Source organism: Populus euphratica, unplaced genomic scaffold (genome assembly GCF_000495115.2).
Source record: "Populus euphratica unplaced genomic scaffold, PopEup_1.0 scaffold6.1, whole genome shotgun sequence".
In the NCBI taxonomy this organism is placed as follows: Eukaryota; Viridiplantae; Streptophyta; class Magnoliopsida; order Malpighiales; family Salicaceae; genus Populus; species Populus euphratica.
In genome coordinates this window covers 195269-246823 of record NW_011499849.1, presented here as the reverse complement: position 1 = coordinate 246823, position 51555 = coordinate 195269, and the positions used below count along the sequence as shown (strand labels likewise).

At 33.4% G+C, this 51555-nt stretch overlaps 5 protein-coding genes and 1 pseudogene across 6 annotated transcripts; 1 reads left to right on the top strand and 5 right to left on the bottom strand.

The window, feature by feature from the left end:
* Positions 1 to 5898: 5898 nt before the first annotated feature.
* Positions 5899 to 10315, bottom strand: LOC105119886 (sugar transport protein 5-like). The gene is made up of 4 exons (XM_011018080.1): positions 9514 to 10315; positions 7789 to 8111; positions 6790 to 7416; positions 5899 to 6671 (listed from the first exon to the last, which is right to left on the bottom strand). Exons 1-4 carry the CDS (start codon positions 9653 to 9655, stop codon positions 6249 to 6251), a joined length of 1515 nt encoding a protein of 504 aa, XP_011016382.1. The 5' UTR covers positions 9656 to 10315; the 3' UTR covers positions 5899 to 6248.
* A 432-nt stretch (positions 10316 to 10747) lies between these two features.
* Positions 10748 to 14119, bottom strand: LOC105119874 (Major facilitator superfamily protein). Its single transcript, XM_011018070.1, has 5 exons — positions 13837 to 14119; positions 12469 to 12788; positions 11640 to 12269; positions 11134 to 11555; positions 10748 to 11017 (listed from the first exon to the last, which is right to left on the bottom strand). Exons 1-5 carry the CDS (start codon positions 13967 to 13969, stop codon positions 10996 to 10998), a joined length of 1527 nt encoding a protein of 508 aa, XP_011016372.1. The 5' UTR covers positions 13970 to 14119; the 3' UTR covers positions 10748 to 10995.
* A 9164-nt stretch (positions 14120 to 23283) lies between these two features.
* Positions 23284 to 26270, bottom strand: LOC105119864 (serine/arginine-rich splicing factor SC35-like; annotated as a pseudogene).
* A 5562-nt stretch (positions 26271 to 31832) lies between these two features.
* ANNAT1 (annexin 1) lies at positions 31833 to 34311 on the top strand. The gene is made up of 5 exons (XM_011018027.1): positions 31833 to 32024; positions 32617 to 32762; positions 32909 to 33127; positions 33410 to 33622; positions 33823 to 34311. Exons 1-5 carry the CDS (start codon positions 31949 to 31951, stop codon positions 34117 to 34119), a joined length of 951 nt encoding a protein of 316 aa, XP_011016329.1. The 5' UTR covers positions 31833 to 31948; the 3' UTR covers positions 34120 to 34311.
* On the bottom strand, positions 34229 to 40147 carry PUM7 (pumilio 7). 2 transcript variants are annotated; one of them, XM_011018036.1, is made up of 5 exons: positions 38060 to 40147; positions 37794 to 37956; positions 36648 to 36811; positions 35199 to 35454; positions 34229 to 35088 (listed from the first exon to the last, which is right to left on the bottom strand). In XM_011018036.1, the coding sequence occupies exons 1-5, from the start codon at positions 39643 to 39645 to the stop codon at positions 34981 to 34983; spliced, it is 2277 nt and encodes a 758-aa protein (XP_011016338.1). In that variant the 5' UTR covers positions 39646 to 40147; the 3' UTR covers positions 34229 to 34980. The 2 variants fall into 2 exon arrangements, with proteins under 2 accessions (XP_011016338.1, XP_011016345.1); XM_011018043.1 differs by having other exon boundaries at positions 34229 to 35085.
* Positions 40148 to 42389: 2242 nt separating this feature from the next.
* LOC105119856 (N-lysine methyltransferase) lies at positions 42390 to 45194 on the bottom strand. The gene is made up of 5 exons (XM_011018054.1): positions 44796 to 45194; positions 44626 to 44699; positions 43826 to 43961; positions 43404 to 43688; positions 42390 to 42949 (listed from the first exon to the last, which is right to left on the bottom strand). Exons 1-5 carry the CDS (start codon positions 44919 to 44921, stop codon positions 42686 to 42688), a joined length of 885 nt encoding a protein of 294 aa, XP_011016356.1. The 5' UTR covers positions 44922 to 45194; the 3' UTR covers positions 42390 to 42685.
* Between the last annotated feature and the right edge of the window lie 6361 nt (positions 45195 to 51555).

Sequence of the window (51555 nt, the reverse complement as noted above, 5' to 3'; positions counted from 1 at the left end):
CTACATGATAACTAGTAAAGATTGTAAATCTACCTAAGTTGTTCAGAGAGTCCACCTGCCTTCATTAACTAATTGAATTCACTTTAAATGCAGAATTCAAGGATGACCATTGAATCGAAACACCAACACCTCGCTTTCCTCATCACGTTCTATCTGTTAAATGTTCTCAATCCACCTCTTCTTCGCTTCATTTATGTCTTTGTTTATGTCTATCTCTCGATCTCCCTACTCCCCCTCTCCAAGTTCTTCAAAGATCTATTTTACTTCATCGGGATAATGAGAACTGTCAGAATCTATTCTTATAACCATTAAATTATCAGTGTAAAATACTTCCAGAAAAAAGACAAAATCGAGGTACGATGTCACTTACACTTGGTTAATGTACGTACTCAATTTATTAACAGCGAAATTAAATCTAAAGTGCAAATGGGCTGGTTTTTCTAAATTCCATTGCACGAGAGTACCCAATTTAGTTTCTCAGTCCAAATAAAGAGAAATCATCACATGTTTTCGGTACACTTGTATATTCGATTTTTAAGTTTAGGTTTCATTCTAAAGATTTAAAATTTGTAATGGGTGTTTCATGTTCAACTTTATATATTCTATATTGTTTAAAAATTGTGATTTTAACATGTCAAAATGGGATCCATCATGAGAGTTAATGACATGTTTTGCTGCAGTATTTTCTTTTATTTAGAATTTGCCATTATACAAAATTTTCTTATGAATTCTACCATTTTATTATATATTTTGTTAAGGTTTCTTCCCTTTTGTTCTATTCAATTCTGTTAAATCATGTGATTCGTGCAAAAAATACGTGCATTAAACAGTTAAGATCATTACTTGAAAAAAGATTTTATACACACACACACACACACACATATATATATCTTATGGTATAGCTTGGGGTATATGGATAGCAAGAAATGATTTGATATTTAATGGTCGAGCTTCTATCTGAGATAGGATTTTTTTATCTCATTTTGCATCGATTGATTTTGTGGTTGCGGTCAAAAAATGAAGAATTTTTTTACATGGTACTTGACTTTATTTGTAATGTTGAGGGTACTTTACTTTGGACTAACAATGAAAAGGGGAGGGCTTCGTTGCATCCGATTCATTAATTTCTTGGTACTTGACTATGGAGGTGGTGATTTTTTGGGGTTATTGTTGCATCTGTTCATAGATCATCTATGGCATAAGTTTGTGGGGATCTCAGCTCATGTTTTATATGCTACTTCTTAAGGTTTAGCTGATTTTGTTTTTGTTTTTGTGTTTGTGACAGGAGTAAGAGAAGCCTTGCTTTTACTTCTTCTTTTTTCTTCTTTAATTTGTTTTTTTTTTTTTTTTTTTTGTAGTTAGTTTTTATCTGACTATCTAATCAAATCCTCAATGATTATTAAAAAAATAAAATTAGCTTTACTAAAAATTTAAAAAATAAGTTTTTGTACTTTTTAATAAATATGGGTTTCTTTCACTATTTTTTCCTTTCTCGTTTTTTTTTTATCATATTCTATTCTTTAATTTAATTTATCTTCTTTCATGCAAAATATTTGTAATTAAGTTCTTCCCTACAAAAAAATCCATTTGATTGGGGTTCTTACTCGTCTTTTTAAATTGGCAATTTATTAAGCATAAAATCACAATCATGATGAAGAGATTCATCGATTATTTCATCATTATCCTAGCTGTCTGTGTGTGCGTGTGTGTGAAATTTAAGCTTGGAGCCCATTGCGATGCTTGGTGTCACAGGAAAAAGAAAACGGTGAACTACTATAATGACTTAAATGTTTAAAACTATTTATACTATAAATATAGAGAGAGCTTTGTGATACTTTACACAGAGAGGTCTATTCTAATACTTGTGTCTCTCACTCTTTGATCATTCATTACAGTTTCGTCGATTATATTAATTTGTACGACACCTTCCGCTAAACCTACATTCCATGTAGCTAGCGACTATGGAAATTCATTTAGCGACATGGATCATTAACTAATAGACTCTGCAATCATGCATTTATTTTTTTTTAGCCTGTTTAGTCGAGGTAATGACTATATTTTAAAATATATACTGTTTTAGAAATATATTAAAATAATTTTTTTATTTTTAACATATTAAAATAATGTAAAAATTAAAAAAAAATAATTTAAAACAAGAAAATAAAAATATTTAATAATGTAAAAATTAAAAAAAAAATTTAAAACAAGAAAATAAAAATATTTAAGTTTTTTAAAAAATATTTTTGAAATAAAAAAACAAAGTCATGGTTACTTTTTTTTTATGATCAAGATATATCAGGTGGGTCCGCTTGTTCCAGTACAAACTACAGCGCCTGAGCAAGTTGTGCAGACGGTTGGTGGTGCGTTTTTATTTAGTTTTGCCATAAAGAGGGTAATAGATATTTTAAATTCAGGAATAAAAAGAATCGAGAGGTGTGTCAATATGTTCATATCCTTGTCATAACTTCCCTGTACGTTCCAAAACTTTAAGATAAGAAAGGTTTTTTAAAAAAATAAAAAAATTGAAAAACATCAATTACAGGCAGGTTAGATTTTAAATTTAATTGACATCAACCCTTATCAAAATTGCCTTCGATCTAGCATCCAAAATATAATTATGCATTTGAATGCACGAGAATTGTTTTTTTTTTAAAAAAAAAAAACAAGTTGTTGCCTGCATGCATAATTTATGTTGTTTTGAAAAAAAAACACAAGTTGCTGCCTGCATGCATAATTTATGTTGTTTTGGACATAAAACCGTCGTTGAAGATTTAACTACATACTTAAGTTAACATTTTAGCTCATAAAAAGGTTACCAACTAAAATACGAGGTAAAAGTGAACTATATTTGTGTTTGAGTTGGTTGTCACTGAATATTTTAGGGATTATATATATATATATATATCCACAACTACAACCACACAAATTTAGCCGAACTTCTAAACTAAAGTACTAACCTTAAATTAATTTTTAATCTAATTTTGAAACTAAACTACACAATATACTCTCAAATTGTTGTTATGTTTAGTAAGATTATTCTTGCCTTTAAAAGTCTAAAATAGCATCGAGGAGAGGGGATCAGATTTTAATTAAAGATTTGATACTTTAAAATTTTTGATATTTTAATACTTCAAACTTTTAAAATAAATATTAAATATAAAAAGCATAAATAAATTAAAATAAAAATCAAATAAAACACATCAAATTTATAGTAATTCAAATAATTATTTACTTCTCATCATTCAAATATTCATTATCAAAGAATATAACATGATCAAGTTCAACACAAAATATTACATACCACAATAGAGTTTTGTTCAAGTATTAAATATAATTACATGTACATTACAACCACATTCAATCCCAAAATAATATGCAACAATATCACAATCACTAGTTAGATTTAGCTAACTGCAAAATCTAAGTGTATTGAATATTCATTTATAAAAAATAAATAAAAGCTTAATAAAATTGACTCATTATAAACAAACATAAATAAAGCAAAAAAATTAAAATATTTTAATAAGGTAAAAATTAAGTGAAGAAAACTTACCACTTAATAAATTTAGTGAAGATAAGCTTAAAGAAACTGTTTATAAAATAAAGAATCTGGAAACTATTATTATCTTCACTAGTTATCACATTATAATCATTATTAATATTATCATTACCATAATAATCATCATTACCATAATAATCATCATTACTCCTACATATATTATTATTATTATAACTATCACTATAAATATTATCATCATAACTACTATTATCATTATCACTATCTTAATTATAAACATCATAAATTTTCATATTATACTATCATCAATAAATAACATCATCAATTAATGCTCTAATTATTACCAATTATACATTAATTTATTTTTTCCTAAATTTTCAACAAAAACCCATAAATACTAAAATTTGTTGGGACCTATACTTAATTCACCCTTAATTAATAGCTTTTAATTATTATCAATTCCACACAAAAATCAATTTTCTTTAAATTTCTAATGTAACCACAAAATTGACAAAAAATAAATAAATTGGTACCCACTAAACTACTTATGATTTCTTTAATTCTAAAACATCTAAATTATAGAATCATACTTAGTTTCATCAAGTGCTAAATTAAATTTATTTTTCTAAAATTCCAAATAAATTCTAAAATACAAATCATACATTAATACAATAAAATTATTATTATAAAATAAATAAAAAATCAATATAAATGCAAACTACAAATTCTACAAATAAATTTCAATAAATCAAGTTTAAATATAAATGGGTGTTACAACAAAAATAGATAGTTTTCTTACTTGGTGGAGTGAAACATGACAATAAATAAAACAAAGGAAGAAAGGTTGCTTAGTACTAGTGGATTGGGGTGGCTGGATTTTAGAGAGGAACTATAAAAAATTAGAAGAAATTGAGTTAGGGTTTGAATTGAAATCAAAGAATTGAAGAAGAAAAAATAAGGGGGAGAGTACTGTTGGGTTTTAATTCTTTTTAAAATTATCAAACAAAATTATATCGGTAATTTGACATGTTATAATTGTTGATAAATTTTTTTTAATTTATTTTGTTGTTGTTTCCATTAAAAATTATATATGAAAATTTTTCATTACAATTTTTTATCCGTGGAATATTTTTCATTGATGTTTTTATTTTTTTTAATTTTCTAATAGTGTTTCTAATGGCACATGTTAATTTAGCATGTGCTTGTCGATATATTAAAAAAAAAATTGCGCAAATGTTTATTTTTAATTCTTCCATTTGTCTATGTGCTTGTTTACAATACGTATGTGTTGCTGAACTTTCCAGTAAAGAGGCAGGCTAAAACAAACCAGCAAGGATAATGAAAGGTGCAGGTTGCTCGATGACTTGGCCTTTACGCCCAGATTTAATGTTTTCAGGCGCTGGTTTACATCTGAGGTATTCGATGCGTGGGTGTTGATTTGAGGTTGGCATTGGCTTTTTTTTTAAAAAAAATTATTTAGGCCTCCATCCTTATTGTTTTAAGCTGTTTTTGCACTTTTCGCTGCTGTTTTCCCTGTGCCTAGGTTCCCTATTTTTCTAGGTATTCCCATCTATCGTCAAGTGCTGGTTGCGACGATGTTATGTTGTGGTGACCTGTTTTCAATGTGATTTATGCTTTGCCTTGATGAAATTTTGTTGCTGCCTTCCTCTCATTTGTTTCTGCATATGTCAACTAAACCAGAGGGGAGCTAATTAAATTTATATGTTTGCTGTGTTGTTTTTGAAAAAGGAGAACAATTCATGCTCAAGCGCACATCGCACATTGTGCTGGTTTAGTTGAGCTGATTTCACGTTGAAACAGGCATTGTTTGCTCAGCAACTTATCCTAACCTTGGTGCTTTTGAAGGTCTGCAGCGACTATCCGTTCGTTTGCCCTTCTGTCATTTCTTCAGCAGCTTTCTTCTAACCCTCCTAATTACTCTTTATTATTTTGCATAACATTGAATTATCTATTTTGATAAAAGCATAGATTATGTTTGTTATCTGCCACTATTGTTGTTGATCTACACGTTTTCTTCACAATTTGTCTTTCAATTAGCACTGCATTTTTTATATTATCAGTTACCAAGTTTTTCCTCCCCTCAAAATCTTATGGTGCTCAGGAGTCATCTCTCCTCCCTGCAACCTTGTTACATCATAGTTACTAAATTAAAGCATGCCACTCTTTGTTTTGCTCTCACACGTCTCTTCTTACAGGAAAAAAAAGAAAGATGCACACAAAGGAATTAACAATTTCTTGTCTCTCAGCTGTGATCAAGAGTGTTACTCGGTTTTTTGCATTTTTTTTTCCTACACCATCGTTTGAAACTGATTCAGTGCACGATTCGGATCGTAGCCCTCAGCTTATTGGGCAACGTATCTAGTACCACACTAATTTTTTTTATGACAAATTACAAACAAAGGTGCCTTTCCTTTTTTCTGAAATTTCTACTATAGTTTGCGAAGTACATTTCCAGCTAGGAAACAAGTGCCAAGCTAAGTCCAAATCTTATTCTACCTAATCCCTTGACACGAAACATTGACTGGTTTGAATTCAAAGAATTTGATTACGACACCCTCCGCTATCTTCGAAGGCCAGACCTTTAGGTCTCTAAAGTCTAATGTGATCATTATCAATCAAATTCAAATTCACATTATCTTCTTGACAATAGAACTCCCATGGAGCAGTACCACCGCATTATCCAATTTAAGCCATAAATTTCAACACCTAGCTACAACTGCCCTCCAACAAATCGACGCCAGTACCAGTGCTTCATCCACACCTCATCCATTTTTTCCAAAGGAATTCCTCTTGTCTCCGGCAAAAAAACCACAACGAAGACCGTCATCACAGCAATCCAACAGCCATAGAACAGAAATAGGCTGTGCTTGAGGTGACATAGCATGGTTAAGAAGAACTGTGATAGTACAAACGTAACAGAGAAAGCCACGGCAATATTTATGCTTACTCCCGTGGCTCGAATTCTCATAGGGAAGATTTCACTAGGAATGAGCACAGTTAGAGGATTCCAAGACCAGCCGAAACCAGCAGCATAGATGCACATGAAAACGAGTAACAATAGGTCATAGCCCTTGGGGATCTTCTCAGTCCCTGCAGCACCTGTTGCGATATAAAGCAGAATAGACAACGCAACCTTCATAAAAAAGCCACAACATACATAAATAAAAATGTTAGAATTTGACTTAAATTAGACCAATGTTGTGCGTATGATATTTATATGGCTACATTTTTTTTGTTAATTAGATTCATACCTGACATATGAACATTTGAATTCCACCAATTATGAATAATAATCTTCGACCATAACGATCCACCACAACCGTCGACACAAGGATTGAACCAAGGTTAACTGCACCTAGAACAATTGCTGCAGTTAAAGCGGAATCTTGTCCAGAGCCAACTGATGAAAAGACAACTGGCGTATAGAATGCCACTACACCAATCCCAGTGAATTGTTGAAAAAAGGGAATGGCGATTGCCATCACTAGATGTGGTCTATTACGCCTCTCAAATATAGTCTTAAGTGGTTCGTGGGCAGCTTTAGCGAGTTCACTAGAGTTAACAAGATCAGCTAGTTCATCGTCCACGTTACTTTTATTTCCTCGGATTTTAATCAGAGACTGCCGAGCTTCTACGAGTTTGCCACGCTCCACTAGGCTGCTAGGCGTGTCTAGGATGCAGAGTGCACTTATTGTCATTATAGCAGCGGGCACAGCAGCAAGGCCGAGGGATAAACGCCATCCCCAGCTGTGCTTGGCCACGAAAAAATTTATGCAATTGGCTGATAACGCCCCAATTCCATTAAAGAATTGAAAGCCCGTGCTGAACGCACCACGCCATTTTGGTGGCGCCACCTCTGATAGGTAAACCGGAGTTGCCTTCATTTCAACACTTGTAATATGTTAGAAAATTTTGACAATATTTTATAAACTAATTTCTGATGTGCATATAATAGGTTTAATAAACTAATTTCATTTAATAATGATTCTCATGTTAAATGTGATAAGATCCGCACCACCTTGATTAAAGAAAAATTTAATACATGATGAGTGCCCTTTCAGTCAGTCAGCAAAATTTTGTAAGATTGATGGTATACCTAAATTATTATACAGAAAAATGTCTTTAACGATTTCGTTTTTAGGTTTCTGTTATCAGTTATCATGCATTAGAGTGGGTTCGATTATATTATAGGGCTTTTTTAACATGATTTTCAATTCCATATGAGAAAGTATTGGAAAGAGGTAGCCAACCTGGTTATTGAAACCAACCCCAAAGCCAAGCATGAATCTACCCAGAATGAGCATGAGAACATTTGCAGCCAAGCCGTTCAAGGCAGCACCAGCAAAGAAGATGCAACCACCTAGCAGCATGACGTTTTTCCGACCCTTTGTAGTTATGAGGCGGCTAGCTACAGGTGATGCAACTAACCCTGCAATGTAGAGAGATGATGTGAATAATGTCAAGGCATGGCTGTCATACATACAGTACATGTTTGTGTTTTTGGCCTCTGCAGCCTGCTTCGCCACTGAAGGAAAGAATGTCTCAAGAAAAGATGGCATTGTTGTAACACCTCCTGTGAATTGACGGCATCATATTAATTAATAAATTTTGCTTATACGGAATAACTGCATAGCTCTTTCCAATATCCTTAATTTTCATGCATCATTTCAATTTAATTTTTCATAGCCTACAGTACATGAGAACGATAATGCAAGCAACGCAAGATCAATATCAAGATCATACTAGGAGATTGAAAAGGTATTAGAGTGATATAAATATATTTTGAAATTTTAAAATTTTAATTTTTTTATTAAAATGGTTTCTTAATATATGATATGAAAATTTTATTAATTAAATTGTTATAAATTCGAATCTTATTATTTTAAATTTATTAGAGAATAATATAAATTATATATTAAAATATTTTTAAAAAAATGAAGTTTTTATATTAAGATGGTTTTTTTTTTTACATAAGACAATAACATAAATTTGTGTTTTTTGGTTTGATTCAAATTCAATTATAGTATTTGATTTGATTACTAATGAAATTAATTATATTATTTGATTTGAATTTAATTGATAAATAAGTTGAAAAGTTAGTTTTAATGTTAAATCCCTTTACTTTAAAATTGTAAATTAGAAGGGTGATCTCTAATTTATTTTTATTGTATTTGTGGAGATTAAGTTTTATTGAAATTCAATTATTAACACTTAAAAAAATTAGATTTCATTAAATATCTAAACTGAATTCAATTTAAAAGATTTTAAACATGTGGAAAATAAAAAGAAAAAAATATACAACAGATTAATCTGTTTTAGATTTCATTAAAACATCTAAACTGAATTCAATTTAAAAGATTTTAAACATGTGGAAAATAAAAAGAAAAAAATATACAACAGATTAATCTGTTAATGGACATTCTAGTGAACTCGAAAGAAAAAAACATATCGATAAAGGACAGCAAATATCCACCCGACAACAATCCAAACCCAAGACCGAATTAGAATGCCAAATTTTTTGACATGACAGAAGGATTGTTGTTCGCCTAGGAGAGAAGAAACAACTACGCAATAGGCACAATGAGCCTCCCAAATGGATTAAAATGAACATTTTAAGAAGTAAGAAGGATGCATTACGTTTTGTCAGCAAACCATTTCTATCATGATTCCATGAATTAGTAGCTACCTTTTGTCAGATTGTGATTAATCAGAATATTCTGGATATCCCAGGTGCAAGAGGAACAGAATGGATGAGGGAATCACCTCCCTATGATTATAGTAACTTGAAGCCTTCACTTTGCAGGTTTCAAAGCTCTGGCCACATTCAGGTTATTCATTCCATTTTAACAGCTACGTGCAATCTTCAATTGGTGGCATTTATTTAACCAACTCATAAGCCCTCATTTATTTGATCAATTAATGTAAAGAACTCTTGCCATACAATTACACAGGTATGTATAGCTAGAATTAGGTACCTGAAATTCCAATGTCGTAGCCAAAAATGAGGCCGCCTGATGCAGCAACGATGCATGTTATCAACACTGACAATGTTATCTTCCCAGAATTATTATTCCCGTCTAAGTTATTGGCATTCCCAATCTCAAGGGCAACTGCCATTTCCTACGTACAGTTTAATCCTCAATTTCTTGGATTCCTAAGTAGCAGGAAAAGATATCAGAAATTTAATTGGAAAAACATAAGGGAGAGGTTAAGCAAGAGCTTTAGCAACCAGATAGATCAGACATGCCATTGATTTAAAGAGACAGGTCCGTTGCTTTCCTACAGGGGAGCCAGAAAGAGCCTAACAGAATGACAGTTCTTTACTGCTGTCCTTAACAGCAAGGACGGACGTTGGAGACACCAAAAAAAAAACAAAAAAGGCCTGTAGTTTGTTGGCAAGAGTAGACTTGTGTTATTTTCTTCGGCCTAACGAGAAACAGACAGGTTATGTAACTGCTTGCGAACAAATCAGTCATGATTTCCTTGTCCGATATCGATGACATTATTTAATTTTCCTTGTGCCCAAACAGATTACATGGTTGACAAACCAATAATACCAGAGTCATCTGATGAATCAACAGCCTATTAGCAGTAGACCTAAACGACGCCGTTGCACCTCTTTGTGTCACGATAGTTTTTCTTTTGATTCTCATCCAATATTTGACCTCTTGGAAACCTTGTTTTTGGGCATCACCATCCACCCCGTACTTTCTGATGTAAAAGAAGGTTTCATTCTTTTCATAGCATATGGCATTCGTAGAAGAAATTTTATATATATATATATATAGTCAGAGAAAAACAGTACATGCACAGAGCCCAGCCAGGTCTGAATGGTTGGGTCACTAAAGCGGTAAGCTAGGCTTGTTTTATAATTGGGCCAATAGGGTTTTTTTCAAACTCGGTTACCGGGAATCAGCAACAATAATGAAAGAAACTCTCAGACCTTTTTTTTCGTTTACTAATTTATAAATTGTGCTTATATTTGTTAGATAATTATGAATTAGCCCTTGTGTTTTTGAAAAAATAATTAATTAGTCAACATGATTTTAGAAACCAAATATTAATCTATGTGTTTTTAAGTTTATTTATAACTAGATCCCTTCTCGTGGTTTTTTTTTTTTAAAGTCTGTTTTTTTTTTCTACTGATAATTTTAATTTTTTATTTTAAAAATAAAGAGATGAAAGAAAAAGAAATACATGTTATGGAAATATCGATGAGAAAATAATGCAATTTTTAAGACAGAGACTGTATAACTAAACATGGTCAACAATAATCAAAGAGCTATTTAATTCATTTTGATAAATTACAAAGCTAATTTATAATTGTTTACCCACACTCTTGTCAATTGAACAGGAAACCCTTGACCACCTCCTCCTCCCCTGTATTGCTCAAGGTCCGGAGCAACGAAGCACTGCGTACTAGATGCAAAACATGTAATCTTACATGATACAAACTCTTACAATGCTTCAGAGATCCGTCTAGTAAGAGAACAGTGTGTAGGAGAAAAGAGAACAGGATTTTACTTTTGTTAATATTTCTTCCAGCATTCAATTGAGCAAATCTCAAAACCAAATTTTGTTAGGCCAGGATTTACCTCCCACTGCCTCGAACAAACCGACCCCAATACCAGTGCCGTTCCCACACTTCATGCATCGAGTCCAAGGGAATTCCTTTAGTCTCCGGCAAGAAAAGTATGATAAAAATTGTCATCAAGGCAATCCAAGCAGCATAGAATAGGAATGTGCCAAATTTGAAGTGACATAGCATTGTCAAAAAGGTTTGTGATAGCACAAATGTAGTAGCAAAATTCACAGCAACAGTTATGCTTTGGCCTGTTGATCGAATTTTCATAGGAAATATTTCACTTGGCACGAGCCAGCTTAGGGGACCCCAAGACCAACCAAAACCAGCAGCATAGATGCACATTAAAACAAGTAATAACACGCCGTGGCCCTTGGAGATCTGCTTCGTGCCTGAAATGCCCGTAGTGACAGCCAGCACTATGGTCACCGCAACCTTCAAAAAATGCATCTTAAAATGTTAAAATCTTCCTTAAAACACTGTGCATGTGATTAAATATCCACTTTGGATGGTTCATACCTGACAGATGAACATTTGAATCCCTCCAATTATGAACAAAAATCTTCGACCATGCCGATCAACCATCCCCGTGGACACAAGGATTGAACCAAGATTAACTAATCCTAGCACAATAGCTGCAATTAATGCCGAATCGCTTCCAAAGCCAACTGATTGAAAAATAACTGGCGCGTAGAATGCAATGATGTTAATCCCAGTTAGCTGTTGGAAAAAAGGTATAGCAATTGACATCACCAGGTGAGGCCTATACTGCCTCTCCAATATGGTCAGAAAAGGTTCCTTTTTGGCATCTTTTGCCATTTCATTGAACTTAAGAAGATCAGCTAGTTCAGCATCCACGTTACTGTTGATTCCTCGAACTTTGGTCAGAGATTTTCGAGCTTGTTCAATCTTGCCACGCTCTACTAGGCTACTTGGCGTATCTGAGATGAAGAGCGCACCCATTGTCATTATAGCAGCGGGTACAACGGCAAGGCCGAGGGAGAAACGCCATCCCCAGCTATGCTTCGCCATTCCAAAATTTATGCAATTGGCTGCTACTACCCCAACGCCAATAAAAAACTGGAAGCCAGTGCTGAACGCACCACGCCATTTTGGAGGTGCTACCTCTGATAGGTAAACAGGAGTTGCCTTCATTCAAACACAAGGGTAGTAACTTCAGTGAAGAACAACTAAATTGTAAAACTCCAGGTTCATATAGCCCTCTAGGCGGGGATACTTTTCTCTCGTGTAAAGTTGAATTATATTTATGGAGTTAAATTACATTTCAAAGAGCTTTTCAACATGAGTTTCAACTGCCTAATCCAAGTCCAAGAAAGGATCCACTAACCTGGTTAGTGAAACCAACCCCAAATCCAAGCAAAATACGACCAAGTAGGAGCATGGCAATATTGGCAGCGCCACCATTGATGGTGGCACCGGCAAGGAAACTGCAGCCACCAATCACCATGGTGTTCTTGCGCCCCACTGCTGCAGTGAGGCGGCTAGCTACAAGGGAGGAAGCTAGCCCTGCTATGTAGAGTGATGATGTGAATGCTGTTAAAACTTGGCTATCAAATTGACAATACATGTTTGTTTTGACCTTCGATGCCTTTCTGAATACCTCAGGGAAAAATTTAATTAGAAATGGTGCCATTGTTGTTACACCTCCTGCATAATGACGGAATAATCATATTCAGAGCAGTTGATTTGAGTGAGAAAAAATGGATTCAAGGTTGTGCTTCACCCAGATTTTTATGCCATCATATTAAATAATAATAATAATGGATATTTTTGCTTATTAACACGAAAACAATGAAATAAAATAAGTGAAAAAAATTTGTGAAATAACCATACATATGCAATTAAAAAACAAGACATGTAAAGTTCTCACATGTAAAAAACACAATATATATTAAATGAGTTAGTATAAATTGCAATTAAAAGAGATGAGAAAGAAATCCTGAAGTTGCATTAAAGTTTCAATTACTACATTATCTATAAAAAAAAAAAAAATTGATAAGACAGATCTAATAATATCAAAATAATATCAAAGAATGTACCAGAGTGGATCATATTCTTTGTTCAAAAACAAATAAACCATTTACTATGTGTGATCCGCTTAAATAAATTAGTAACTAAAATATTAAATAATTTAACTTTAATTAAAAAAATTAAGACATAGAAACCATTGGGCTTAAGACTTTTTTTTTTTTCCTGAGGTAGCTATTTAATTGTTTTAAAAAATTAAAAGGATTAATCTACCTCAAACAATTTAAAAATAAATAATGGTAAAAATACTATCCTACCCCAAAATTCTAGTACAACGGTTCTCTCAGTCAGAAAAAAAAATCTGTCAGAACACTAACAATATTCTAATAAATAGCATTCCGAGTCAAGGGCTACAATGACTTCCCCTTCCCCTGAGTTTTTTGTTAATACTTTTTTTAATTATTATTATTCTATTTAGAATAACAAGCAAAGCAATATTTTAATACTCTGAAAATATGAATTAGCCCCACTATCAATTTAACTTCTGGCCTCTAACCATGCGCGGATTTGATATGATTTCGAAACGGCCAGCAAATTTTAAGCATAACATCAAAACAGGTTATGAAATCCTCCATGACAAAAGAAAAACCAGCATAGCTTGTTACGTGATATATAGATTAATTACCCCGCATCAAACATTAATCTTAAAAACATGAATTCAAAGTACCTGAAATCCCAATGTCATAGCCGAAAATGAGACCACTTGATGCAGCAACGATGCAAGTGATCACCACCGGCACAGTTACCTTACCGTTAAAGCCACTGGCGGGTCCATTGGCAACAAAACCTCCTCCAGTCATTTCCTCCTTTGATTAACTCCTCCTCGGAGTCCAAATTAACAAGGGAGGAGCAACTGTTTAAGTCGAGAGAAAGTGCTTAATTAGTTGGAGCACCTACTGAGGGGGAGAGAGAGAGAGAGCTTAATCAGTCCCAAGGCAACTCAGCATCCAGCTATGAGAATACTTTTATAATCAAATGGTTGGAGCACCACTTGTCCTTTTGTGCCTACAGGAATGACAAGTACATGTAAAGGATAAATTTAAGTTTGAAAAACTAGCCATGAGCTAAATGTATATTACATTTACGCCTATCGCAATTAATTTACGTGTTTAAACGTCTACGTCATGAAGCAACTAACTCATTAGTCTTATTGTGTTATTATTTTGGTTGGAAATGCTGGTAGCTAGGCGTACCATTTTCTCTCTTTCCTAGCTGCACCATGTTCCTATGGAACTACGCTTTTTTAAAAAAGAAAAGAGAGGCAGAAGAGTTCCTTATTTCGATCTTTTTATGTAAACGTTCCTCTATATTTGGTGACAGAAAATTCTACCAGATTTTCATTTTTAAATGCATGTAAAAGTTATTGAAATGACTAAATTATTCTTGGTGTAGTGTTGTACAAATAGAAAGAATGATTGCTATCTCATTTTATAGTAATTAGAAATGATAATTGATGTTTTAGAGATTCTGAAAAAAAAATTGATTATGATGAAAAAAATATATAAAAATTATCATAAAATATTATTGACAAGCTACTAAAAAGATCATGGATAAATAATTCAATTTAAATTATATTTTTAGAAAGATTTTATATTTTTAAAAATACAAAAAAAATAAAGATAAAAAATACTTTAGTAACAAGGTTAATTCATATAAAATAAAAATAAAAAAATAGATCATGATAGATTGTATCTTAAAGAGGTTACGAGTGGGTAAACTTTTATTGATTTACTAAAGATTCTCACTTGATTCATACTTTAGTAACAAGGTTAATTCATATATCTACTTATGCATATCAAAGATATTCACTCATATGTTTTTTTTTTTTAATTGCTCACTCATATGTCCTTCTATATTCATATTTTTTCAATACACCTTAGTTTATGCTATTTTTTGGATAAAAAATCCATCAAACTACTTAAAGAAAATAATAATTTTATAACAAATGAAAAATTAGCTTTTAAAATATAATTAAAGAGAATTAAGATGCCTGTTAAAAAAACCTAAAGATGAAAACACTAAAAGTCTAGAAAAAGAAAAAAATGAAGATGACTCGTAAAATCAAAAAAAAAAAACATGTTCGTTAAGCCTCTAATAGAAATACGATTTTGGTAATAAAATAAGTTTTGCATTGTACGAGTTTTTTAAAAAATTTAAAATTTTATTTTTTATGAGTTATTTCAATTTTCTTTTGGTAATAGAATAAGTTTTGTATTGTGCGAGTTTTTTAAAAAATTTATTTTTTATGAGTTATTTCAATTTTCAAGGTGTTCCACTTTTTTATTTTTTTAGATATTTTTTCTGATTTCTTAATTTTTTATTAAAAAAAACAGTTTTTATGTATAGAAGGTTTTTTCCTTTTGGCTGTCTAAAGGGGTATTTTTATTGGCAAGGTGTCATGAATGTATGATACGGGAATTAAATATTCTAAAAAGGACACGTCAGAGAATTTTTTGAAATATAAAAATAGATACATCAATTAACCCTTGGTAATATGAGAACATATATAAGATAGTTTTAAAATTGTGCTAGTTGTTGTTTTTTTTTTTTGGAAATATATTTTTTGTTTTTAAAAGTTTATTTTTAACATTAAAAGATTAAAAATCATTAAAAAATTAATTTAAAAAATAAAAAAATTTCAAATACATATTTTAAACACAAAAACAAACATTCTCTAAATACATTTACTAAACCATTCTCTCTCACTAACCTTCACAATTTATTACCTAATGGCCGCACCCTATACTTGCAATGACAATATATGAACCAGATCGTACAACCTAATCTAAACCAATTAAAAAAATGTCCGATATTTTCAATCTAAAACTCAAGATAATGAAAACCCAAATTAATTTATTTTTTTAATTGAAATAATTTTTTTTTTATTTTTTAAAATTTATTTTTAACATCAACACATTAAACCAATTCAAAATCATTAAAAAAATAATTTAAAAAATAAAAAAAATCAAATATATATTTTAAACACAAAAACAAATATTCTCTTAACACATTTAAACCATTCTCTCTCACTAGCCGTCACAATTTATTACCCAATGGCCGCACCCAATACTTGTAAAGACAATGAATATGAACCAGATCGTACAACCTAATTTAAACCAATTCAAAAAAAAATTCAAGTCCGACATTTTCAATTTAAAACTCAAGATAATGAAAACCCAGAATCATTTAATTTTCTTTTTAATTGAAATGTTAGATCCATGAGTTAACTACTATTTTAAATCGTTAATAATGTTTGAAAAGTGTTAAGATAACATTTTTTAAAAATAATTTTTTTTAGATTGTTTTGAAGTTTTAATATAAAAAATATTTTTTAAAAAATAAAAAAATATATTATTTTAATATATTTTTAAATAAAAAACATTTTAAATTATAACCTCCACAACACCACAGTACTAAAAACCATTTTAATCTTACCAAATCCAAGTTTACTTTGTAGTAATAAATAATAAACACCAATTTAACTAATCATCGTATTTTATTGACACAAACCCTTTGGACAAAAATTTTAAGCAAAGAAACGTGCAATCTCTTGTAACCATGTATATGACTCTAAGATGCCGTGACTGGAAGATGGTAGGTTGGTCACGACTAAAATTTAAAAAAAAATTAATTAATTTTTTTATTAAATTTTCAAATTATTTTGAAGTGTTAATATAAAAAATAATTTTTTAAAAAATAAAAAAATATATTATTTTAATATATTTTTAAACAAAAAAATATTTTAAACCTTAACCACTAATAAACTCTTAACAATCCTTTTAACCTTACCAAATCTAAGTTTACTTTGCTGTAATAAAAATAAACACTAATTTAACTAATCGTCGTATTTTATTGACACGCAAACGCTGTTGACAAAAATTTTAAGCAAAGAAACTCGCAATCACTTGCAACCATGTATATGACTCTTAGATGCTCTGACGACCATTCAACTAGAGGACTGGAAGAGGTAGTTGGTCACGACTCACGAGGAAAGAATGCACCTTCCATTCTTCTTCCATGGTCTGGTCTGGATCATGAAACCGGCTTTTCCAGAACGCATCCCTAGTTAATTCCTATCTAATGGATGGATTAAGATCGTTCCAGTGCAATTCCCGAGTCCATGGCATATTATTATTATTAATTAATTAATTAACATCAACTAATTGAGGAGGGAAATTATCTATTCCTCTCCTCTCTTTGACTCTTTATTTAAATAACACTTTTTAAAAAAAAAAAAAATTTAAATATCAAGTTTGTTTACCTTTGACCTTTTAAAAAATATATTTTAAATATCAAGTTTGTTTACCTTTGACCCCTTATTCATATTGCACTTTTTTACGAGATAACGTAACTTTTTTAAATTTTTTTAGTTAATTGTTTTCCAAATTTATTTTTTAATAAGTTAATTTAAGATATTGTTTTGTATTTTTAGAGGAAGGGAATTCAATATTCTCCCCTCACACTTGAATAATATATTTTTTACTTTTTTTAATCTTACAATTTTATAATTTAGATCGAAGAATTTTGGTGGAATAGATTAAGTCTTTTTTAAATTTTTTTTAAATAAACTTTGATTTTTTTTTTAATTTTAATATTTAATATTTTATTTATTTAGAATTAATTCAAGATTCACAATCCAAAATTCTTCGGTTTTGAAATAACTAAATCAGATAATGATTGAATTTAAAATTGGCATGAATGAAATCACATCGATAAAACCTTTCATCTTTCATTTATCACTGTACCGTTACCAATATTAAGATCGATCCAATCCATCCAATCACATCGTGATTTAAGAACTGGAATCAAAAGAAGAAGATTGCAGGGGGTGCTAATCCAAAAGATTAAAACACACAGGGGCTGTTAATCCAAAAAGTCCATAATCTAAAAGATCTTTATCATTAAACACATGGCAAGTATGTGAAATTTTAAAAAGTAGATGAGATGTAATAAAAATAGTTTTTAATAATTTAACATAGTACAATGCTGTTATTTTATTTTATTTTATTTAAAAAATCTCCAAACAAATGACCAATAATTTAAAAAATGTGTGCACCGATTCGTTTTTTTATAAATAGTGATAACCCTTTACTTAAAATAGCTCCAAACACACGACACTTGATGGTTTGGAAATGCCTTGAAGGGCTGGTATTTCGAGGCTCCATCTAACAAGGCCATATGACCATGGGTCTTTTTATAGGTAGCTTGATTTCTTTTAACATTTTAAAAGTATTTTTAATAATTTTTTATTTTTTATTTTAAATTAATATTTTTTTATATTTTTATATTATTTTAATCTATTGATTTTAAAACCTTGTGACCTGTAGGATTTTATCAATAATACTTTGAAAACAAGTCAAATTTGTCTTCGAGGTACTTTTCACATCTTTAAATCTAGCCATGTGATACATAAAGAAAAATCTCAGGCATCACATCTTTGAATTTTGAGGTGGGAAAGGTTTGGAAAAATCCTGACGTGTATTGGTGAAAAATCCATTATTTGCTATTCTTTTGTGTTTGTTTAATTTCAAGCACGAAGTTTGTAGGTTCAATTACTTCTATTTTACACCCGGCAACAGCCCAATCTGTTTGAAGTGAAAGAAAAAATGTTCAAGGTGGAATTCTGCAGATAAATCCTTGATAGTTTTATGATTTTTTATTTTTTTTTAAATAATATAATTTATATATAATATATAATTATTAAACTTGTTACATGGATTAACTCAACAAACTTATAATTTAGAGCCCGATATAAATTAGATTTTATTTTAAATTAGTTTTAAATTTAAATTAAAATGACTCGACAAAATCAATACATGATTTAATTAACTTAATTACACTAGATTTAAACAAAACAAAACAAAAAAACTAAATTAATATAATTTTATACAGAAAATTATATATTTAAATTGACCTACCGATCAATAACTATAATATGATATTATGTCCATTGGATAAAATGGATTTCAATCCAAATAACTTAACTATAGTTATTTGGATTGAAATAAAAAAAAAAATCCAAAGACTGTCAATCAAACAACAGGTAATTTAGGGATTTTGTCATCCTTTCAAATTTCATTGGACTACCTTTTCCATCACTTTCTTAATTGTAAAAAAGATTTTTCGTATGTTCTATTTTGTCACTGATCGAAGTCTTTGAGAAGAGAGAGAGAGAGAGTGAATTTGTACCAGGAGCTGCTCGCACATTTCATTGCAGATTCTACTCTCTTCCGCTTGGGCGTTTCAATTTCCCTGATACCTTGAATATTCGACTTGTTTAAGACACTAAACATGGTTCTGAGTTTCTATAGCTTCATGTTCAGGCCCGCTTTTTAACGCAAACGCCAAACTTTGGAGGCCTTGGAGGTTTGGTGATCTGGGTCTTTTAACTCTTGCCAGGCCTCTTTCTTGAGAGCTCTTATTATTCTCTCTTCTTCGAGTCTGTATGTTAAAATGGCTAACCACTTGATTAACATCCACTTATATATCTTATTTCTATCCCTTTATTCTTTTCAGCCAATCCCCAACAACAAAGTTATGATCGCTTAGCCATGAAGGTTGTTAGTTATATCTCTCTCTCAATTTCTTCTACTTCTCCCTCAATTTTCTTGTAAGCTCTTGTTAGTTAAGGAAAACAATTGCTATTAGAGGCCAACGATTCACGGCTACTGAAACCATAGTATGATCAACATAAAAACAACTGGTGAAAATAGCAGAATCAAGGCTGTAATGGAGCATGGAAAGAAGGTGGACGAGCAAATACAACAACTACATGAAAGACTACAAGAAATGGCAGATAATCAGGCCAAAAAGATTAACAATTCAAATTGAAGTTGGACTCTATTGCAGCTAACTTAAAGACACTAACGAGAGGTATATATGAAGTTTAATAAAGAAGGTAGGTCTAGCATGGATTCTAATGGACCCATTTCTCATCGCAGAGTTAATCAAAGAAGAGAGGGCACATGAAATCAAGAATTTCAAAGAGGAGGATATACTGGAACTTGTCTAGGGTAGAGTTACCAGCCTTTTGTGGGGATAATCCAAGATGTTGGATAAGGAAATGTGAGAAGTTCTTCAAAATGAACTTCATTTCAATCCAACAATGGGTGGAGATGGCTTCATTATATTTGGATGGCACGAAAGAGATTTCGTATAAAGGATTTTTGTGTGGGAGTATTTAGCCAGTTGGGAAGAATTTATGAAGGCTCTTTACATGAGGTTTGACAGTAGAGATGTAGTGGAGGGATTCAACAAACTTGTGTAGTAAAAAAAAGCGTGGAGGAATATGTTGAAGGGTCTGAAGAACTAACTTAAGTCGTTAATGAGTGCATTGCAGCTGCCAAAATACATAAAAGCTTGAAAGAAGCTAATTGTGGGATAACATTACAATTTTTTTATCATTAGAGGCAGTTGAAGAACCAAGACTGGTTGTACAAGATGCTGCAGCCAAGGCTTTACTGGATGAATTTGAAGAATTTTTCTCAGAGCCAACACAATTACCACTAGCAAGAACCTTGGTTCATAAGATTTCATTTATTCCTGGGTCTAAACCAGTTAATATAAAACCCTACAAAAAATTTTATGTGCATAAAGAAAAGATTGAATGATTGGTGAAAGAGATGTTTCACGATGAAGTCCTTTTGCTTCTTAAGTTTTGCTTGTGAAAAGTAAGGATAACACCCGAAGATCTTGCATTGATTACAGGCATCTCAATGATTTGACAATCAAGAACAAGTTTTCTATTCCCATAATTAATGATCTCATGGATAAGCTGCATGTATACCAATTCTTTTTCAAATTGGATCTCAGATCAAGTTATTATCAAGTAATGATGCATGAAGATGTAGGGAAAACTTCATTCAGAACTTACCATGGACATTATGAGTTTAAGGTAATGTTAGTTGGGTTAGCAAATGCCCCAGTTACATTTCAGGCTCTTATGAATGCTATACTGGCACCATTTTTAAGAATGTTTTTGTTTATATTCTTTGATGATATATTAGTGTATAGTTCTTCATTTGAATAGTATCTTCAACATCTAATATATCGGTATAGTTCTTTCATTTGTGTGAATAAAAGAGAACTACGAAGAAAGAGAGAAGTATAGATGCTACAAAACGAGAGAGGAATGTGATTAGAAACAAGATTACAGGGTCCTTTTTGTACTTGGTCTTTTTGCTTCATGGAATGCTTGTATGGTTGCGGACCTTGAACATCTCTTTTCGTCTGTAATGCTTCTGTGGAAGCTTTTTGAAAGGCTCTGTTGTCAGGAATGGAACCTTGCAACTCGCTGTAGGATATATCGATAAGCCCCGCATTTGTCCCAAACTGCCTGGAATAAAACAGAAGGATTATTGTGGGAGGGATTAAGCTTCTCCAAGCTCTCCAAACTGCTTAATTGTGGGGGTATCTCTCCGCTAAGAAAGTTGTGACTTAAAGTCTAGCTGGGACAAATACACTGACTTCCCCAACTGTATTGGGTTTAAGTGCAAAAAAATGCTGCTGCTCAAGTAGATAAGTTTAAGGAAGTTTCCAAAAAATCCTGGAATTGGCTGGCTCAATCTGTCCAGACAGTTCCAGATGCTCGAGATCATTCAATAATCCAAATTCTGAAGGAACAAATTTGATTTCCATTTAAATATTTCAACAAATTTAACTTTTCCTATTCCTTTGGAATCCCCTACTAATTGATTTGAAGAAAGATCAAGTGCTTGAAGCTGAGCGGCATTTCCAATCTCAGGAGGTATCCAACTGCTAATGTTGTTTCCTGAAATATTCAAGGTGGCTAAGTGTGGACATTTTTCCCAGTTAAATGAGATTTCACCAGAGTTTGTTGTGGCTCAGATCCATGAATTGAAGGTTTTGATAGACGCCAAAATCTTCAGAAATATTTCCAGCGAGTTGGTTTACTTCAAGGTGGACTCTTACAAAGCTTTTGCAATCTCTCAAGCTTTAGGGGATTGGGCCTGTGAGTTTGTTGTTATTGACAGAAGTTTTGAAGTGATTGAGTTTGCAAATGTTTTTGGCAAAAGCCAAAACGAACAACTTTTTTAAGATATGCGTTCTCTTCAGAAATAGAGCCGGAGAGTTGGTTGTTGCGAGGAATAACACTTCCAGGTTGGTCAAATTACCACTTGAAGCAGGATCTGGGCCGCTCAATTGATAATTACCCAACTCTAGATCAACAAAAGACTCAAGTTTCCTAGCTCTTCAGGAAGGAAGCCAGAAAGTTAATTTTGTAGAGATGAAGATGGGCGAAATTTCTCAGGCCACCAATTGCCGCGGGAAAGAGCCGGAAAGATGGTTTCCGAAGAAGCTTAACTGTTGGAGAGACTAAATTGGAAAACTTGAGTTGATTTTGGTACATGAACATAATTAACGTTGCCAATCTTATTAGGGATGTGTCCTGATAGATAATTGGTACCTATGTAAAGTTCAACTAAATTGGAAAAGTTTCCCATTTCTGGTGGAAAGGAACCAGAAAGCTTACTTTGGTGCGACAAAAGAAAAGTCAGACACCTCAAATCTCCCAATGAAGCAAAACTAGCTCAGAACGAACCATAATTGACCCATTTCTTGAGGAACTGAACCAGATAACTGATTTACAAGGAGACTGATTTCAGGTGGAGTAATCCTGGGAATCTGATTAAAAGACAAATCAAGATAAATGAGCTGGAGATCTGACTGATCCGCGCAGGATTGAACCAAAGCGTTCGTTTATGGCAAGACCAACATGAAAGACCAGAAAAAAGATGATAATGAAGCGCCCGCAGACTGCCTTTGGAAACTAAATACGCAAGGTTCATTCTAGCGATACCTCCAGCAAAGTTGAAGGAAATCCCAAGCCAGTTGCAACTCCGAACCAAAGACTACCTACACCTCTAAAAGAACACGAGGAACCAAATCGCACATTCATGGTGGACAATGCTAAATATCTTTTGGTAGAATTAACTTCCCCCTTGTCTCGATTTAAGGTAGCACTGCTCCGTGGGATCCTTCTATATTGCATCCTAATGATACACGAGTTTTAAACGAGCTTCTCAAGCATAGATAAAGCACTTTGTTTGCTGCCCTGTTTGTACTTAATAAATATGTACAATCCAAACAAAACGACAAAACTGGTGACAATTTTCGTTTTACTTTGGATTTGGATCGATCCCTTTTGCCCTGAATTTTCCCTTCCGTTTAAAATTGCCGAAGAATGGAGAAGGCAGGCAGCATTGGTGGTCAATCTGTCAATGGAAACTAAACCCTTCACCAGTGGAAGTTGACTCCAGGACCAAAGCCCCATCCAGACAAATTCTACATTAAGAGAATCAAAATATTCAAATATGGCAGTGACAATTTTTAACTCTCAGTTCAGTAATTAGCACAAAATTTGAAAATCTTGCTGTCTGGGCAGAAAAGAGATCCAGAACTTAACGACTGTTCTTTATCAGCTAGCTCACGTATTACTATCAGCTGGTGAAGTAATACAAGTACTTGGTCAAAACCATAGCATCACCAAGTCAAATCAAGACTGTCATAGTAAAATTGTTAGAAGAGTAGATTGGGCAGCTTTAATATGAAATCATTTGAGGCAGCGCTGTCATTCACACTTCCCAAAAACAATATAAACGAAACACAATTAAACATTTAGTAATAGAATTGGGTGTGACAATCATAATGGAATGCGAGATAACTCAAGGGGGAAGTGATGAACCAAGGAATTGAAGTGGGAAGGAACAAAAGAAGAAAGGGCAAGGAATCCGCCCATGGGCAGTAAAGTTTCAGCAATTGTAAGCAACTAAGCTGGAATGCAAAAGCAATAGCATGTGAATGAGCAAGAAACACCTGGGCGACTCAGACAGCATCAGGCAAAAAGGGCAGGTACGAAAGCTTCCATCAAACCTAATTTTGGAAAGTAATGCAGCAAGTTGAACAATGAAATATGCAACCTTCAAAAGCATAAATTGATTAAATCTGACATACAATGTTTCATCCATCAAAAAGATAATCTAGCATGTCATTACTCTTACAAAAGTAGGGGCACGCCACTCAAAGAGCAGAATTCCCACCACTCCTGCACAGGTGGAAATCATAATGTTAAGGGTTCAGCTATTACTGAAGAATATAACCAATCATTCAAAAAGCATGGGAATCACATTAGTATCAGATCTTCCAGCAAATAGGCTCAAGAATCCACCAGTTCATCATGAGAGATACTCTTTGAAGTAGGAGAGTGTTTGTTATCATTGTGACCGTTAGGACTTTCATCCCTAAGACGAGCCTTGAGTGGAGAACTCCTTGGAGAATTAGGGCTGTGCCAAGCAGGGAAAGCATGCCAACATCAATCAAGTTTCCAGTCAGATAAACAACTTACAAGCAATTTGGATGATGGGAAAGTATAAGAATGATCTTGTACCTTCCATGAGACCGGCTCCGACCACGTCGCTCCTCATCATATCCTCTACCTCGGTCTTTGCAGCGATCAGGGCTGTAGATCACACTTTGGCGATGATAATCTTTATCCTTAACTCGATACTCATCCCGTTCATATCAATTCCTGCTTCTACTGCGACTTCTCCTTCTGTAATCCCTGTCCCAGTCCCTGTAGCCATCCCGATACCTGAGAAATGTTTGTGAGACATCACAGGCAGTGAAACCACAATACACTGAGTCACATGTACAGGCTTTCAAGGTGGAATCAATTTGCATGAGCAATAGCATCCCCTCCTAACTGTTTATTTGAACCTGAATCTTCACAATATAAACAGAAAGCCAAAGTTTGATCTTATAAATAAAAACCCAAGCAAGATCCTTACTTTGGACGAGGGCTGCGGCTTCTGGACCTTCTCTTTATCTTTGAAGTTGATTCCACTATCCTCCCATCCTGACTGAAAAAACAGCATAACTGAATTAGAAGGTGAAAAACCTTGGCATAAAGATTACTTATAGAAGAAAATGCAACTTTCTAATCAGTTTGAAAAAAAAAAAACTATTGCAAGATAACAATACAGCAAACAGAAGTAGAAATTTGAAATTGAAAACAAGGAAACGGAGAAAAAAGTATGCCCAGGTGAATAGAAAGATAACAATTTCAAAGAAGTGAAAGGGGAACAAATAGAAAGATTCCCTCCAAAATAACCTGAAAACAAGAAATTAAAATAGAGTAATATACAAGGTTATTTGCTTATTACAAGCAAAATAGTGCTCATTTCAATCAATGACAATTAATTAAACTATCATCCAACCAAATACAACACAACTGTGGATGCTAGAAGAATCATAACTTATTCAATATAACCACACTAATCGACCAAGCAAGCATTCAATTAACCCTTTTCTCCCACATTACATAAACTCAAACCGAGTTAAAAGTGTTTTTAACTACTCACATTCGCTCAGCATTAGGACCATACTTGGCAAATTGCACCATAATCTCTCTCCCGTCCACAATTCTCCCTACAACGAGAGAAATCCAAGTTACAAATTAATAAACCCTAAATTTTAAAAAAAAAATGAACACAACAATTTGAGTGTATATGATTTTTTTTTTTAAAAAAAAAGAGTGAAAACACTAACCATCAAGGCTATCAACTGCCTTTTGTGCCTCATCAGCATATTTATACCTCACAAAGGCAAAACCTCTCGATCCTCCAGTCCTTTCAAAAATAAAAAACGATCGTTATTAAACACCCACACACACACACACATACAAAGGTTATGTGTAGGTTTATTTATATACCTTCGATCGCGAGGTATAAATACATCAACTACCTTGCCGTACTTGTCGAAGAGAGGGAAAAGATCGTCGGCGGTGGTGCCTGCGAGGGAGAAAGGAGAGTAATTTATGACTTATCGATGTCTTCTTATAAAAATAAGAGAGAGCAGTGAAATTGGAAAGGAGGGGAGGACAAATACGGAAAGTGATGTTAAGGACGAGGAGAGAAAAGGTGTCTCTGATATCTGGAGGACCAGTCGGCCGATGCGACATGTCGCTGTGCTGCTTTGATGAGCTAGCGAGGGAGTAAAGGTGAGTGTTCTGTGCGTGGCGGATTCTGGGGGCTAAGGTTTTGAATTTTGAGGTGGGAAAGGTTTGGACTGCTTTTTTGGGCCAAAATAATAGTAGCTAGAGACATTTCATTTGGCAAATCTACCCCTGTTTTGTTTCTATAATTACGAGGGAGCTTGCACCGCTTGCCGCGTCGATTCAGTATTCGTTTCTGCTTTTCCCGCCAGCAAGGACACCGTGTTTCGAAGTTAAAGAAAAAAATGGTTTTTTAATAAAACAAATGATTTTTTTTTGAAATTTTTTTTTAAAATAATACTCATATTTAATATTATGCCTGCTTTTTAAAATATTTTTTTATTTTTAAAAAATTATTTAAAGAATATACTTTACTATGAGAATGTCATTTTTTATTAGAAAGAAGATCTCTATTTATAGAAAAACCACATTGTTACTCGGATAAATATATAGATTTGTGCTTCTTTTTTTTTTAATATTTAAGGATGTATTGTTGATAGCGTAATGTTATGATTAATAGACAAATATTGTGTTTTATGTGTCAGCTTTGACCATTAAATTGATGAAGGTTGATTTATTGTTATATCATCTATTTTTTTTTTTTTTATTACAGTTACATAGATGGGCTGCAATCGTGGTTTTCATGGAAGCGAATTTTTGGTACATCTGACTTGAAAATCCACTCCAAAGTCAACTGAAATGAAATCCCAAGATGTTTATTCCCTTCCCACCCCTCTGTAAATACTTCTTTATGCAGATCAAGCTCTCCATCAGTGCATATCCCTCTTGAAATGTCCTGCTAGCAATGTGAGCCTTTTTAGATAGGAACCTTGACAAATCTTTCACAACTTTCCTTATGTGAAAACAATCTTAGCGGTGCAATCCCTTCCTTCAATAGGGAGCTTGAGAAATTTGTCCATCTTGTACCTTTATAGCAATAAACTCTCGGGTTCCATACCCCAAGAAATTGGATCAGCGAAATCTCTTAACCAGCTTGATTTGTCAAATAATTGCCGAACTGGCACAGTTCATCCTGCTATCAGAAACTTGACACAGCTATCGCTTCTTCACCTTTTTGAGAACCAACTGTCTGGTTCTATACCTCAGGAGATAGGAGCCTTGGAGTACCTTTCCGGCTTTCCGTGCTCTCTTTGCATGGAAATAATATCACTGGCACAATCACCCATTCGACAGGGAAACTGAAAAGCTTGTCCACTCTCTTCCTTCATAACAATAAGCTCTCTGGTTCCATACCTCAAGAAATTGGATTCTCGAATTCTCTTGAAATGCTTGATCTGTCAGATAACAGTTTAACCAGCCAAATTCCCGCTGCCATTGAAACTTTACACAATTATCACTCCTTAACCTTTTTGAGAACCAACTGTCAGGCTCTATACCTCAACAAATTGGACTCCTAGCATCTCTAGTTGTTCTTGATTTATCAAATAACCATATCAGTGGTAGACTCCAAGCATCTTTAGGAAACTTGGGAAATTTTTCCCATCTTTTCCTTCTCAACAACAATTTTTCTGGCTCCATTCCTCCTGGAATCAATAATCTTACACGTTTGAAGATTTTGCAATTGTTCAGAAACAGTTTCATTGGTCATTTGCCACAGGATACTTGTCTCGGGGGATTGCTTCAAAAATTTTCTGCAGCAAACAACCATTTCACGGGTCCCAATCCTAAAAGTTTGAGAAATTGCTCGAGTTTGTTTAGAGTGAGACTTGAAGGTAACAGGTTAACAGGAAATTTAACTGAAGAGTTCGGAATATACCCTCACATGGGCTATATAGATTTGAGTGACAACAACTTATTTGGTGAGCTTTCATGGAAATGGGGGGAGTTTTACAGCCTGACAAGTTAAAAACTATCAAACAATAATATCTCTGGCCAGATACCGCAAGATTTTAGAAAGGCAGCTCGGCTTCATGTTATTGACCTCTCACTAAATAATCTAGCTGGAAAGATTCCCAGGGAATTGGGGAAGTTGACAGAACTGTGTCAATTAACTCTTAACGATAATCAACTTTCAGGTGACATTCCTTTGGAAATTGGAATTTTGGGCTGATCTTGAACATCTCAACCTAGCAGCAAACAACCTAAGCGGTTCAATTCCTTCTGAAATTGGCAACGCGTACACTTCAGAAAGTCTTGACCTCAGTTGGAATTTGCTTGGAGGAGAGATGCCACAACAACTTGGAGATATACAGGTTCTACAGATTTTAATTGTCTCCCACAATATGTTGTCTGGTTCTCTTCCGGCCACTTTTATCCATATACGAAGTTTGACGGCGGTGGATGTATGCAACAATGAGTTAGAGGGACCGATTCCCGGCAGCAAAGCCTTTTATGAGGCATCTGTAGAGGCATTTAAAAATAACAAAGGTTTGTGCGGAAATATATCTGGTTTGAAGGCCTGCCCCTCGTCACTGAGCTACAATCTGCGTCCAAAAGGGAATAGCAAAACCATTATTGTAATTGCTGTCCCTTCTTCTTGCACACTTTTTCTTCTCCTCGGCATTGTTGGAATCTTTTATTCTCTTTGTCGAAGTGTGAAAAAACAGAAAGACGAGGCAAAGCAAGCAGAAAATCAAAACATCTTTGCAATATGGAGCTATGACGAGAAAATGGTGTACGAAAATACATTGCTACTGAGGGATGTGGCCCCAAATTTTGCATTGGGGTAGGGGGACAAGGAAGTGTTTATAAGGTTGTGCTCTCGAAAGGATAGGTTCTTGCTGTGAAAAAAACTGCAGGAATGCACAAAGAAAAAAAAAAAAACTAGAAATAACACAAGATTCATAATTTGATAATATATTTATATCTACACGAACGAGAAGTTTTTATTCTTTATTATTATGTCAAAATAAAATTACATAATATATATTTATAATAGATTCTAAACAGTCTTAAAAAACCTAATAGTCTAAAAATTATAACCATTCAAAAAATATTAATAATTTTTTAAAATATTTTTTTTACTATACCACAAAAGGGTCGCCCTGCACCCTCAACCTACAGTACCTACTAATACTATCCGACAACAAAAACAAGAAATAAACACTAAAAAGACAGATGCCATCATTCCCCTCTCCACTCCTGTATTTGGCTATTAGCCATAAATTACAACACAATTGGATGGTTAGTTTGCCAATTCAAGAGCTTTTATTAGTGAGATTCGTACCTTGACAAAGACACGCCATCGCAATATATAGTGAAACTCTACGGCCTCATTCTTGGTTTATGAGTTCTTCGAACCTTGAAGCTGGAAATGTTACTCAAGGGAAAGGAACAGGCAATAGCATGCGATTGGATTCGGCGAATAAATATTGTTGCAGGAGTGGCTAATGCTCTTTCTTATATGCACCATGACTGCTCGCCTCCAATAATACATCGTGACATATCAAGCAAAACTATTCTGTTGGACGGAGAATATGCGGCTCGTGTCTCCGACTTTGACACCGCTAGGATTTTAAAGCCTGACTCATCTAACTGGACATCCTTGGCGTGCTGCTAAAATTAGGTTTCCATTTTCTTGGGATCATAACTGTTTATGGATAACTGAAGACTCAAATTAACAGGCATCCCATATAGCTAGTCATCATTTCTATGCTACAAAAACAACATGAAAACTGACATCATAACTTACCATGAAGAATATAAGAACAGTTCTTCCCTTGCAGAGCTTGCCTCGACAATGGAAGTGAATGAAAAATGCGACATATACAGGTTTGGAGTGATATCACTAGAAATACTTACGGGAAGGCATCCGAGCGATCTCATCTCATCATTGACTTCATCATCCTCGGCAACCACAATGCCCCATCATTTACTGCTGAAGGATTTGTTGGATGGACGCCTCTTGCCTCCTACACGTAGAGTAGCAGAAAAGGTAGTCAGAGTTGCGAAAATAGCATTTTCATGTACAGATGCTATGCGAATGAGTGAATAATTATGTTTGGAAACAATTATTAGGTTTTTAGGTTGATTCTCATGGCGTCGCATATAATAATGTATTTTAGTTTTTCTTTTTTTTTATCAGTTTTAGGTTTTTCTTTTTAGTTTTTCTCGTTAATATTAGAAAATTAAAGAATAGTAAATAAAACATTAACTCAGCTCGAGCACAGGCACGGGCCCGGCTCCCCGGCTCCGGGCACAAGCTCTAAAATATCCAAAGTTCTAGACCTTCTAGGCTTCTACAGCTGCCTTAAATTTTTAATATAATATTTTAAATAGTGTAATTTCGCTTTTTATCTCATGGGATATTCCAATAAAAAATGACATTTTAACAATAAAAATAAGAAAGGGGAGAGAAAAAGGAAACAATTAAAATAGGCTCTTCACATGAAAAAAGAGAGAGGATTTTAGCTATCCTGTTGGCGCTGCTAAAACAGATCATATGCTACATTAATACTTATAGTTATATTGCATTGAAGATGCTTTAAGAGAAAGAAAACCGAATTAATAACATAACAATACTGTGTGCATAAAACATGAAAACTCGCTTTTCTCACCAAAGATACGTGCTCTATCAAATTCAATGGATATTATCCGATCAATTAGAATGAATTAATTTTATTCTACTCAACGAGTAATATATATCAAGTCTTGTTCGAAATTTAATTCAAAAGGTATATTCTTATATATAAAATATTTATAGTTTTTAAATTTTATTTAATATATAAATATTTTAATATTGATGTAATACACACATATATAATATTTATTATTTAATAAATATACATATTCTTAATTTAATATTATCTAATAAATAAGTGAAACTCAATAAATAAAATATAAAAAATTAATCATAAAATATAAATATATTAAAAATATGACCTACAAGAATAGTTATTAAACTCTGACTAATTCGGCAGGTCAACCGAGAGCTGGTCGATCTAATAGCTAAATCAATACGGGTAAGGTAAAAGATCGGAATAAACAAAAATTCATATTTGAGATTTTTTTTTAATGTATTTTTTCTTGTAACTAGAGACTTTTTATTTTTTTTATATATTTTTAGTTTGTTATTAATCATTTTTAAAGTTCACCATATAAATATTAAAAAAATATTTTATTTTTTTAATGTGAAATTTGAAACCTTTTTTTATATATACTTTATATTCATAAGAAAAAAAATTTGTTTTTTCAATGTTTAAAAATTTTTCTAACTTAAATATTTTAACTTAAAAGAATAATATTTAATTTTTAAAATTTTTTTAACTTAAATACTTTAACTTAAAAGAATAATATACTAATATGTTATCTTTTTAATATAAAATAAAATATATTTTAAAATAATCTCTTAAATTTTATTATTTATAGTATTTATAGTATACTAATATGTTATCTTTTTAATATAGAATAAAATATATTTTAAAATAATCTTTTAAATTTTATTATTTATAGTATTTATAGTATATATTTATATGAATTGTTTCTTTATTTTTTTTTATATAAATGTATTATATTTTTATTTTTTTTTATTTTTTTCAAATTAATTTAATTTTTATTTTTTTATATAAATGTATTATTTTTTTATTTTTTTTATTTTTTTCAAATTAATTTAAAATAATTTAAGTTAATCTGTGTAAGCCGACACTCGTTCCTCGACCGGATTTCCCGGATCAGTTCTGATAACTATGCCCGCGCGTACAAGGAGAGGAGGACGCGTAAGATATCATTCTCGCATTTTATTTTTCGTTGTCGAGTCCGAACAGAACAGAGAGAGAGAGAATATCGAAAGAGCCATCCAAATCCAATAATGTCGACACTTACGGTTCCTCAACAAGTTCCTCCCGTGTCTGAAGACGTTGAGCAGCTGAGAAAAGCCTTCTCAGGTTTCTTTCTTTTACTACTAAACAATGTTTTTGTTTTTCTCCGGACAAACATGTGCCCCTGTTTCTATTATCTACTTTTGATTCTCACGTTCAGATCGTTGTCAAATATAGCATTTTTCTTGTTTTTTAAATAGTAACATATGACAGGGGACACCGTTCTTGGTTTGATTCAATCTTTTGAGGTTCGCATGTTTGATCTGATGATGATCATGATCTATTCACGATCATAATCATGATATACACACGGGCACTTTTGCAAACACGCATGTTCGTATGTATGCGTGTGTTGTATTGAGATGATTTAATTCATCTTCAAGTTAAAGGAGCTTCATTTTGAAGGCTGATTGTAACACAAATAGTGCTGGAATCACTCGATCTATAATTGTTTGGCAAATCAGGCTTAAAAGTCTTGGTTTCTTTAACAAAAGTGTATTTTATTGTAGATTTTGACTATTTGGAATTTTAAAATAAATTATAAATCCAGATTTGTGTATTTAACCACAAAAAAAAAAGATAGAGAGGTTTCCTTTTCATTCAAGTGAGAGTGTGGAAGTCACTGCTTGGTTGGATAATTTTACCATTTTGATTGCAGGATGGGGGACCAACGAGGGTTTGATCATATCCATTTTGGGTCACAGGAATGCTGCTCAACGCAAGCTGATTCGACAGGCATATGCTGAGGCTTATGGGGAAGATCTACTCAAGGCATTGGACAAGGAACTTTCAAATGATTTTGAGGTCAGAGTCTGAACCTCAATTTTCAATGCCTTCTCTGTTTCTCCTCGCTGCCTTCCAATAGACTATCTAATGACTCTGCTTTCCACACACACAAATATTCGAAGTCTAACATTGGTACTGTGATTTTCCAAATACCTTGCGGTTAGAGGGTGCTGCTGCTTTGGACCCTTGATCCAGCTGAAAGGGATGCTGCTTTGGCTAATGAGGCCACAAAGAGATGGACTTCGAGCAATCAGGTACTTATGGAGATCGCCTGCACGAGGTCTTCAAATGAACTGCTTCTTGCAAGGCAGGCTTATCATGCTCGTTTTAAGAAGTCCCTTGAAGAGGATGTTGCACATCACACAATAGGGGACTTCCGCAAGGTACAGCTTCTAGACTTACAATAAAAGCATTTCAATAATTCAAATTACACATTGATAATCGAGTGTCATGACAGATTTGAGAATTCATTGAAAGCACCAATTTTACTTGCCTTGTGAGCATTTCATGTGGATTTTCATAATTCAGCTGTTTTATATTTTCTATCTATTTGTTAGTGGTCATTTTTTTCTCCTTTCCTGTGTGTGGAAATGCAATCCTCTCCGCCTTTCCTTATTATTTCTCTCTCTTTTTTTCTCTGGCTGCTTCATGTTTGTGCTACCCAGCTTCTGTTTCCTCTTGTGTCCTCTTACCGTTATAATGGAGATGAGGTGAACATGACCCTTGCAAAATCAGAGGCTAAGATGCTCCATGAGAAGATTTCAAATAAGGCTTACAGTGACGAGGAACTCATCAGGATTTTGGCTACCAGAAGCAAAGCACAGATCAATGCTACTCTGAACCAATACAAAAATGAATTTGGTAATGATATCAACAAGGTATGCAAGTTTTGAGCTTTATTGTAAGGTAACTTTGCTATACAGCTGTAGTAATCAGTAATGCCTTCCAGTCCAATCTTTATCCACACATCATCCCTGATTGGCATTTATAAACCTCACAGAAGTGGGGGTTTCATCTTCTTAGGGAGCCTAGTCTTATATTCAATTGCTAGTTCCTAAATGGGCCCTTCTATGTGAAGGACTTGAAAGCCGATCCTAATGATGAGTTCCTCGCATTGCTGAGGGCCACAGTTAAGTGCTTGACACGCCCTGAGAAGTACTTTGAGAAGGTTCTTCGTCTGGCAATCAACAAAAGAGGAACTAATGAAGGTGCTCTGACTAGAGTTGTTGCTACAAGGGCAGAGATTGACATGAAGCTCATAAAAGATGAATACCAGCGAAGAAACAGTATACCTCTGGATCGTGCCATTGTCAAGGACACCCATGGCGAATATGAAAAACTGCTTCTGGAATTAGTTGGACATCAAGATGCCTAAGCTTCAATCTATTTCAAAATATCATTCTGCTCCAGGGGAATTCGACTATCAGCCTGGTTTTCATGTTTTTCCTTGCTACGTGTGGTTTTTATCATTGTGGTGATGTCTGTTGTCACTCTTATGCGTTTCTGTATGCTGGTTTTTGAAAACTTGACCTATAGTCAATTAATAAAGTACTTGCCTGTTCAAAGAGTTCCTAACATGTTTCAAATCGTTGTAAGAGTTGCGCCAGTGGCACTCATTATCCTAGGGTAACAGACAGCCTAAAGTTCATATTGGTTGCCAGATATGCTGCTGGATGCTCCCTAATTTAATTTTGATATCCTGTCATTATAACCAACAGGCAATGTAACCATAAAAAGGCTCCCGGCCACCTCATTTTCATATGCAAAAATCAACATTAATAACAACCTTTTCATCCATGCATTCCAAACTGTCGTGCAAAACAGAATCTACAGATGGAGCGCATCAACGTATCTGACCTAACAAACAAAGATGACAGGCGACAGGAACGTAATCCGGCAATCCACAGGTCACCAAACTTTGGAAACTGAAACTCCAGGTTCTTACCATGTGACATATATTACAATCTATGTTTGAATGAACTAGACAGCAACAGGACAACAAAATAATACATAGTTTTATCTGCATCATAAACTTAGGAAGACAACTTTCCGCTTGCACTCTCAGAATCTTGGAGGCCATGCTCTTCCAAAGAGCCGGAGTTGTGCGCTTGTCACCAGGATGCAGAAGCAAATTGTGATTGGCATTCAACATCTTGCAGTCCTAACAAAACTTACTGGTAGTGAACAAGGTTGTAGCTCTGAATGAGCCACACTTCTTCCTACAGATACATATACATCATTTCTTCAACAGGTTTCGTGAGAAGATTCTCTTACAATACGGACTGGTGCGTAATGTCGAGTGTGGTCGGACTGCTTCAACCAGTAAAGAATGAAGAGCACCCTGCTATTCAGAAGAAAATGCAACAAAGAGAACAATAGAGAGAGATTTATTATGTTACAACTTCAACTAATGCAGTAGTATACTCGTAAAGTTAAGGGTCTAGGTTTCTAAACCTTGGTAACTGCTAAAGCACATTGAATGACGTAGTTGGCAAATGGATCCTGCAGCAGCTGTTCAAAGCGAGGCACTGAGAGCAGTTCAAGAACAATTTGTGACCGGCTCTCTTCAAAATGCCTAAGGCACCTCTCAACCACATGGCTGCCAAATTTTTGCATGGAGAGGTGCACGTAGTTCCCTTTGAATTGAGAAAGCAAGATGGCAATGCTACATGGGTTCTTTAGATCCATGATGTATTGAACAACGTAATTTCTGGTGACACATAAAGCACCTTCAGAGTGAGAGAGCTATATCCCAAATGCTAAATATAAACAACAAATTCCGGTGCTATATTTTGTCCAGCGGAATGTTAAAGTTAATTTTAATAAAATGCAAAAAACAATTAAGAACATGCATAAAACTGATGGCAAATGACTTAAAATTAAGGCATTTGTATTGATAAGCTTATGTTTCCATGCCCTTCCTATAATCAAGCCCGAGCTCCCATCAAGGGTCATGTAGAAGTTTGTCTTGCCACACTCACGGATTATGGATATTGACAATAACTAAATCACTATTCCTTAAGCAGCCAAAACAACAAGAAGGTATGATATAATGTTGCAAATGTTAAGATCAATAAATGAGAAAAATGAAACCAATAAAAATTGAGGGAGATAAGTTGACAGATAAGAGAACGACCATCAAAGACAACGGGATGTAAAAAGAAAGTTGTGAGATCTGAACTGCTCATGAGAAATGGTAGTTCAGTTAGGAGGAAAGGACAGAGCAGGCAAAAATTCTTAAATAGAAACGTTCAATTTGATCTAGGCGGTCTGATTATTGAAATTACGAGTCCCGTACTATACTCAAACAATGTATCCGATTATTGAAATTACGATTCCCATACTATACTCAAACAATGTATCTAAATCTAAATTACGAGTCCCATACTATACTCAAACAATTTATCTAAATCTAACTGTACTCTAGTATCATAACCTAAAGACATCCAGGAACTATCTCAAGCACCTGTCGATCATTAAGCACCATGCTAGTGGTGTTGCCCCTCTCAGGATCTAATATATCTAATTCATTTTCATTCATGTGGACAGAAATAAGCAAAGGCTGAAGAGTGATGCCCAAGGATGTTGTAATCAACAGATTAATGACTCGAATAACTTGGACAATAAAGTCAATGTGAACTATTCTATAATACTTAACAACTACTTACCGTGAATGCAATGACAAGGTAGCATAGATTTCATTTATTATTAAATGAAGCACTTTCATTAAGCCACACTACCATGCATCTTGAGGCTCATAGAAACAGTTTAATTGGTAGTGTGAAGTAAAAGGGAATAAACATCTTATGGTAATTTGAATTGCCATGTAGCACAGGCATGTGATCAACACATAAAAGGAAACAATAACAAAATCATAGAGTTCGAACACTTGAAGTGATTTACCCGAAAGGATCTTGTGCGAGAAGAAGTCCATTTCTAGAAATTTCGGTCATTAACTTATCCCAATGTTTTCCAGTGGCATGTGCAATGCATCGTTGCATTACACAGCATCCATGACGATGCGTTGCGATCTCAACACAAAAGTTTGTCGCAGCATCAAAAATAAACTGCAAAGCAGGATCAACATGAACGAGGACAGAGCAAGTTGCAGAATCTGTTAGGACATATATATAGCGAGGTCTGATGCAGATTACCAAGAAAAAGAGTGGATTTTTTTTATAAGGCGAACGTACAGGTCCTGGAATGATAATTTGAATTGAAAATTCTACACCAATACAGCTAGTGATCTCTGAACTTCTGGAAATCCCATTTTAGTTATGCATACTATTGACAGTGTGTAATGAAGAGAATTCCCAATATGAAGGCTGGTGCTTGCGATAGCTTTAAAATTGTGTAAATGTGGCAGAGTTAAAATTTAGATTAGGTGATCCTTCTTTGGATATTTCTTCCTGTTTCCAATGCTTAGACGTTTCTTTGGCATTTTCCCTCTTTTCTGATAGAGGCCTGTGCTTGGCTTATGGTGTTAATGTTGGGCATGCTTCATATTGTTTTTCAAAGGACAATAAATACCAGGTAGGATTAAGTTTAGCGCGAGGCAAATTTTACATGAAATGGAAATCTATCCCGAGCACATTAGGACAGGTCTGGATTTCAAAATGTGTTTTTAGCAGCTAGCCCAGTTAGCTTGGACTAGCCACCACTATCCCGCAACTGCTCAAAGATTCAAATCACAAACTGATATGAAGACATTGTAATTATAATGAAACATATAGTCAACGATTGAGCTTCAGCATATGATTGAATGTCGGAGTGATATCATGCAGGTCGTTGGTTTATATGTTACTATAAATTTGAAAAAAGAAAAGAAAGACACATGCCTCGGTAGAAAGTCGATAATAATGAGAAGCTTGAACAAAACTAGACTATTATGCATGATGTTTTTTTCATCCTAGAATTATTTGCATTCCCGAGTTACAATAGCATCAAGGAGGTAACTCAAGGATGTGAAATTACATTTTAGAAATCATGACAGATCATGGCAGCAAACATTCAATTTTAAAAACTCAACTCAGGAAGTAAAGGTTGTACCTTGTTATCTTCATTGCTCAGGAGGTTCAAACAACGCTGAATAACATGATTTCCATTCTGATCCTTGACAAGATCAAGCACACCAGGTTCCAGGGCCAATACTACTGAAGAAATCTGCTGCCTGGTTTTGAGTGTCTCGATCAACCTCTGCACTACTCGTGTGCTGGTACCACAGAACCATAAAAAGAAATGAGAAAACAAACTTTTTCGGTGACTATCAACAAACTACAAATTGAAACAGCAACAATCCGAGGTATAGAAAATACCCGTATGTGTTTAAGCAAATTCTAACAAGCATTCCGGGCTCATTGGTGATCATGCGAACTATCAGCAATCTATGTTTTTCATCGCACACATCCAATAGCTTCTGAACGACATAATTGCCAAATGGCTTCAACATAAGTTCAACAATATGGCCAATAATTTCATCAAATATTAGTTCAACATCTTGGCTTGTTCCCTCTTCAAAAATCTTTTGTAAGAAAAGGCAACCATTCTGATCTTGTGCCATTAAGTATACATAACCCCGGAACTCATTCAAGGAAGTAAAACTTGGTGCCATTGGCAATGGGCTATGATTACCTAGTCTCCGAACATTTTCACGTATTCCTTCATGAAGAGAACAATCATCTGGTTTAATGCTTTTCCCCTGCATGTTCCGCGCAGCAATCTCATTGAAGTGATTCTTTCTGTGATCTCTCAAAGAATCATGTCCTCTATGGCTGGCATGATTGAGACCTCTTCCTTGTAAAATGAGACTATCCGCACGGCAAAGACTTTCCATATCCCCTGCACCTTTCATAGACATGAGAGACTGAGGAGCACCGTTGCGAGTGCTTGGTGTAGTCCTTCCTTTTAACATCAGACTTTTACCCAATCGGTCATGGCCATCCAACAAAGAGTAACTCAATGAATCCATGGCAACCCTGCCTCCATTAGAATCCATTTTATATTGCTGAGGGCCAACAAGAGCGTCGTTAATGAAAGGTCTAGTGCTAAATGGGTTCTGCGATTGATGAGTACCCTCATATCTCCATTTTCCCTGTTTTTTGCTCTGCTCCAAAAAATAATCGCTCTGGTTTTTAAACCACCTAGAGCCAGGACACAAATCATCGGACTGATGATTATGGGCAAGGAAAGACTCCACTGAATCAAAACCACCCCTTTCAAATCCATTAAATCTACATCCCATAGCATCATTACAACTCAAAGAAACTCCACGAGTAGATGATTGAAAGCTTTCCGAAACACAATCATCATTGCTAAAATCCCCATTGTTTAAACCACCATACGAGCCATGCTTTTTAACATTATATGGTACAATACCCACACCCAGAGAACCATCAACAACTACATCACCAAAACCAAAACCAAAACCATCACCATGCGGGTCCATCTCAAATCCCTTCATTTTAACACCGCCATTTTGTTCCTCTCTAATATTCATTCTAACAAAATCTTGAGACAAATCATTGATGTTATGAGTTGATTTAGAATCATCCAAACTCAGTCCATTACAGTAAAGGTAACTCGGTGATTGATGACACGTAGCTTCTTCAAATAAAGGAGGAGAAAGAGGAGGTGCTGTTGCAAATGGTGAGCCTGAAGCATCCTCAGAAGAGCAAAACCCATTTGAGAAAGAGCTTGAAGGAGAAAACTCAGGTGATGATTGCAATGATACACTAGTATCACTCAGAGGAGAACCACTCAAAAGTGACTTCTTATGAAGAAGCCTCAAATATGACCCATTCAGTCCTCCTCCATTCAACAGCTCTTCCTCTCTCTTCCTCATCTTCTCCATAACCTTCTTTTCCCTCTCAGATTGTTGTTTGTACATCATCATCATCATCATCAAATGTACAAGACACAATATACACCTATATGTAAAATATATATATATAAGCAATATATCTGTCTAGCTACTTTTACAAAGACAAACTTTCGTTAAAAAAAAAAACCCCACACCCACGGCAGAAATCTATTTGAAAACGCCAAATATGCGCTTAGGGGAAAAAAAACAAATCACACAGTACTCAGGGTATGTTTTCTGGGTGATGAAGAATTTAAGGTCGCATATTTTTAATCTCGTTTGTTGTTAATATTGTTGGGATTTGGGTTCTGTGAAGGAAAAGTGTAGAAGGATTTTGTATTTGTTTCAAATGGGTTTTTTGGAGAGTGAGAGAGGGGGGTGTAGTACGATCTGTTACTGCGTGTTCATGCTCACACCATTACAATGAAGTTGAGCCGGCACTACTCTCTCACATATACCAAGTTACTGCCACTAAAATGAGAGTATCTCTGGCTACGACCCTCTCTCTATCTCCCTCTATCTCTCTCTCTCTCTAAGGTTAAATTTTAATGACTTCTTTTATTTTCTTATTTTACTGTGTGTTTGTTAATGGTATCTTGGGTGCAACTGATTTCCTTGATTTTCTCACTTGAGGTTGTTGACTTGGTTTCTGTATCAACTTCTTTTTTGATATACATATATAGAGTTGATAACTTCGTCTAGAAGTTCATTGGGTTTTGAAAACCCCGTTCATACAACTTTTCAGAGTGCTTACTTTAGAAGTTGTTTAGTTTTTTCTGTAGCTTTAAAAAATTAAAGAAAATACTGTATATAGAGAGAAAATCAAATAGAATAGATAGAGTTATTATTTGTTTTTGCATTTTAAAAGAATTTAATTTTTTTTTTTATTTTAAATTAATTTTTTTTGTGTTTTTAGATTATTTTGATGTGCTAATATTAAAATTAATTTTAAAAAAATAAAAAAAATATTATTTTAATATATTTTTAAATAAAAAATACTTAAAAAACAATACTAAATTAGCTTAAAGTATCCGGTGAGAAGTTTCCCGACTTGTTGCCCAAGAAAACAATCCATCCGTTTTCGGCCGAGCCAAGTGCTATTGAGGGAACCAAACGTATTCTAATATATTCAACAGAAATACTTTCTCGGTCATGAGCTACGAGCCGAGAAAACTGGCTTGATTTCTATACCCAATGGACAATTTTTCTTGAGCTGTCTCATAATACAAAAACCCACACAAGTAATTATGCAACAGCTCCACATGACATAAAAAATCCACCCCCGTAGTTATTTTACTAGGTAGAAGGACACGAGTTAACTTAAATTAATATTAAAAAATATAACTATAAATATAAAATTTTAATATTTTATATAAAGATATGAAATACAATAGATTTAGATTATACATATTATAGATAATAAAATTTAAAAGATCATTTAGAAAGGTTTTTTATTTTATATTGAATAGATATTATCTTTTTTAAGTTAAAATATTTAAACTAAAAATACAAAAGCAGAAATTTTTTCTTGTAAAAATAAAATATATATACTAATAGACTTTCAATTTTGATTTAAAAAAATAAAATCTTTTTCATATATATATATATAACTTTGATATGAATAAATAATTAACAAAAATATATTAAAAAAAAATAGATGGCTCACCTATGTAAAATTAGGCCGAGCAGGCGCATGAGACAGCGTCTATTCTTTTTGGAGCTTTTATATTCATTAATAATTTTTCTTTTCCTCTTTTGAATAAAACCATAAAATATTTTAGTCTATACACATTGAAATTTTAATGAAAAAAAATAAAAGGGTATTTACTAGGTTTCATTGGGTCACCCAGTGATAAATTAACCCTGCAGATCTAGCAAGTTTTATTAGACGAATTACAAGTCTGAATTTTACTTGCTTTAAATCCAATTAAAATCTTTTATTAATCCATCAAACCAGACATAACCATGCTTCTCATAAAAATGACACCCTTCGTAGGGTTAGCTCCATCTTTATTAGGCCCTTTTTTTCTTCCAATTTTCGCCCTTTTGTCTTCACCTTCTGATGGAGAACCCTGCTCTCCTGACTCAACAAGACAAAAGTGGCAGAGACGTAGGATTGGGCAAGAAATTACACTGGAACTTCGTGGACAGTTGGTGAGGAGATGCATTAATTATCCCTGGCATTTTTTGTGGCATGCTACAGCTCCTATCTTTTGCCGCATAACGCCTGAAAATTTCCCTGATTTGAACAGGTGCTTGTTTCTACATCAAACGCGCGCACGTGTTGAACTTGTGGTTACCAAGAACTCCCTTTCAAATAGCATGGCCTGCCCTTCACCTCCACCATGGAATTTGTGTCGTGACAGTCATCATGAACCAGTCTAGAAGAAGCTATTCAGAGAACTTGTCATTTACACCCGGCATTGAGACCCATCAGCAATCGGATGACCAGTTCCTTTACCATTCCAAGAGATGGAAGCAGATTTGGATGAACCGATAGTTCACAAAAAACCCATCAAATGCATCAACCAACAGATAGAAGTACTGGACTAAAGTGCACAGCACAAATATGACAATCTGCAGACCCCGAAGCTATGATATTACAGTTAATCTTGCCAATGCCTTGATGGACTATCTTCTGAACTACTCTAAAGGTCGTGGAAAATAATAAAATGACATTACAAACAGCTATGAATTTTAAGGTTCGACAAATACAAGAATCCTCTGCAGAGCTATCAATGAAAGCATCGGGGACAAGAAAATTGTTCGACAATGGATCAAATGGAAAAAAGAAAACATTTCATAGGAATTAATCACAAACAATAATGATGGCAATGTCATGCTAACAAAATGAATTCTGGTCAACAGCCACGTAATTCACTAAAACAAGCACTCAAAAACACGAGAATATATGGACATTCAATCCAATTAGCAAACAGTCCACAACACTGGTTGGCGTGTTAAGACCTAAAACATATTCCCCAAACCCACAGTGAAAGGTCAAATAATACAGTAACACATCCCCGCTAGCAATAAACAAAACCAGATAGAATGATAAAATAACAGGGTTAGACCTAAAAAATTAAACCAAGGCAATGCTGCTCTCACCGCCAGGAGGCTTGCGTACGCCACCTAGGTAGTCTCGAGACTCTACCTTCCCATCAGAAAATATATCACTGCCGCTCATCTCTCGCAATTTTGCCACACTCAGCGGTTTCTCTGCAGTAGATGGAGGAGCATCACCTTTGAATACGTTATTTCCTGAAAGTTCATTGAATTTCTGGTTATAAATTTTCTTTGCTGTCTTCACCACTGATTCTTCACTAGACATTTGACCTCCAGCAGGCTATAAAATTCAAGCAAAGCACAGAACCAGTCAGGCTTTACTTCAAATTAAAACCGGAAGAAAAAGATCAGAACAGGCAACTTATATCTAAGAACAAAAATCACAAAAGAGCAGGTCAGTGCTATTGCAAGGGAAATTATATACTTACCCTCGTGATGCACTGATGTGGCATGCAATTGTGGAAAACAAAATCCATTTATTTGAACAGTTATCCTAATATTATGCTATCAAATATCCTAAGACTTTTGAAAGTATGGGTAACTTCTATAAACAGCAGTTCAGTGAATTATCTTTGGCCTACATGCATGACAACTATTACCATGCCTCCCAACCAGTTCATGCGACAGATTAAATTCCATTGCAAAGCAAGAGTAAAAGGAACAGGGAGAGAGCATGACACTTTGTTTATGCACCAACACAAACTTGTATTAGAAAGTTTGACAGAAGTGCTTACATTTCGTGGAGAAGGTTCACCCAATTGGATGCTTTCTTGCAAAGCCAAAGCACGCACAGTTGTCGGTCGTGGTAAGATTTCAGGAGGGGGTGCAAAGATGTCATGTCCACTGAGCTCCTTGGACTTGGCACTGGAGATCTGCTTCTTCAACATGGCATCAGACTCACTTTCTAAGGTTCCACTTAGCTCGCGCTGCTTTGCCACCTCAGGCAGGGTAGTAGGCTTTTTGGGAGAAACACTCTCTTCCTCTGCAAATGAAATGTGACTGATTCCAGCAATTGCTTGCTGGCAATTCCCAAAATCAAAACACAGAAAAATAAGTTACCATATCATATACATCCTTTGAGCCAAATTACACTGAAGTGGGCAAAGAACTGTGTGTGAGCTCAAACAAATTTAATCAAGAACGATGTAGTAGACACCTGGTACATTCTGAGTCCTGTTTTGCTATTAGCAGTGGGGTTGGCACTGCCAGATTCAGCCAAATCATTCTCTCCATTGGCTGCAAAGATGCCACTGCCAGTCATCTCCTTCATTTTATACCCAGAACAAGGTTTCCTGAGAATTTCAAACTTAATCTAGTCAAAGACCTTACATGAAAACCTCAAAAGAATGAACAGCAAGTTGCTAAATAAACAAACGCAAAACGATCTAGTTACCATACACAACTATGGTTTTCTAGTATCAGAGAACAAAGATTTTGGCAATCCCACCGAAATCAAAAACTCATCTTCACTCAATTTTCTACTGAGAAAACAATCTTGAAAATGGTTGTTTCAATATTTCTAAACTGACCCAACAACCAGTCACGTTCTACGCCAAGGAAACATGGTTTAAAAGTCATATCATTGACCAAGAAAAAAAATTGGTAGAAACTGTACTGCGTTTACTAGGATATTGGCACGAATAGGGTAAAATCAGAGAGAATTATGAGTTAAGGATCAAATACGAGTAGTAAGACAATGTAAAACAAAACTTAAGAGTATACATAATTTTATTTTTTTTGTAAGAATCTGATGAAAATGTTTGTTTCAACAGATCTAAGGACAACTGGATGGATTACCTAGGCACAAAATGTTCAAAATCAAACCAACAGTAACCCCATTGTGTGAAACGAAGAGATTTAAATTTTCCAAATTTAGACAATCGAAACCATCATCATTTCTGATCAAAGCCAAATTTAGAAAGTTTATGATGAACCATAGAGATCCACAGATCTCACCGTTTATTTAAGCTCTCGAACTCCTCTTCGGTAACTTGACCTCCAAACACCACCTTACTGATCCCGTCTGACGGCTATAAATCAATAACCAAACGATTAATCAGCTACTAAATTATTATTTTTTAAGAAAATGAAAGGGGATAAAAGAAGAAATTGAAAATGGAAGCTACCTGGTGGGGCCGAGTGGAGCGAGAAGCAGAGCCAACGGCGGGAGAATCAGGAGGCGGAGTCTCGGACCACGTGAGCAGATCTGCAGTGGAAGTGTGTGGTTTCCTAACCGGAGTGCTCCTCTCCATTATTTCTAAGAAAAATAAATAATAGTGTTTGAACCGGAAGGGAGGAAAGAGAGGAGAGCTACTTGTATGGTCTCAGACTGTGAGAGAGTATATAAGAGTGTTTGCTCTGGTTTTGAGTGTCTTTCAGGGGAGAGAATATGGGTGGATCTGAGTGAAATGACTATGATGTCCTGATCTACTAGAACTTTCTGTTTTTATTGTTGGCTTCGCTTTTGAGAGAAGGGGTTTTTTCACTTTTGGAGAGTGAGGGAGTGGTGTGGTAGCTACTCTTTCTTTCTTGCTCTGTTTTAAAAGCAAAGAAAAAGGAGTTGAAAATGAGGCTTATTTTGTTTTTGTTCTTGTTCTTGTTCTTGTTTAGTTCTTTCTCCGGTGCTGAATTTGAATTTCATGCCGCCCTGGGATTTTTCTATCTGTGCTTAGCATGTGCGTTTCCATTACTGCCAGATGAATTATAAATTTAATTTTTTTTAATATACATATATATATAATCTCAATCATACTGAATTAAGAGAAAATTTAAAAACTAATTGTAGTTTGTTTTAGATGATCATTACAACAAACTGCTTACATGGATGTCCATGAACTAAACAATCGTATTGCAACCAGTTGAAATTGTGGGATAATTAGTGTCAAACACTCAAATAAAATAGGTTATTCCTTCAAGAGGATTTCTTTGATGATGGGAAAAAAATACCATTTAAGTTTCGAGTTATCGCTTGTTTAATATATATATAAATATAGATATAGATATGAATATAAATCCAACAAGATTCTTCCCAGTAGGAGTTACAAAGGATCTACAACTGGAGAAAAAGAAATTGAATGCTCCTCCTCCTCTCAAGCTGATCAAGATAGTGGATTGACAGATAGGTTTTGGAGAACAATATTGCTTGCTCTTCTGATGCAAGAAATGAATCGTTTCTGCTACACTCCACAGCCCCATGTGAGCAATCAAAATCTGTGACCTTCAGATGCCCATTCAACACTTGATATCAAATCATTTTGTGGGTCATGAGCTAGAGTATGCTTTCACGTGCGGTGAAGAGCGCTGCCCCACCAATAGCGTGGCTGTCTCTGATCTCGCCATGAATTAACTTCTCTTTTTTTCTTCTTCGGGTAATTTTCATCCTGCAAAGTGGATGAGAATGAACATAAATGGATGCTGGTAGAGTGACAGTCCGAGGGTTATTTTCGCCATATAATAAACTATGTGTCTTCATCGTCCGTGTCTTTTATACGGGAATTGAAGGTATCCGTTGGACAGGATACTGGCATCCCTAGTGGCTTCCAGGCATGCAATACGGGAAAGTGGCCGTTTTTAAATTCTAAATTGCATTGAATTACTCATGACCCCTTTGAAATTCTTAGAAGGCACCCAATTTTTATAGGGTAAAACTATCATCGTCAGCTACCCAGAAAGGGAAAGTGTGTTGACGAAGTCCTCTGGGCTCAGGCAGTTGGCACGCGACCTGTTGAGCTTTTTCGCCCTTTGAGTTTTTATTTTACCAGCTGGGATCTCTTTTGATCTGCTTGATTGTTATCACTTTTTGTAATATCCTTATCGTTATGTTTGGTTTCGATTTTTGAATTGGATTGATACTTACCACTTAAAAAGTAAAAAAGAAGAATAAATTCAATGTTTCGAAAACCTCGAAAGAGATAAAAATAAAATTGTTGATCCATTCTGTAGTCACGGAACATAAAAGATGAAGATAATAATAAAAAAAAAGGAATAGATATGAGATGCAGATAAAATTGTATTTTATAATGGTGCACTGAACAAAAATACTGCTCATTAATATACATTATTTTAAAAAATAATTAAATATTTTTATTTTTATTTTAGTTTATATTGTGTTTTAAAATTAATAATAATATAATAACTTTAATTTTAAAAATCATATCTAGCCGGTAGGTTAACCTGAAACCTATCACACCTGAAGCTTGGACCAATCCAAGTTTAAGAAAAATAAAGGTAGATCAAACTCAACCTTATCCAGTCAAAATTGATTCAATCCATGACTTGATCACCCCACTATAAAACCTTATCAAAACTAAGGCCATAAACTTATTTATTTTTATTTGTTTTGAAAAATATTTTTGATAAAATCAACTTGATTTTTTTAAAAAAATATAGTCACTTCAAGTTAACCCTTATAGTTCATGACTTTGTTTTTATCTCAGGTCGACTTCAAATTAAAATTAAAAATTATGATAGTAACATATTTTATCTTTACATGTATTGATTGAATAGTTTTTTAATTAAGATTTTTTTATATGGATATTTTAAGGATAAAAAATAATACATATTATCTTCAAATATATGTTTTTTTTTACCTTTTATTTTGGAAAACATAAAATTATTTCTAAATTGTCTATGAAACACATTTATTTTTATATTTTTATCTATTCAACCAAATATGTTTATCTCTCTAATGTCTTTGATTTTTTTTTATTTCGGAATAGTAATCAAATGTTACCTCAAACATTACTATTATTGTTCTGGTTTTTTTTAATTGCTTTGTAAAATATTTTTTATTTGATAAATTATAAAACTGATGGTTTATATGATTTTAGATTACTTTAATATAACAGCATTAAAATTATTAAAAATCACTTTGTTAATAAACATTAACTACTGGCACATACACGCTTACTTTACATGAAAACACAATAAAATAAAACAGATTTTATAAAAGGAACAGTGGACCCTGGGGACGAAAGTGAGCAAAATAATCATGTGTCCCACGCGCTGCTATCCAATGTAACCTACCTTGCAGGCTCCCCAGCGAACAAAATTAGAGATTCCTTAAAGAGATTTGCCTAGGTTCTAAGATATTTCTATTTCATCTGCCTTGCAAATAATGATCATCGCGACTTAATATCGTCTATCAAGAATCTAATCGATTAAATACCATAGTATCTCGTGCTACAAGAGAGGCCTCATGAGACCTATAGAATAAACCTTGCCCCGCATGGTTTGTTGAACAACAAGTATTTATTAAAAATTGCGTTCCGTATTTGCGAGAGACATGGCTTCAAATATATTGCGGAGATAGTACTAGGAAGTCTCTCTTGTTTCACGCACAAAACCTAGCAAATCTAGGTAATATTTGCAACGTGATTGGAATTATATTTTTTTTGTATATTTTTTAAAAAATTTATATATTGATATTAAAAATATTTTTTTAAATAAAAAATACTTTAAATTATAAGGTTCCGTTTGTTTGCAAAAAAATTGTTTTTTTTAAAAAGTAAATTCTAGAAAAAATGAATTTCTGAAAAGTGAATTATTTTTTTATATTTGGTAATATTATAGAAAATAAACTAGAAAATATTTTTTAGTGTTTGGTTATGTTATAAAAAATAAAATAGAAAATAACTTACTAATGTTTTATTTTTCTCAAGTTTATTAAAATAATGAGGAACAAATCTTGCAAATTAAAAGGTTAAATGAGAATGAAATTGAAAAAAATATAATTTCATAAATTATCTCAAATAAAATAAATAATAATCAAAATAATAAAGATCAAATCTAAAAAAAAAGATGAAGAAATTAAAATAATAATAATTAACATTTCATAAAGTATTTCAAATAAAATAAGTAACAATCAAAAAAATGAGGACTAAATTTGATAAATAAAAAATTTCAATAAAAAAAATAATAGGATAAAAGTAAATAACAATTATAAAAATGAGGATCAAAGTTAATATAAAAATTAAATTTTAAGAAATGAAATTGAAAAATAAATATTCAAAACAAAATATATATAGCAATCAAAAGTTTGAGGATCAAATTTGATATAATTAGTAAATAATGATATTTTTAAATTTTTCACAACTTCCAGAAAGTGTTTTCTACCTAAATTTTACAGGAAAACACTTTTCTGAAAACCAAGCCAAATTTTCTTTTGACTAGAAAGTGTTTTTCATTAATCAACTTTTCTAATGGCAAATAAATACAAAAAAATTTGAAATGTGATTTTTTGAAAAACAAACACAACCATAAAGAAAAATAATTTTCTGAAACCAAATCAAATTTTTCTTTGATTAAAAAGTGTTTTTCGTTAATCAAAAGGTGTTTTCTTAAGTGTTTTTCGTTAATCAAAAGGTGTTTTATTTTGACCGGAAAATATTTTTCGTTGACTAACTTTTCTAATAGCAAATAAATATAAAAAAAATATAAAAATTATTTTTTAAAAATTATTTTTCAAGAAATAAACATAACCTAATTATAAGGATATTTTTAAATATCCTGTAATAGGATGATCTCTTCTTGCCTGTTTTGCTAGCCAATGCGAGTCAAACTTCACATGACATCCCATTCAATTAAAGTTATAAATATAATAGAAAAGGTAGATTTACATATAGTCCAGTGCTTAGAAATGTAAAGACTTTAGCTTCTTCTTTTTTTACTTAAATTTTATATTAAGTAGATCAAAATGTCTTGATTTTTACTAATAATGACACGTGTTTTAGGCTTACGTACAGTCCTAACATAGTACTAAAATAAATATGACTAAATATCGTTTTGTTATCCGTATTAATATTTGTTATATAGCTATAATTTTGGAAGATGACTAAATATATTTGTATGGTCTAAATATACTTTGTACAATTGAATCATTCTTTAATTTATATTTATAGTTTAATCGTATTAGTTTAGTCTTTAAATAAAAACTTAGATCTTCCATCCATCCTTTTGTTAAAAAATTCAAAATTCTGCATCCTATCTGACAAGGTATCACGTGACTTGCACGTGCCTCTTGAATGAATTCCTAATGATGGAACCACCCTCACCTGTATATTTTAAATGCAAGTCTTGTAAATATAGAGACCGTTTAATTAACATTGTGACACAGCAGCCTTTTAAAATAATCTAAAAATATTAAAAAATTAAAAAAAAAATTAAACCTTTACTAAAACGCTTTACAACTGCAAAAGTAAAGAGGCATTTCTAACATCCAGTAATGAAAAAGCAACCACCAAAACAGCCACATCCGTAAACAAACTAGAACTCGATAGCTTCTTACAGATTCTACAGACCTGGAAGTTATAGTTTCGGTGAATTAAAACTTCAACGGATTTTCATGGGTTTCAACGAAATGATCACCAGTCAGATGGCTTGATGAAAGGGAGTGGTGGTAGGGAGCTTTTCATTGATGGTTTTCGTTTACTGTGAGACAGGCAACTAAGGGCTCTCGTTGATTAGGATTTCATGGAAAATTCCATCTTTCAAGTTATTTGACCTGTGGAGATTCGCCGGATGGGGCATTCGTAGTTCTTGTTGCAGAAGACGGGAGTTTACTTCTGCGATTTATCCTCAGAAGATTGATAATCTGTGGAGCCTAGTTGAATTCGAATCGATAAGACCCAGGTCGCTCGCGCGGGATAGGAGCTTAAAAAAGTGAGAAATTATTACAGAAGTGATTGTTATAAAATTAAAGTTCAGCTAATTATTAAAGATGTTAGATATTTGATGTGTTTATAAATTGAAAATTTAAATATTAATGAAAATAAAGAATATAAAAGGTTTTGATCGAGAATAAAATTCACCATCAAACAAAATAAGTTTAGAGTTGCTTAGGTAGTGTTTCATGTCGTAGGAGTTATTATTTTTAGAAGTCTTTTTAGCATGAAAATTTATTAAAATAATATTAGTTTTTTTGTTTTTGACAACAGGACAATAAAATAATTTTAAACATATAATAATAATTTTAAATAAAAAAAATTAAAATTTAACAAACATGTGACCAGCAAAATTGGCAAATAGAACTTTAACCACCAACAAAAATTTAATAAACATATTTAAAACGAAACAAAATCTACCAAGACTGCCCCACACGCACAGAAGCTAACTGCCTCGACGTGAAATTAAACACGTATATGTTTCTGCTGTTGCGCAAGGCACCCAGGGTTTTGCTACAAAGAGGGTTACATGACAGTGAATTGTTTGCTCGAATATTCTTTGAAGAATTATAGCTACTTCCTTTTTCTGTATATAAAAGATTTGCTACTTTGTCAATTGACCCAGTAAATTTTTAGAGGAAAAAAAAATAGCTTTTAAGTACCTATAGCGGTAGAGAGAGAAATATAGCAGCGTTATTTTTATTTCTAAAAATATAAATGATTTTAAAAACAGCAAGATTTTATTTATTTTTAGTAAACTTTGAAGATTTTATTTTTATTTTTAAAAATAAAAATGATTTTAAAGACAGCTTGATTTTTAGTAAACTTTTACGATTTCATTTGCAAAATAATTTTTATTTTTGCTGTTGCAGCTACATGCTTGTCAAGTGATAGCGGGCATGCGAGAACAATTTTGTCTTCCCAGAAAGAAAAGGTTATTTATAAATTATGTTACAAATTAAAATTACATATGTGCCAAAAAAAGACGGTAAAAATAATATAATTGTAAATTCTATCAGTTTTATTTTTGCTATCAAAATGACAAATATATATATATATATATGTAATCTTTTAGTATTTTTAAGAAAATAAATTTTTTTATTTTTTATTTTTTATACTTTATTATTATATACTTAGTTTTTTTATAATTATTTTTTTTATCTTCATTTTTTGTTCTTTATAGTTTTTTTAAGAAAACAATATTATGTTTTATATCTTTATATTT

Coding starts and splice junctions, on each gene's coding strand:
- LOC105119874 (XM_011018070.1), bottom strand. CDS start 13,969: ATGACTGGAGGAGGTTTTGTTGCCAATGGACCCGCCAGTGGCTTTAAC. Junction 12,270..12,468: donor GGGTTGGTTTCACTAACCAG/GTTAGTGGATCC, acceptor GTTTGAATGAAG/GCAACTCCTGTTTACCTATC. Junction 11,556..11,639: donor TTCAAATGTTCATCTGTCAG/GTATGAACCATC, acceptor CATTTTTTGAAG/GTTGCGGTGACCATAGTGCT.
- ANNAT1 (XM_011018027.1), top strand. CDS start 31,949: ATGTCGACACTTACGGTTCCTCAACAAGTTCCTCCCGTGTCTGAAGAC. Junction 32,763..32,908: donor AACTTTCAAATGATTTTGAG/GTCAGAGTCTGA, acceptor CCTTGCGGTTAG/AGGGTGCTGCTGCTTTGGAC. Junction 33,128..33,409: donor CAATAGGGGACTTCCGCAAG/GTACAGCTTCTA, acceptor TGTGCTACCCAG/CTTCTGTTTCCTCTTGTGTC.
- LOC105119856 (XM_011018054.1), bottom strand. CDS start 44,921: ATGGAGAGGAGCACTCCGGTTAGGAAACCACACACTTCCACTGCAGAT. Junction 44,700..44,795: donor GCTCCACTCGGCCCCACCAG/GTAGCTTCCATT, acceptor ATTGATTTATAG/CCGTCAGACGGGATCAGTAA. Junction 43,689..43,825: donor CAGGACTCAGAATGTACCAG/GTGTCTACTACA, acceptor GGGAATTGCCAG/CAAGCAATTGCTGGAATCAG.
- PUM7 (XM_011018036.1), bottom strand. CDS start 39,645: ATGATGATGATGATGATGTACAAACAACAATCTGAGAGGGAAAAGAAG. Junction 36,812..37,793: donor TGAGCAATGAAGATAACAAG/GTACAACCTTTA, acceptor CCTGCTTTGCAG/TTTATTTTTGATGCTGCGAC. Junction 35,089..35,198: donor GTGCTTTAGCAGTTACCAAG/GTTTAGAAACCT, acceptor TCTTCTGAATAG/CAGGGTGCTCTTCATTCTTT.
- LOC105119886 (XM_011018080.1), bottom strand. CDS start 9,655: ATGGCAGTTGCCCTTGAGATTGGGAATGCCAATAACTTAGACGGGAAT. Junction 8,112..9,513: donor CTACGACATTGGAATTTCAG/GTACCTAATTCT, acceptor GTCAATTCACAG/GAGGTGTTACAACAATGCCA. Junction 6,672..6,789: donor TTCAAATGTTCATATGTCAG/GTATGAATCTAA, acceptor TTTTTTATGAAG/GTTGCGTTGTCTATTCTGCT.